Raw genomic sequence first — 72,089 nt, 5'->3', positions numbered from 1 at the left:
ATGAATTTCTATGCTCGCTTTGAGGCAATTAACACTGAAACATGCATGAGAGCATCAGCTGTTCCAGATGACTGTGTGATCACGCTCTCCGCAGTCGATGTGAGTAAGACATTCAAACAGGTCATCATTCACAAGGCCACAGGGCCAGACGGATAACCAGGACGTGTACTCCGAGCATGCGTTGACCAACTGGCAAGTGTCTTCACTGACATTTTAAACCTCTCCCTGTCTGAATCTGTAATACCCACATGTTTCAAGCAGACCACCATAGTCCCTGTGCCCAAGAACACTGAGGTATCCTGCCTAAATGACTACCAACCCGTAGCATTCACGTCTGTAGCCATGACATGCTTGAAAGGCTGGTCATGGCTCACATCAACACCATTATTCCAGAAACCCTAGACCCACTCCTAATTGATTACCACACCAACAGATTCACAGATGATGCAATCTCTATTGCACTGCACAATGACCTTTCACACCTGGACAAAAGGAACACCTATGTGAGAATGCTATTCATTGACTACAGCTCAGCGTTCAACACCATAGTGGCCTCAGAGCTCATCACTAAGCCAAGGACCCTGGGACTATACACCTCCCTCTGCAACTGGATCCTGGTCTTTCTGGCCGGCTGCCCCAAGTTGGTAAGGGTAGGTAACAACATATCCGCCACGCTGATCCTCAACTCGGGGGCCCCTCAGGGGTGTGTGCTCAGTCCCCTCCTGTACTCCCTGTTCACTCATGACTGCACGGTCAGGCATGACTCCAACACCATCATTAAGATTGCTGATGACACAACAGCAACCTTTCAGTTACTGGCCCAATGCTCTAACCACTTTTGCCCCAGAAGTTTGATCATGATGGAAATAAATAGATGAGGTGAAGCAGATTGTATGTCTGACATGTATGTGAATAAGATTATCCTACAACAGTGAACCAATTACAAACAGTTGACCCTTGCAGATACAAAACAGTTGACCCATGTCCTCTCTTTTTTCTTCACACACACGCGCAACGAGCGTGCGCTCTGCTGGCTGACAATGGATGAGGAGAAGGAAGATGATGAAGATGTACCCAGACAGATCGGTATCGTCTGGAAATATGGAAATGGATATGTATTCACAGACATGGATACCAATTCATGCATGTGCATGCACGTATGCAGGCACACACACACACACACACGGAAGTACTCACAGAAGCACACACAAACACTCACACTAACAAGATTAGCATAACCACAATTACTTATGTGGGAGAATCCTAAATCAGCCTTTGATCCCTACCCTGTGTGTTTGTGTGTGTTAGGAGGATCCTGTAGTGCATCCTGGAGTACCACACTGTACCCACTGGGCACGTTGGTTCAACGTAATTTCATTGGAATTACATGGAAACAACGTTGATTCAACAAGGGTGTGCCCAGTGGGTAGTGAGATAAACACATTTATTTGTTTGTCTCTCTCCATGTGCACTAGTGCTCTCTCCAGGCCCCGGCCTGGAGGAGCTGTTTTAATTAGCCCTGAGTTATGGGGCCCTATCAGCAGTGCATGAAGCGGCTATGTTTATTCTACAATTTGTGCTCATAACGATAGCACGGGTCAATAAAGGTTTCATCGCCCCCGTGCCACTGGAGAACAGACTAACAGCGAACACTGTCAAGCGGTCTGTCAAGATAGTGAAGACCAGTGGTGGAGGAGGAGAGGTGAACTGGAGAAGGATGGGCTGGAGGACTGGATGGGTGATAAGACTTCCACTTACCGTAAAGGCCTCTTGCTTCATTCGGTGCCACTCCCCTGTTAGGCAACCAGTGTCATAACCCTTTTCCTGTCTTCAGCACCAAATGTTATGAAAGAAAACAACTAGTTGGGGCTAAACTCACTCTACAGAACAACTCTCATCACAAACGTGTCTCAGAATGTTGGTGGTGTTAAACACAATAACAACACCGTCGCCAAGCCGTACAGAATATACTGTACAGGACAGCCTAGTTTGTTGGAAAAGGGGTTGGGGACAGGTTAGGGACAGACCTATAGGTCTAACATGTTACGATCAGAAGCCAGCAGCTCCCGGAGTCCTGACCCGCTTTCCCGTTCCACTGCCGGCTCCCTCGGCCACTAGGTCCTAACTGGAGCTGAATGCAGGTCGCCTTAATTGAACAAGGAGTCATCTGGAAGAACTTTAAACATTGTTCCAACAATCTGCCAAGATGTCTTTATACTGTCAAGAAAAAAATCAATTGCGTAAGCTGCACTGGATGTAATGGGGCGCAGCAATCAGTGATCAGTACTTTCAGGTGTGTGTGCAGCCGTATTGATCCTTTGCAAACAGGAGCGTCATGCGCCCAGAATTGTAGAGGGGGCACAAAGTATGTGAGGATGTAGTTTGCTTTTTTTGAAACTCCTGAAGCAGCCTTTTCCTGCAATCCAGAGCAATAATCACTATGCCTAATTCTATTTGTCTGCTTGGTTATCTAAGCATAGTTCTTTAGCTGTTCAACTGTCTTTTAATGAGGTTGTCATTCTCAATATACTGCAGTAGCATGCCTAGGATATTACATCCGAATTACAACACAGCACATGGGATCATAACACACATCATTCATACATGCACATATCATGGCTTATATAATTATTGAACAAATATCATGATATTATCATAAGGGGCCAGATTACAGTACTTTTTTCTGCGTATCTAAGTATACCTCTCGAGCCGTCTGTGTCCTCCTGACTGGTGGTAAAACATTTTTGTTAACAGATTTCTCTGCTAAAATCGGGGTTAAAGATTGAAAGGAATGTGAGACTTATTCAGTACTAACTATTTTGTAATTGCTTGCTTTTCTAAATTCTAGAAACCAGCAGACGTGCCAGCTAAAATAGACAATCCACTCCAACTTGATTGACAGCATGAAATGGCTTGGTAGCTAGTTATGAGGTTAGGAGGTTGGGGACCTGTAGCTGGCTAGCTGAAGTCAACTTCATCTAATTGCTACGTGGCTATTATTACAGAGAAACAAAGAAACATTTTCATTTGATTTATTCATCAAGAAGGAATCAATAGGCTACGTAGCTTGATCAGCTTCACCGTCAGCTAAAATCAAATCAAACACTGTGTGTCGCTCTCTCTCTCTCCTCCACTGACGATACTGTCTGCACAGACTAGAGTATCTAGCATCCTGCGTGGCATATCTTTGCTCTGTGGTACACCTTGGAATGAACTAGGGAGAATGGGAGGGGTACTCTTTGCCTGGTCCAGTCAAAAAATACCTCCTCCTCAAAATACCAACAGATACTGACAGATCTTTTTATATTTAATTATGATAAAGTGTTGGCTTAAAAGTATATATATATTTTTTTTACATCTGAACATTTTCAGAACAGGGCAAATCTGAGGGGTCCCTTGCCTTGTGCCACCAATGGGCATGAAGCCTTTGGTTGAGAAACCAAATGAAGGCATGAATATACCTCAAGAGCCTTCAGGTTGAAATAACAACCCGGCAAAGGGAAAAAGAAAAACAAACTCACGAATGTTAAGATTAGGGAATGTTGAAATCAGGGCGTTTGGAAATGACATGACAGAAAAGCAATCGGGGCTGGCACCTGGCCAAAGCTGGCCTTACCATGTTTATTGTTTTATCTCAGTGAACTAATCACATATCTGCTCCACCCACGCAGTCTTTCTCTCTCGCTCGCAGGCCTGGGACGAGCTCTCTTGCATGGACATGCTTCGTGGCTTCGGTCACACACCCCGCTCTAACTGTAAGTGTGTGCATATGTGCGTGTGGGTGTGTGCGTGTCTGTGTATGCGTGTCTGTGTGTGCGCTTCAGTATATTCCCCACCCTCATGGGCCCTCCATAAGGCAACCAATGACCTGTGTCCGGATGTTCACATACCCAGGGAAAAGTGTTTCACCCAATTGAAATGTATACTTTAAAGGGCACGTCGAATCCAAACCAAATAATCCTTCTGGTTTTCATTTCAAACCCGTTCTAGCCTTTAATGGCTAAGTCAACAGGACTTTAAAGCAGCTGTTCTGAATATCAATGCTAAGTCAGGTATCAAAGGGTATGGGGTGATTATTTTTCACAGAGCACCCTTGTGTGTTCTAATACACCAGTAATGTTATGACTCATAAGGCCTACAACCTCTTCAGCAGATACATATGGTACTTGTATCATCATGTCTCAGAGATGCATTGGATGCTACTCCAAGCCTTCAATATAGGATTGGGTCATCTTTTCATACACAGTGTATACATGCATGTATAACTCTTCCCAGTGTATGTTGCCCTGTCATGAGCTTTCCAGCCACCCTGGATTGTAGGTTAAGAGAAACTGTCAGCGTTATACACCAGCCAGACCAGTGTGACGTGCTCTGCACTGAAAATACATTTTTATAGTCAAATCAGCTTTGGATAATGCCAATTCAGAGGGTTTAATAAGTAGTGTTTACGACATGGCTGGGTCCAAACGGCATTCTCTATTGCTCCTAATGACATGTGTTTCTAACAAAGCCTCTCTCTCCAGTGTCAGTGAGAACGTCTGGGTTTCTGACAGCCAATACTCGAAGAACAGAGCACAGTATTATTTCTACCCACTGTAAACTAGGTATTTTACAGGTCTGGAAGTAGAGGCAGGAGGTCTTTCCAGCAGAGCAAATAAATCTCTATCTTTATGGAGAGAGAAAGAATAGTTTTATAATGCTGCCCTGTAAAAGTACACACATGCACACTGTACTGGGTGTGTGCGGTATTGGGGGGCCCACGTGTGCCAAGGCTTAGCTCATATTAGAAGCAGAGGTGTGTGTGTGTGTGGGGGGGGGGGGGGGGGGGGGGGGGTTCAGGCCTATTGCTGGACTATTTTCCTCCCTCAGTGGGCACCAAAGCCTATTTCATTACCAGAGTGTGTGCCTCTCCATCGATCAAAGACCACAGGTCTCCCCTCGCCCCCCATCCTCGACAGTCCCCATGGTGCTGACAGTGACACCCCCCCACCCGCCCTTGCTGCCTGCGGGATGGGGTGGGGCGTGCTCCCTTCTGAGAACTGGCACCTTGTTTGGGGGGGGGGGGGGATGTGGAAAACAGGTTGAGGGTAGTTGGAGAGTTAGGGCCCAGCAGTGCACAGCTGGTTATGTTTAGACTGTGATTCTCTTGTACTGTATATGTGGTATGTACAGCCAGGCAGGCAGGGAGGCAGGCAGGCCCAGCTATAAGGGGAGTAGAAATGTGTAAACCATTTCCTCACGAGCTCCTGCCTGTATGTTACAAAATGTTCTTGGAATCGCGCCAGAGAGAGTGGGAAGAGAAGTGTCCTCTCCTAAACCCCGTTTCTCTCTCTCTCTCTCACTCTCTCATTTTCTACCTCTGTCTCTCGCTCACTTCCTCACTTCCCCTCTTCCTCGCTTCCTCTCTTCCTCTCTCTGTGAGTGGGACTGAGATGAATCGCTGACAGCAGAATGGAGGAAATTCACCCACCTAAGATTCCTCAGCTCGCATGCCACTCACATTGTGGCTCGCTCTACTGCAATTCATTAGTTTGTATGTGATTGTGTGTGTGTGTATGTGTGTGCGTGTGTGTCATTTTGGGTGTGTGCCTGTAAATGTGTGTGTCTGTCAGTGTGAGCACAGTATGAAAACAGTTGTAAAAATCTGAGCATCTGTACTCGATCTCTCAGCCGTTTGACGGCTGTGCGTTTAGCTGTAGGGCACTGGCCCAATGGCGGAACACACACACACCCACACACACCCACACATACAGACAGAGGCACACTCAGACCATGGCTGAGTGCAGAGGAGGGTGTGGACTGTACACACAGTATGAATGGCTTCATCAATCATCAGTAGAGAAACAGAGTCTTAGCATAGCTGGGCAGGCCTAGTTTTCAACCTACCTACCTGCCTGACTGCCTGGGCTTCTTTCCCCTGGGAGGGCCAGCCAAGCCAAGTGTTCCCTGTCTCTAAAAGACTCGACGCACACTTGCACAAACACCACCTTGCCAGCTCTTATATAACTCGCTCTGGGGACAGTCACCAGGGGAACCAGCCCAATCTACTGAGTGGAGTGGTGTGGAGCAGAGCAGAGCAGGGACGAACCACACACAACACATAGGGGCTGTCCGTGTCCGGGCCAGCACGCCGGGGAAGATTTGTAGCTGGGATTTTCCTCATTCATCAGATTCACTGGTCTGTGTGACAGCTAGCTGAAGCGTGGCTGGGCCTTCATAGGGGCCAGAGGGGGCAGGGAGGAAGGGAGTGAGAGAGGAAGGGGGGGGGGGGGGGAGTACAGGAGTCTCTTATGGCACATGAACATGCTGGAGGCCTGGGACCTCTGACATGACCTATGAGAGGGTTGCAGCAGGGTTAAGTGGTACAGGAGAGAGAGATACTCTCTATCCTTCCTCTCTCTGCCTATTTTCTTCTCTCTCTCCAAAGAGAGAAAAATAGGCCCTTTTCTCCTTTTACTTCACCTCATTACTGAGGGGGGGGGAAGCCTAGTGGTTAGAGTGTTGGACTAGGAACCGAAAGGTTGCAAGATCAAATCCCTGAGCTGGCAAGGTAAAAATCTGTTGCTCTGCCCCTGAACAAGGCAGTTAACCCACTGTTCTTAGGATGTCATTGAAAATAAGAATTTGTTCTTAGCTGACTTGCCTAGTTAAATAAAAATACTAAATGAACTAATTGAATCTTTTATTCTTACTCTATTATTTGTTATCTCTCTTCTCTCTGGTCAGACGGTCAGTTTCCATCATGTCCCCCTGCTTGTCAGCGCTGGACTGTTTGGTTAATATGTGTACGTCTTCCGTGTTGCTCCGTAATCAGGCCTGAGTTTTGTCTGCTGATTGCCTTCACGTAATGAGGTCTTCGATGTCACCCTGGGTGATCCTTATCCGTGTGTGTGTGTGTATGTATGTGTTCATGTGCACGTGCACGTGAGTGTTCTACGAGACTCACAGCAGACTCACAGCAGACCTGGGTTTAAATACTATTTGAAATCTTTAAAATGCTTAGAGCAAATACATGAAATGTCAGCTGGGAATTCTTTGCACGTTTGGGATCTTTCTGTTGGTTGCCATGCAACGGGCTTCTCAATCAAGCACAGTATTTGAAATGATTTCAAATAATACTTGAACCCAGGTTGATTGATGACCCAGTCAATACAGCTGTGTGAAATAGAATGAACCCAGTCAGGTCATCTCCTGTTCATCTAACATCCGTCCATTCACAGCCGAAAGACACAGTCCTGTAGGTGAATGTGTATCAGGATGTCCTGTATGTGTGTGACAGTGTGTGTGTGTGTGAGCGAGTTCTTAGTGGTATGTACTGTAACCTGACATGTCTATGTAGAGAGATGCATGAGTTTTGGAAATTAGTCTTGGAAAGATCTGGAAAGTGGTACACAGCCGTGCCCGTGCCTTGTGAGCATACAGATATGTCCTAGGTCACGGGATCTGATCCAGATCCAGTCACTCTCACACGGGCAGGTAATGGGCAACCGATACCTCCACATCAGTGCCAAGGTGTCCCAAATTGCCAAACCGGGAATAGGTCAAAGTTGCCCCTAACCACTGAGATCAGACTTATTTTCATTCCCATTGATCTGGTTGATCTAGATCTAGATATTAGGACCAACGTTTGGGATCTAACCTTGGACCAACTGGCTCCATTTATATCAGTGAGAGAACCATCAGTCTCTCAAGAACCCAACACACATCCTTTGGCTTCCCAGACTCGGTTATTGTTTTGTTTTTTGTTGCTGACCATGCTTTTAGAATCTGGGATAGTCTCTTCAGCCATGGAAAAATGTTCACCTAAACATCTGCTAGAATCACTCAAGGCCAATGGGACTGTCTACTGCCTGTTAGATAAACCCAACGATAGTGGAGACCCTGGTCACGTTACCACAAGGAGGCACTAACACACTGTGGTAGATGGCATAATTCCCTCATTACTTTATTCAGAAGGAAAGGGTTGTAGGCTTCTACATTCACTGGCAATGATCCAGTCAACAGGCAGGTTTCCATTGGCCCAGGTTTATTCGACAAAAGCAATGACGCAAAAAACATTGCGACTTGTTTTATGGAAACGGCAGCTATAGGAGAAACATTTTTATTTGTTCGGCGTGGTGGATTTTTCTTTTGTCAAACTTTATTTATTGGGAAAAAAAATGAAGATGGAAAGTGTATTTTTCAAATAAATGATGATACCAAATAATTTTGAAGGTTTGCAGGGCACGTGATGTCATCACGTAACTGTAGACCTCCACTGCAAATGTTATTCTAAATGGCTGCTTGATAAATCTATATATTATTTTCTTTGCCGAACAAGGATTGATTGCCTTGACTTTCAAGAATGCCAGAATTGCTTTGCCTTGCATTTCTGGTTGGCTGGATGCAAGTTTCATCATCCAATTATTTCAGATCCAGGCTTCAGATCCAGTTTCACCTTGGTACGGACCGTGGCAACACCAGATACCAAAGTTTTTTTTCTGTTTCATATACAATCAATGAATTATGTAGACCAGACCCAGCTGATACAGAATTGGATAGCCACCACATTAAGCAGACAGGAACTGTCATTTCTTCCCCCAATGGTAAGTGGCCTGATTGAACTGACTTCATTTATCCACCATCTTTGGCACATGAGAACTATTAGAATATGGCAAATATTAGTCCATTTTTGCATTCTATCCATGCTGTCTTTAGCGGGCTACCTGAGACATGAAACAGATAGCTGGGAGGGCATGCAGCCTGTTGCCAATTTATTATTGCACAATTTTCCTAAATGGATAATGGAAACACTTGGAATAATGAAAACACTTATTCGACACTAGGTGTTTGATACCATTCCATTTATTCCGTTCCAGTCATGTATCCGCTATCATGATTCCCATCCCGCCCTGGGAGGGTCCCCACCAACCCAGAGGACTGGGTGATCTCAGTCTCCGAGGCCGACGTGAGTAGGGTCTTTAATCAGGTCAACAATCGCAAGGCCGCGGGGCCGGACAGTATCCCAGGGTGCTTTCTCAGAGCAAGCGCAGTACACCTGGGAGGCATATACACAGTCATTTTCAACCTCTCCTTGTCCCAGTCTGTCATCCCCACATCTCTTAAACTGACCACCATCATTTCTGTTCCCAAGAACTCTAAGGCTTCATGCCACAGTGACTACTGCCCTGTAGTAAACTTACTGGTACTAAGTTCTATTTGACATTAATGGAATGGTCTCTTGGTAAAATTCCTTGCACCTCACGGGAACATTCCTATGAAAACATTAGTTAATGACCTAATAAAACTCTTAAGGGAACGTTCTCTAAAGTGTTGGGAACGTTTATAGCTAGCTGGGCAGAGGAGTGTTCTATTTCTCTGTGTTTCTGCTATCTCTGTGTCCCTCACTGTCTCTTTCCTTATGACACTCTCCCTCCCTTTTTTTTGTCGACTGAATATAGCCAAGAGGATAGTTTTAAAGCTGATATTAGCCTGTTTTTGCTTTGGAGTGTAGATAGTGTGTTCTAGGTGTTTTGACCCAGTTAATCAAATGAAATCATTTAGTGAGAGAGTCTGGCTATGATTCATAATTGGGGTTCTTAAAGGGGCTCTTTAGATGAGAATTCAGACCTCCTTGAAGTGGCGAGAGAGGAATGGCATCCAGACCTCAAAATTACCAGGATGTAGCTGGTTTATGTGCTGCAATATGAGTCAGAAAACACTAAGCCCCTCTAACCACACTCACCACACTAAACGAGTGTGTGTATGTGTGTGTGTGTGTGTGTGTGTGTGTGTGTGTGTGTGTGTGTGTGTGTGTGTGTGTGTGTGTGTGTGTGTGCGTGCTTCTGTGTGTGTGTGTGCATGCATACGTGCATGCAGATGCATGCATCGGTATCCATGTCTATGAATGCATATCCATTTCCCTACTTCCAGACGATACTGATCTGTCTAGGTACATTTTCATCATCTTCCTCCTTCATCAGTTGTCAGCCAGCAGAGCATGACAAGGCAGTGTGGCCTGAGTGTGGCCCTAAGTCCCTGGGTCGTGGAAGGAAGGGAACATAACACGTTCCCATGTTACCCTCCCCTCAAATACATAGCATCCCTCAGGTTCCACAATGTTTTGAAATAGAAGCCCCTGTCGACTAAAGGTAATGTTAGCTTTTGAAAGGACCCAAGAACTCTTAATTGGACTATTTGGAAAGGTTGGGTGGGGAATATAGGGAATATGGGGAATGGGGTCAATCAATCAAATGTATTTTATAAAGCCCTTTTACATCAGCAGTTGTCATAAAGTGATTTACTGTACAGCAACCCAAGCCTAGACCACCAACATCAAGCAAAGCTGAAGCGTGGGGTGTGTGGAACATGACTTTAGCCTGAATAGGAATAGCCACATTCAGATGTCAGCAGGGGCTTTTTTAAGCATTGAGTCTTTGTCTGTGAGTCTGTATCTCTACTGTATGATACACAGTAAACTCAAGAGGGAAACTCCCTCACATCCACTGTATTTTTTCCTCTCCCAAACCCCCCACTGGGAAAAATCAACAAGAAGAAATGAATACTCCTGTCTCCCACCATCTCTCTCTCTCTCGTTCTCTCGCCAGCCAGGTGGGATCTGCGGCGGCCAGCGTAAAGGTGTGTGTGTGTGATCAAACACACCTGTGTAAATGTCAGCAGACGAACACCTGCTGACCGGCCCGGTCCCGCTCTGTCAGTGTAACGACGGTAGCTGGCCAAAGCACACACTGACAATGACCCAGCAGCCTGCCATCTGATGCCTGGCCAACTGAAATGACTGAACATGTGTCTCTGTCTTTTGGCAGGAGCTAAGGGGAGAAAAGTACCTGTTGGATGTGTGCGTGGTAGGGGTTATGCCTGTCCATCCACGTCATCGCCGCCCGGGGAACAGTAGGTTAACTGCCTTGCTCAGGGGCAGAACGACAGATTTTTACATTGTCAGAGCCAGCAACCTTTTGGTTACTGGCACAACGCTCCTACCCACCAGGCTACCCTACCTGTGCGTGGTCCCGTGTGGCTCAGTTGGTAGAGCATGGTGTTTGCAACTCCAGGGTTGTGAGTTCGACTCCCACGGGGGACCAGTACGGGGAAAAAAATTATGAAATGTATGCATTCATTACTGTAAGTCGCTGTGGATAAGAGTGTCTGCTAAAATGCAAAAATGTGTAAAAAAATGTAGAGGCCTGTCCGTTTGTCCTGCATTTTATGTATATATTTTGTTATCCATTGATTAGAACCTACACTTGTTTTCTGCCTTTCCCAACTCCCCCAGGTATACACACAAGTGGAGAGGAACAGGGCCAGCCGCATTGCAGCGCCCCTGGATGGAGAGCAATTGCTTGGGGTTAAATGTCTTGCTTAAGGGAACAACGGCAAGAGAGATCTTACATGGGATTAGAGACCAGCAGTTTTCCAGCTGCCAGTTCAGTTCCATTCTTATGTCGTCCAGCCCCGGGGCTTGAACCAGCAACCTTCTGGCTGCTGCCCCAAATGTATTAGACTGTATGTTCATTGCAGCTTTGCACTCTGCCTGCTCTGGCCCCAAGTGCAATATGTCATGGGGGCATCCTCTGCATGGTTTTGTGAGTTTGTGTACATGTGGACATGTGTTTTCATGCATGCAGACATCCTGTCAGCGGTATGCAGACATCCTGTCAGCGGCCACTGTGAAGGAATCTGGATTCAGCAGCGGTGAGCCCCCCCCATTTCCAACCCCTCTTCCTACCCCCCGCCAACCCCCTCCACCATACAGCTCTCACCCTCTGGACAGCAGAGACAGCTGAGGAAGATATTATGGAGCTTGTGTCTGTTGCATCAAACACAGTGGAACAAAACACATAAGCACTTTTCCCCTACAAGCCCCAATTCCCTCCTACAGAGAGGCTTTTGTACAGTTTTCCCTTCTCTTCTCAATGTCTCTCCAGTTGAGCGGCACTCTTTTCATATCACAGAGGATGCATCCCAAATGGCCCCCTATTCCCTTTATGGATGCAGGTAGGGTGTTTGTTACTGTAGTGGCCTATAGAGGGGAGCTTCTCACATGGCAGGTTATCAGGCAAATGTAATCTGAAGTACAATGGGAATGAATGGGAACAAGGGAAAGTTCAACTACTGCAGGATACAGAGGACAATGGAAGCCGCACGCTCCTCCTTTGTATGTCTGTTGAAGTTGTTTGAAGAAGTGGGCAGCATAGAAAGAGTAAGAATGAGATAAAAGGGGCTGCATACAGTGAATATATTGAATGTGCACAGTCGCAATCAACGCCTTGCTAGTTACTAGTAACAATCAGAGGAGATACTGGGAGAGAGACTTTGAAGCTATGAGTTGCAGGAGGTTTGTGCTTGTTGGAAGGATCAATATATTATGGTTCCTATGGATTGAGTTGAATAGAAGAAATTGCATCTAACCACTGATGCAGAGTCAGATACAGTATGTGTCATCCCCTTAATGTTTGCTGTTGGAATAGAGTTAATATGGTCCTAGATCTGTGGTTAAGGCAGTGGCCTAGCATTGTATTGCTAGTCCACATCATCATCCATCATAAAGACATACTTATTAATAGTTCAATCTCGGATTTGGTTTTTGAGCTCAACGTTGGTCTAGGATGGGAGAGTGAATTTCTATGGGTGAATTGCTAAGAGAGTCATTCCAGTCAAGGGCTTAAGCCTAGGGCCAGGCAGCAGTGGAGCAATGACGTTTCCAGGCCATGGTTTGTATAAGGTTAGGTTATTGAAAGGGCATGGCAGCATGACTGTAATCTGTAATGTATTGTGGGAGGACGGCACACAGTCATGTTTGGGTAATCTATTGTAGGCGGCTGGGCTGTGTGTGAGACAGTGGTGTGCGGGTGTGTGTGGATAGTCTATTAAGGCCCTTGCAGAAGGACAAACACGTTTGCTGAGTGTTAATCATTGTGTGAGTCAGCTCATGGTTTATGCCAGCTCCTGGTCTCTCTGGCCATGGCTATCTTCATTAGAGATAACTAGAGCCACAGGACAATGGATTCACTGTTTGTTCACTTATACTGCAGGCCTAGTGAATCAAACTCTCTTCTATGTTGCCCTGTCTCTCTTTTGCACTCTGTTTCTCTTTCTTCCTCTCTATTTTTCTCTCTCTCTCTCTCTCTCTCTCTCCTCTCTCTCTCTCTCTCTCTCTCTCTCTCTCTCTCTCTCTCTCTCTCTCTCTCTCTCTCTCTCTCTCTCTGCCACCATTCTTTGTCTTCTTTCAACTCAACTCGTCTCCCATCAAAACCGCAGGAGCACAAATGCAGACCCTTTGGTTTTCCTTTACCTACTCCCTTTCTCTCTCCTTCTTTGCTTCTCTCCCCCTCTTTTGTTGCAGTACATTTCTTGGTATAGTGGTTACCGTGTCAGAGCTCTTCAGTTTCAACCTGAAAACATTTCAACTCTGTATGAACTGAGTGGTTGCAAATCGAATTATGCCGAGACAGGCTAACATTACTGAATCACCTATACTGTAACCGCGTGTATATTGTGTGTGTGAGTGGTGTGTGTGTGTGTGTGTGTGTGTGTGTGTGTGTGTGTGTATTTGTTAAATCTGATTACGCTGAGACACGCTAACATTACTAAACTACCTCTACTGTAATTGTGTGTATGTGTGTGTGTGTGTGTGTGTGTGTGTATGCGTGCGGTTGGGTGTGTATGTGTGTGTGTGCGTGTGTGCATACATTTATTATGTATTGGTCTGTGTATGTTTCCTCTACACACACACAAGGCATACGTTTTGTGTGACGGCTTTGTTCGACCTCAGCCAGTGCGACCACTGGCGTAATGCAGTTTCTCTGGACCCCAGAAAGGTCGGAGTTCGCCATTTTTAGATTGCTGGCTGGTGGCAGTAATGTAATTACTTTTTCAGTAATTAAAGTTAGAAATTCTAATATTACAGAGTGTAAAATAAATGTTCGATGCAACAGCATACTAATCAGCTACCAATAGATTTTTTTATAATAAACAACTATCCTGTATAGGCCACCTGAACCTGCATGACATGAGCCGTCCTCATGCTCTCCCAGCTTGGATAGAATAGCCTGGTCTCGTAGACTAGAGGTAACATAGTAAAGCTAAATCCGGGGCACTCAAATTAGTATATGTTAAGTTTGGTATGGTTACATAAGAGAGAAGGTTACTTAAGGTTCCTCAATAAGTAGGGTGGGTGGGTGGATGGGTACGCATATAATGCAAAGGTCTAGCAACCCAAAGGTTGTGTGTTCAAATCTCATCAGGGACAACTTTAGTATTTCAGCTACTTAGCAACTTCTTCCTACTTTGCAAACATTTAGTGCCTAACCCCAACCTTAAAGTTATACTTCGGGATCTTGAGGGCTTGTTAACACATGGAGTCAGATGAACTCGTGGATACCATTTGTATGTCTCTGCGTGCAGCTTGAAGGATGTTGCAAACTAGCGCTAGCATGCTAGCAGACACCAATAGACTTCCAGCCATTGCGCTAACGCTAGTTAGCATTGGCTTGCGAAACGACCTCTAACTTCCTTCATACTGGACAAAGAGACAAACAATGGTATCCACAAATTCATCTGACTCTGAGAAAGTAGATAAAAGGGCCTCATTGCAAAAGTCCCAAAGTATCCCTGTAAACCTTTAACCTAGCCCTAACCTTAACCCTAACCTTTAACCCTAACCCCTAGCTAGCCACCTAGCTAACATTAGCATTAACCACCTAGCCACCTAGCTAAGGTCAGCCACAACAAATTGAAATCCATAACATATCACACATTTTGCAATTCGTATCATATCATACGGATTGTAATTCGTTACATACACTATATATGCAAAAGTATGGGGACACCCCTCCAAATTTAGTGGATTCGGCTATTTCAGCCACACCCGTTGCTGACAGGTGTATAAGCACACAGCCATGCAATCTCCATAGAAAAAACATTGACAGTGGAATGGTCTTACTGAAGAGCACAGTGACTTTCAACATGGCACCGTCATAGGATGCCACCTTTCCAACAAGTCAGTTTGTCAAATTTCTGCCCTACTAGAGCTGTTTTTGTGAAGTGCAAACATCTAGGAGCAATAACAGCTCACCGTCGAATTGGTAGGCCACACAAGCTCACAAAATGGCACCGCCAAGTGCTGAAGCACATAGGCATGTAAGAATCGTCTGTCCTCGGTTGCAACACTCACTACCGAGTTCCAAACTGCCTATGGAAGCAACTTCAGCACAAGAACTGTTCATCGGGAGCTTCATGAAATGGGTTTCCATGGCCGAGCTGCCGCACACAAGCCTAAGATCACCATGCGCAATGCCAAGCGTCAGCTGGAGTGGTCTAAAGCTTGTCGCCATTCGACTCTGGAGCAGTGGAAATGTGTTCTCTGGAGTGATGACTCTCGCATCACCATCTGGCAGTCCGACGGACAAATCTGGGTTTGGTGGATACCAGGAGAATGCTACCTGCCCCAATGCATAGTGCCAAATATAAAGTTTGGTGGAGGAGCAATAATGTTCTGGGACTGTTTGTCATGGTTCGGGCTTGGACTCTTAGTTCTAGTTAGGGAAAATCTTGACGGTACAGCATACAATGAGATTGTAGACGGTTCTGTGCTTCTAACTTTGTGGCAACAGTTTAAGGAAGAACTTTTCCTGTTTCAGCAAAAAGTGAGGTCCATACATAAATGGTTTGTCGAGATCGGTGTGGAAGAACTTGACCGGCCTGCACAGAGCCCTGACATCAACCCTGACATCATCTAACACCTTTGGGATACATTGGAACGCCAATTTTTTTATGAGATGTTCGACGAGCAGGTGTCCACATACTTGTGGTCATGTAGTGTATAATGCTAATATAGTTCTCTAATACACTCCCTCACATAATCACCCCGTGTCCAAATACTTTTGGTCATGTGGTGTATCATGAAATGGGTGACGGACATCTACAAATTAATACATACCATACAAAACTTAGGATATTAAATTCCAAATTGTCATTTACTATGTTACGTCTACCCCTGAGTCCAGGTTGGATATAAAATGGTGCGTTTAATACCAAATAATAAAGTAATTCCACCCACAAAACACTAGATTTCTAGGGATTGTTTCATTATTCGGTGTACTATCTATAGCTATATACCATATATAGCTGCTATTTATACACTTTTTAAATAAAAATTACACATCAAACAGCCTAGCAATGCACTATTCAAGGTAAATTAAATTAAAATCAACTTGAGGTACTCCCCTGGTCTCCTGAAACACTCCCTTTTTGTGTGCCAATGTTTTCACCACGGCCTGTAGGTCCAGGTTGTGGGCCCAATTGTTACTGAGTATTGTCAAGCCAGACAGTCTCTCCTGACACATTGTGCATTATATGTCCATTGTGCTGCACACAATTTAAACGTAGTCTTGAATGATGCATGCCAAGACGTACCAGAGATATTGTAACCACACAACTCAAACACTGGTTCACCAGTATGAACGAAATTCGCAATCCGCTTTTTTTGTGCAAGCCCTCAAGAGCTGTTGTCCTCTAAAGATGATCATCTGTTGGCATCTGCCAATTTATTGGCTGTCCAGTATCCAGACGACCTGTCCCCAGATCTTCCTATACAGTATATCTCTTTCCGTAACGTGTTGAGACCGACAATTAAGGAGAATGAGTCGCTGGATTAAAGATGTTGCAGAACTGCTGTATTTGAAGCACCGCTCCCTGCAGTTTCCATCATGTTGCTACGGCAATCAAGCTGTTTTTACCATCCTCTAACTGTCCTTCTGCAGAGAGACCGTTTTCTAAACTGAAACTCATAAAGAACTACCTAAGAAGCATTGGGCTCTTGGTCTGATATGCACTTTTGAACAACTGAGTTAGCTCCACTCATTGCACTAGTGCCGTCGTAGCCTTGACCACGGCATTTGTTCAAGCCCAAATGGACTTGAGGCACCCCCCCTCCCCCATACCGGTGTGTGAGATTCAGCCTCTTCCCAGCTCCAATATCTGGTTCACCTGTCCCTGTGGATCAGAGCTGTAGGTCAGGCCAGGGGCCAGGCAGAACGGTAAAAGGGGGGTGTGGGGGTGCCTCTCCTGGGACCCGCACTCTACATGCAGGGCGAAACGGGGATCAAAGAGCCACTTACACCCCTGGCTCCCAAGGGCCGTGTACCCCTGTACCCCTCCTATCCCTACCTCACCCTCCTCCTACCAGCATCAAAGCAGGAAGACAGGTGGCGATCCAGGGCTGCAGTACGTGGCGATTCACCCGTCTCTCATCGCTGCAGCTAGACCGTTAGCTATAGCTATCTGACTGCCCACAATAAAAATGAAGAGAGACTTCCTCTTTTCCAACCACAGCTTCCCCACTGAAAAGCCCTCCTACATACCGTTTAACCCCCTCATTCATTCATTCAACAGACAAGTCACAAGACTCCCTCCCCCTCTCCCCACACCCACATATCTCCAGCAATAGTAAACAGGTGGGGGTTTGCATGCAATTCTGCTAGCTCCCATATATAAGGAGAGCAGAGGTTGCATTGGCAAGGAAACAATCTGTCACGGTCTCAATAATGTTCATTACTATTCAAAAACATAATTGTGTACGTACACATGTGGATGTGCCGGTTCATCTACCAAAAACATGAAGTTGGCCGGGTGTTAGCAGGAAGTGAGGTCATAGGTGAGGTACCATTTGTTGTGAACCTACTTAAGAAGTGGAATGCTTTGGAGTTGACACCAAGTGCATTGTGTCTTTTGGAGGGCCTTAAAGGAAAAGCCTATCTTAAGTCTGATGAAGGGAGAATAATCACAGAGTTAACGTCCCATAGAAGCAGGGGAAAAGAATATAGAAATGAGATGAAAAGAAATGTATGTTGTACTATCTATCTAGCACTACTGAGTCTATCCCACCCATTCTGCATTGCCATTCCTTACTCCTCTTCCCACATGACTCTGTTACCTTTACTCCCACTGGGAAATTACAGCCTGCAGGCTCACCAATCACGAAGCATGTCTCGCACAAACCTACCAATCACAGGATTACTGGGCTGACGCCGTGCATGGTGGTTGGTTAAAGGTGGTGATGTTCTCCTGCAGCCTGTACTTAGGGCCCTGGGAACAGGTCAGCCATCATGGCACTCAACGTAACCTCTCCGAGCCAGAGAAGCTAGGTTTCAAGATGTACCATATGTATTTCAATTCCACACTCACTCTCTTATACTAACCAGAACCTATTTCCGTAGTAGTAATCTGAAAATGCATACAGCAAACTTATGTTATATACTATACAGGATAAATGAAAAGTTGGTATTTCTAAGGTATAGAATTTATGTAGCATTTGTTCCAGAACTCTATGTGCCAGGTGTCAGATTTTACAGTGAGCGAGTAGGAATCTCAGACTACAGAATATGATGCTGCCACTAACTATGAGTTGACAGAGTAGTTTTTCCAAGCAGTGCTGAGTATGACACGTATCTTTAGGAATGAGAGGCTGCTGGGTGTTAGCAAATTGTACATCTACTTTCATGATCTATACAGTACATTTTCACAGCGTCGTTTAGCATCTGTTGCCTCACAACCAGTCTTTAGGTGATTAGAGAGCCTTTAGAGTGAACTGCTATTATTTGAGAGTAGTCAGTTCCATCAATGGGTGTGTCATAACAGTATCGCTGTGTGTGTGTGTGTGTGTGTGTGTGTGTGTGTGTGTGTGTGTGTGTGTGTGTGTGTGTGTGTGTGTGTGTGTGTGTGGGGCCTGGAGTCACTGTCACAGTTGTCGTAAGAACGGGACCAAGGCGCAGCGTGTGTAGAGTTCCACATCTTTATTCCAAAGTGAAACTTCAAGCAAAAACAAGTAAATCAAATAAACGTGACTGCGTGGTGCACAGGCACAAACACAACACAATATCCCACAAACACAGGTGGGAAAAATAGCTACTTAAATATGATCCCCAATTAGAGACAACGATTACCAGCTGCCTCTATTTGGGAATCATACAAAACACCAACATAGAAAATATAAACTAGAACACAACATAGAAATATTAAACTACACTGCCCCCTAGTCACGCCCTGACCTACTACACCATAGAGAAACAAGGGCTCTCTATGTTCAGGGCGTGACAGTCACTGGACTGGAATCTACCACCTCATGGCGAGGACGTGGTGTCGTGGTGTCTGTCTAATCACTGTGTTTAAGGTTGTGTGATCACAGGCCTGGGCCTCCGAGTCGAGCTGACGGAGACACCTACAGCTGGCGCTAACCTTTACACCTCCCCAACAGACACCTACACACACCTACACAAACACAAACACACACACACGCAGGGCAGCAGACAGGCACAGAGACCAAACAAAAAGACCAGAGAGACATGTATCTTACTCTAGAAAAGTTGCTATTAGCCAAATGTTCAACCTTTCAATTATGATAAATCATTTGTGTTTTTCTCTCTCCTGTTGGTGTTGCTAAAAGTGGTCCATATGTACAGGCAGTGAAAGACTTGGATCCTTTTGTGTGACTCTGAGCGGGCTGGATTATGTTAGAGAAGTGGACCGAGTGTGTGCCGGGTTTACTTTGTTTAAGAGTGGGTCAAAGGGGAGAGTGTTTGTGTATGTGTGAGTTTCTAAGTATGAAAACATAAAAATAGTCAACTATACTGATCAAAGTATGTTGCAGAGAGTCTAATGTGACTGAGGCTTTAGACCGTCAGATATGGAAGCTACCATAAGCAAAGTGTTGTTCCAGGTGAGACAGCAATGGAATATTAGTCTGTGGTGAAGGGAAGTTTGGGGGTCAGAGGTGACGACCTAGAAGCGTTTGTGTAGGGGGAGGGGCTTAGTCAGGTCAAAGGTGAAATCATGGAATAAAGGAGTGCATTCAGAGGGTAGTAGGTATTGTTTGATGTTTACAGATGTGTCTTTGGGCATGCAGTGGAGTGTCTGTGTGTACTGAATGAGAAGCAGGAGACCTGCGATGTGTGCAAGTGTGCTTTTGGTTTGCTGATGCGTGCTGCGTATCCCTGCCTGCATGAGTGTGCGTTTGTGTAAATGCATGCCTGCGCTTGTTTGTGTGTGTCCAGAGGTGCTGTGGTGAAAGTGAGATAACTCTTGCCCTCCCGTCAGAGCTCTGGGGGGCTGACGTGTCACTCCAACTCTGCAGCCCCGCAGCCAGGCTATGAAAGGAGTGTTGAGTGACTGGAGTCTGGAGAATATCACTGGTACACACATACTTGCTTAGCACACGCACAAGTCATGATGAAGGTGGCCATTTTAGTCCCTTCCCACTGGGCACAGACGTCAATTCAACTTCTATTCCACGTTGGTTCAACGTAACTTCATTGAAATGCCGTGGAAACAACGTTGATTGAAACAGTCTGTGCCCAGTTGGTTTTTAGCCTCACGTAAGAGCTTATGCTCCGTGAACCGTACATGATACAGACAACATTTTGGTGTCGTTACACTCCTATCATATGGACTATTTCCAGGTTCTGAAATACACATGTTCACATTATTCAACATCACAAATATGAATATGAATATCTCAAAAATACTCTTTCAGATGATGTTAATTTAAAGACATATTGTTTGGAACAATATACTCGACAAGTACATCACATTTCCAGAGTGGGCTTTCTGCTACTTCTGAAGGTCTGATACATTTTATGAGCACCACCAACACAGTGAATGGTAAATGTATTCAAAAGGAACTCCTTCTGCTGGTGATTTCAGGGGGAGTTGGGATATTGGGATATGCAAAAATCATATTTTTAATTTACATATGCGTAGTGTAAACACTTGTACTTTGTTATGATTGTTATTATTTGCTGAATAAGCAATCCTAAAAGAGGGCTGTGATTTGTTAATGACCTATAATGTCAAATTCTATGTTTAAAATGGGAAATGTCATTAAAATGACCCTATAGCCCACTCTGTTTAAAGAGTATATTGTTCCGAACAATATGTATAATATGTCTATAACTAAGCTAAATCAAAAAGGGTGGTTTTGAGATATTCATATTGATAGTTTTAATGGTTAATTCATTTGTGTGAAAATGTGTATTTCAGAATGCAGACATACTCCTTGAGCGCACACTAAAAGGAGTATAATGACACCAAGATGTCTGTATCATGTACGGGGCCCTAAAATGGCCACTTCCATCATGATTTAAAAATACGTACAGTTGAAGTCGGACGTTTACATACACTTAGGTTGGAGTCATTAAAACTTCAACCACTCCACAAATTTCTTGTTAACAAACTATAGTTCTGGCAAGTCGGTTAGGACATCTACTTAGTGCATGACACAAGTCATTTTTCAACAATTGTTTACAGACAGATTATTTCACTTATAATTAATGGTATCACAATTCCAGTGGGTCAGAAGTTTACATACTCTAAGTTGACTGTGCCTTTAAACAGCTTGGATAATTCCAGAAAATTATGTAATGGCTTTAGAAGCTTCAGATAGGCTAACTGACATCATTTGAGTCAATTGGAGGTGTACCTGTGGATGTATTTCAAGGCCTACCTTCAAAGTCAGTGCCTCTTTGCTTGAGATCATGGGAAAATCTAAAGAAATCAGCCTAGACCTCAGAAAAAAAATTGTAGACCTCCACAAGTCTGGTTCATCCTTAGGAGCAATTTCCAAACGCCTGAAGGTACCACGTTCATCTGTACAAACAATAGTACGCAAGTATGAACACCATGGGACCACGCAGCTGTCATACCACTAAAATAAAGTGGTCATCCTAACTGACCTAAAACAGGGAATTTTTACTAGGATTAAATGTCAAGAATTGTGAAAAACTGAGTTTAAATGTATTTGGCTAAGGTATATGTAAACTTCCGATTTCAACTGTATATACAAATGTAAAAAGCATTTCAAGCATCATTCCTCTCAATTAAATTTCTATATGCGAATTGCCACAATCGGAGATACCTGAGATCGCCAACGGGCACAGAGGCTGAGCTGCTTCCAGACACACTGCTGAGTCTGTGTGTGCACAGAACGTCTTCAGACTCAGAGCACAGACAGCCCCACACAGAGAGGACTGACTGTTACAGAGTTATGGGCTAGTTCAGAACAAGATGCACTGAGAGTACTTTCCTTTGATTTTTGTATTTGGTGTCTTCTGTGGGGCCTTATGAAAATCTCTTACGTCAAGCTGTCTCCCTTTCTCCCTTTGTCTTTCAATCTCTCTTTCTTTCAATCTTTCTCTCTCTCTTTGTCTCTCACTCTCACGCACGCAGACACGCACGCACGCACGCACACACACACACACACACACACACACACACACACACACACACACACACACACACACACACACACACACACACACACACACACACACACACACACACACACACAGTGGGTCCTCCAGTCCAGAGTGATTTCTGGTTCCCAGCTTAGTGAGCAGTATGGCACAGTCCCTTCCCTCCTCCAGTTGTTGTTGTTTTTATGACTCAGTCATATCACCGTCAGTCTCTGTCAGTAGAAACCCAACTGATTTACACACACGCACGCGCACGCACGCACACACACACACACTTGATTTACACACCGCTCGGTGGTGTGTGCTAATAAAGCAGACTGGAACTTGTGGCTGGGATAGAGTCATCACATTCAGCACGTAGGCTTGACCACAAGTGGAACACAGGGGTGGTCTCCTCTGATGTTTGTTGTACCCTCTAAATACAACAAACATCAACGCTGGCTCTCTCCCAGGGACAAAGGGGTAGCTTAACTATAGCGCACTGGAAAATCTGGACACCTTGTCATTGTAGCTGGAGCAACAAAACCATCTTGTCAGTCTGCCGCTATGATAAAGACTGAATGTGACTCAGTGTGTGGTTAATACCCTAGACGGGACTTCCCAAAAGGATACGTTCATCGTTAAAACCTTTGTAGGAGTATGGTTAAATATCCAAGCTGTTTCCCAAAATGCTAGTAATCTAACAGCTAAATGCGTCGTTCGAAAATGTTGACGCCCTCCCGCGTCACCTTATACACAAAAGATCTCCTCTAAACATATGATCGCATAGTTTATCCATCACTCTGTGACCGCTGATAACTTCAGAACAAAGTTGACTACAAATGCAAAGTTGCCAATGTCTTTGCAATTGATACAAACAAGCAATTTATCATGTTATGGCTAGGGGGCAGTATTTTCACAGCCGGATAAAAAACGTACCCGATTTAATCTGATTATTACTCCTGCCCAGAAACTAGAATATGCATATAATTATTAGCTTTGTATAGAAAACACTCCAAAGTTTCTAAAACTGTTTGAATGGTGTCTGTGAGTATAACAGAACTCATTTGGCAGGCCAAAACATGAGAAGATTCCATGCAGGAAGTGGCCTGTCTGACAATTTCTTGCCCTTCTTGATTATCTCTATCCATTACAGAGGATCTCTGCTGTTACGTGACACTTCCTACGGCTCCCATGGGCTCTCAGAAGGCGGCAAAAAGCTGAATCGTGGCTTTGCAGGCTCTGGTTGAAAAAAAGTAGCGCGTTTGGGTAGTGGCTGGTTACAGTACTGTGAGACTCAGACGCGTGCCCGCGTCGACCCCATGCTATGTTTTCTTTCGTCTGTTTACCTAAACGCAGATTCCCGGTCGGAATATTATCGCTTTTTTACGAGAAAAATGGCATAAAAATTGATTTTAAACAGCGGTTGGCATGCTTCGAAGTACGGTAATGGAATATTTAGAAATCTTTTGTCACGAATTGCGCCATGCTCGTGACCCTTATTTACACTTCGGATAGTGTCTTGAACGCACGAACAAAACGCCGCTATTTGGATATAACGATGGATTATTTTGGACCAAACCAACATTTGTTATTGAAGTAGCAGTCCTGGGAGCGCATTCTGACGAAGACAACAAAGGTAATCAAACTTTTGTAATAGTAAATCGGAGTTTGGTCAGGGCTAAACTTGGTCGGTGTCTAAATGGCTAGCCGTGATGGCTGGGCTATCTACTGAGAATATTGCAAAATGTGCTTTCACCGAAAAGCTATTTTAAAATCGGACATATCGAGTGCATAGAGGAGTTCTGTATCTATAATTCTTAAAATAATTGTTATGTTTTTTGTGAACGTTTATTGTGAATAATTTAGTAAATTCACCGGATGTTTGCGGGGGGTATGCTAGTTCAGAACGTCACATGCTAATGTAAAAAGCTGGTTTTTGATATAAATATGAACTTGATTGAACAAAACATGCATGCATTGTATAACATAATGTCCTAGGGTTGTCATCTGATGAAGATCATCAAAGGTTAGTGCTGCATTTAGCTGTGGTTTTGTTTTTTGTGACATTATATGCTAGCTTGAAAAATGGGTGTCTGATTATTTCTGGCTGGGTACTCTGCTGACATAATCTAATGTTTTGCTTTCGCTGTAAAGCCTTTTTGAAATCGGACAGTGTGGTTAGATTAACGAGAGTCTTGTCTTTAAAATGCTGTAAAATAGTCATATGTTTGAAAAATTGAAGTTTTCGGATTTTAGAGGAGTTTGTATTTTGCGCCACGCCCATCATTTGATATTGGAGCAGGTGTTCCGCTAGCGGAACGTCTAGATCTAAGAGGTTAAAACAAATATTCTTCAAATGAAAACTGATATGATGACATTCAAATATAAACAGTAACCTATAGGCCTATTTCAATCGTATTGAAATACATTTCATGTTCAATCAATGAAGTTCTATTTTGCTATTGTAGGCTGTAATTTGTCTTAATATATTGTATTATGTATAGCCTAACATGTACGCAATAATGTGCCAAATCGGTGATTTTGTGCATATTTATTGCATTAGATTACCCCGCCTCAATATTTGCAGCTGTAGGTGGTAATATCTTTTTAGGAGCTGATCTGTCATCAGTATTTTGAAATAATGATAATGTTCAGGAAATATTTAAAGGGAGAAAGCTGATTCCAGAGCAGCACTCCCTTTCTTTCGATCCTATCAGTATCGACACATGCTCCAACGACACACTTAGCGAAAGTTCTTAATGCGTGGTGTTTTGGGAAACGCATGTTACATCTTCAGCCATTGTAGAAAATATACATCGTAAAACAGTCGTAAACTATCTGTTAACCGGCCCTGGTCAATTTCAACTGACCAGATTAAAGGGATACTGCAGGATTTTGGTGATGAGGCCGTTCATCTACTTCCCCAGAGTCAGATTAACTTGTGGATGCAATTTTTATGTCTCTGCACGCAGTTTGAAGGAAGTTGCTAATTAGCACTAGCGTAATTCCTAACTAGGGCCTCATTGCCAAAATCCCGAAGTATCCCTTTAAATGTACTAATGTAATCTGATGTGCTGCGGTGTGTTTGTGTACATGTATCTGTTGCAGTGGTGGTAGTGTGTGTGGGTCAGAGAGTCCAAAGACTATGGCCACTGTGGCCATTTTCCTGTCCGCTTTCAAGGAGAAGACTGAAGATATCCAACCAACCACCTTCAAAAACTCCCCACCACATACAAACCCAATCTCCAAATCCTCCTTCCTCAGAGCTCCATGATAAACCATTTCAGCCAGTCAGCGGGACACAGAGCAGGCCCCCAGCCCAGGTCCCACTCCAGGGTCCTCCCGCTTGCTGAGGACTGAAAGCTAAGAGGGAGGATGGGAGATGAAAGGAGCCACCTGGGCCCAGCTGAAGCCTCCATCCATCACAATCAACGCCAGCAGCGGGCCCAATTAGGCCCCGGAACACTCAGGGCCATGCGTTGATTGTGAACACTGTGAAAACAGAGAGAGGTGGAGTGGCGATGACGGACGGGGGTGGAGGGATGGGGAGGGGAGGAAGGGGGAAGGACAGGCTGCCCCATTTCCTCCCTAATGGGCTCTGGAGAGCAACGTTACCCGTAAAGCAGCTGACCTGGGGCAAAAGGGCGGTCGCACCCTTCCCAAACACACATCATACGCTCTCACATACACACTCACACACACACAAATTCACGAAAGCATGCACACACACACTCATACATACACACACGCACACACATTCACCAATGTTCTGTTCTGTCCCAGAAATCCCACATTTTCTCCTCCCCCTAACCCGCTAATCGTTCACTTGCCTCAGTGCTCTCATTGAAAAGCCATTAAAGTTTGCGGTCCACTTGGCTGCACTAGTCAACACCATCAACTTTCCATCTTCAGTAAAGTTACGCAAAACAACTTCATCACCTGAACACTGTGGTGTACTGTACCAGTAAGAGGTGACTGGCGGATAAACCAACGTTCTCGGTGAAAATTACGTCAAGTTCTGTGTCGTGAAAGACAGCTACGTTCCCAACTGCAGTGCACGATGAATCCTTAACCTCCGCGTCCCCTTTAAGCGAGCTGATTTGTCTAAACACGTTACGTGTGGGGTTGCATGAAGACATGGTGGCGTGTGTTTAATGTAGTTCGTTCTGATCAAGTAAAGTACATCAGTTGTGACATCTCTGCTTAGCTCATTCACTGACTCAAGGTTTCGCTCTTTTTTTCTGTTCTGTATTATTCCTCATGTGTTGCTTTATGTGCCAAAAACCAAGCAAAACCTTCTGTTCCAACCGTTTCTGGTAATATAATCTCACTTCATTTGGTTTAATAAGTGAAACCAACTGGGATCGGGTCTTGACTTTTTGAGGATGTGCGTGTGTGTGTGTGTGTGTGCGCGCGTGTGTGTGTGTGTGTGTGTGTGTGTGTGTGTGTGTGTGTGTGTGTGTGTGTGTGTGTGTGTGTGTGTGTGTGTGTTTGTGTGTGCGCGTTATGTGTCAGTGTGCTTGTTTGTATGCTGTATTTTATGTGTGTACGTGTGTGTGCGTACTCGCATGTTGTTCTGCGTATGTAATTGAGGGAATGAGTGGTGACTACTTGGCCTATTTTTAGCTAACACAGAGCCTGTTGAAGGGTCCCATTCTTTGTGGCCTCTATTTGTCTGCAGGCAGAGCATAGCGGCCGGAACTGGGTTTGGGGGAAATTAAAGCAGAACTCTATGTTTGTCTCTTCCCCTTTCAGACTGTGGGACTTGAAAGGCTGTTTTGGGGAATGGGAGATGGCAGCCGTGGGCCAGCCGTGGTTGTTGAGAGGGGAATGTGACGGTTGAGAAGGCATGTTTGGGAAGTACAGAAAGCGGCCATGGGTGTAGCTCTGTGATCCCTCCATACCCATAACCTCAACACAATACACCCAGGCCATACCGCTGGGCCATGCCCGCATTCAAAGATGGTTGGTCTGTCAAGGCTGACAACAGGACTATAGGTGTTGAATTGCAATTGTGTGTGGGGATTGTGCGTCTGTTTCTGTGTGTGCATGGTGTGTCTGTGACAGGTTTTGGAATGTGTGTGTGTGTGTGTGTGTGTGTGTGTGTGTGTGTGTGTGTGTGTGTGTGTGTGTGTGTGTGTGTGTGTGTGTGTGTGTGTGTGTGTGTGTGTGTGTGTGTGTGTGTGTGTGTGTGTGTCATGTCATGTCATCGAGATTGAACACACCGTGACAGACTCACACAATCAAACCAGATGAACAGTGCCTCCTAACTGAGCTTGTTGGGCCGGCTGCCAAAGATTTATGGGAATCTCCCTGTCCAAAACACACACTCTTTCCGGAAACCCTATGGAGACGGGGATGGAGACAGACATACCATGTCACTGTTTGCATATGAGGTTTTCTTTCAGGGTGCTGGGGGAGGGGAAGGGGGGATACACTGGTGAAAAAAGCACCCACTTGTCATACTTGAGTAAAAGTAAAGATGCGTTAATAGAAAATGACTCAAGTAAAAGTGAAAGTCACCCAGTAATTTATTACTTGAGTAAAGGTTTTCAGGTATTTGGTTTTAAACATACTGAAGTATCAAAAGTAAATGTAATTGCTCAAATACACTTAAGTATAAAAACTTGAAGTGTAAATCATTTCAAAACCCTTATTGTAGGGAAAACAAAGACAGCAACATTTTTTCATTTACAGATAGCCAGGGGCACACTCCAACATACAGACATCATGTTACTAATGAAGAATGTGGGTTTAGTGAGTCCACCAGATCAGAGGCACTCGTGGGGTACCAGTCCAGGAAGGTATTGGAGGGGTACAGCGCGCCCCTCTCCACACATTCCACCGCATTCCAGGGGATGTACCATGTCCTACCAGCTGTGGACTAGACTCAATGTATCTGCCAGCCATGACTGACATATACACACACTCTACACATATGCAGTATACACACAGGCTACATAAGTGTACATGCGATAGATAAAGTCACTATACAGTATGTACCCAGGCTTTACATGTACATATATGATAATAACGCGCAACCAGAATGCTACATGTACACTGCATCGCTTGTACTGTGCTTTTCCCTGCATGTATGCTGTGTACTTACATGGTTTTCTTTCTACCTGATTGATCTCTACTTTATCCTGGCATGCTCTACAGTTACCTGTGTGAGTATGAGGCCATCCGCACCAATAACTATAGCGATAAATTATGCATAACTATAAATATAGGCAAGCATCCACGTCAGCGGACAGTTCATCCTTTATTGTTTTTGCAGTACAGCTGTCAATCAACTCATCGACGCATTCGACAGCACGCTGCAGGCCTGTATGGAGTTTACAGACCATTCAGTTCTTTCAGGGTGTTTTCATTGTCATAGTGACCTAGTGTAGTCCCCATGTAATTAAAAATGATTGAGAAACTCGTCTACAGTCAATCACGGACTACAAAAAGGAAACCAGCCCCGTCGCGGACCCCGATGCTAAAGAACTTTGTTGCTCGCTTTGAGGACAATACAGTGCCACCGACACGGCCCGCTACCAAAACCTGCGGGCTCTCCTTCACCGCAGCCAACGTGAGTAAAACATTTAAACGTGTTAACCCTCGCAAGGCTGCCGGCCCAGACGGCATCCCTAGCCGCGTCCTCAGAGCATGCGTAGACCAGCTGGCTGGTGTGTTTAGGGACATATTCAATCAATCCCTCTCCCAGTCTGCTGTTCCCACATGCTTCAAGATGGCCACATTTGTTCCTGTTCCCAAGAAAGCTAAGGTAACTGAACTAAATGACTATCGCCCCGTAGCACTCACTTCCGTCATCATGAAGTGCTTTGAGAGACTAGTCAAGGATCATATCACTTCCACCCTACCTGATACCCTAGAACCACTCCAATTTGCTTACCGCCCCAATAGGTCCACAGACGACGCAATCGCAATCACACTGCACACTGCCCTAACCCATCTGGACAAGTTGAATACCTACCTAAGAATGCTGTTCATTGACGACAGCTCAGCATTTAACACCATAGTACCCTCCAAGCTCATCATTAAGCTGGTGGCCCTGGGTCTCAACCCCGCCCTGTGCAATTGGGTCTTGGACTTTCTGACGGCCGCCCCCAGGTGGTGAGGGTAGGAAACAACATCTCCACCCCGCTGATCCTCAACACCGGGGCCCCACAAGGGTGCGTTCTCAGCCCCTCCTGTGCTCCCTGTTCACCCATGACTGCATGGCCATGCATGCCTCCAACTCAATCATCAAGTTTGCAGACGACACTACAGTGGTAGGCTTGATTACCAACAACGAAAAGACGGCCTACAGGGAGGAGGTGAGGGCCAGGAAAATAACCTCACACTCAACGTCAACGAAACAAAGGAAATGATCGTGGACTTCAGGAAACAGCAGAGGGAGCACCCCTATCCACATCGACGGGACAGCAGTGGAGAAGGTGTAAAGTTTTAAGTTCCTCGGCGTACACATCACGGACAAACTGAAATGGTCCACCCACACAGACAGTGTGGTGAAGAAGGTGCAACAGCGCCCCTTCAACCTCAGGAGGCTGAAGAAATTTGGCTTGTCACCTAAAACACTCACAAACTTTTACAGATGCACAATTGAGAGCATCCTGTCGGGCTGTATCACCGCCTGGTACGGCAACTGCTCCGCCCACAACCGCAAGCCTGTCTGTTCACCCCGCTATCATCCAGAAGGCAAGGTCAGTACAGGTGCGTCAAAGCTGGGACCGAGAGACTGAAAAACAGCTTCTATCTCAAGGCCATCACTGTTAAACAACCATCACTAACATTGAGTGGCTGCTGCCAACATACTGACTCAAATCTTTATCCACTTTAATAATAAAAAATGTAATGTAATAAATGTATCACTAGTCACTTTAAACAATGTCACTTTATATAATGTTTACATACCCCACATTACTTATCTCATATGTATATACTGTACTCTATACCATCTACTGCATCTTGCCTATGCCATTCGGCCATCGCTCATCCAGATATTTATATGTACATATTCTTATTCATTCCTTTATACTTGTGTGTAAAAGGTAGTTGTGAAATTGTTAGATTACTTGTTAGATATTACTGCACTGTCGGGAACTAGAAGCACAAGCATTTGGCTACACTCGCATTAACATCTGCTAACCATGTGTATGTGACCAATGAAATTTGATTGGATTTGATTTTGGATTTAAATGTACTGTAGCAATTTAAGATCAAACGCCATTTGGCCTGTGCTTCGTTTTGTCAGCATGTCAAAGTTATTCATTGCATGCCGCCTTGCTCAACTGGCTTGCAAGTGATTACCATTTTTCTAATGTAAACTTTTTTGGTCTTACCACTATCAATTTATCATCACCATGTGATCACACCATTGCACTTTCTCTCCTTTCAAACTCCCTGCCAGTTGTTTTCACTGCTGTATTTTACATTCAAGTAAGAGCAAGCTGGAATATCTCCTCAAGTGGGCTGATAGTAAAGAAAATGCTTGAATGAAATTGCTTGAAATGTACTCTATGTCCAACAACCTATTGTAGCCCAGCCTAGTCTTTTCTTGGGACTCTTCAAGAGGAATAGATGAGAGGCCAGCGGAGATGCCAGGTGAGTAATTGTGCAAGAGAACAGTGAAGACAGATAGTGTTGAAGCGTTAATAGATAAGTTAATAGATAAGAAGAGTTGTTGTCAAAGCCGTAACTACATATGAAGACACCGAGGTCCTCACTGTGTTAGTTTTTTCTCATTTGAAAAAATACTATATATATATATATATATATATACATATATATATATAGACAGTTGAAGTCGGAAGTTTACGTACACCTTAGCCAAATACATTTAAAATCAGTTTTTCACAATTCCTGACATTTAATCCAAGTAAAAATGCTCTGTATTAGGTCAGTTAAGATCACCACTTTATTTTAAGAATGTGAAATGTCAGAATAATAGTAGAGAGAATTAATTATTTCAGCTTTTATTTCTTTCATCGCATTCCCAGTGTGTCAGAAGTCTACATACATTCAATTAGTATTTGGTAGCATTGCCTTTAAATTGTTTAACTTGAGTCAAACTTTTCAGGTACCCTTCCACAAGCTTCCCACAATAAGTTGGTGTAACTGAATCAGGTTTGTAGGCCTCCTTGCTCACACACGCTTTTTCAGTTCTGCCCACAAATTTTCTATGGGATTGAGGTCAGGGCTTTGTGATGGCCACTCTAATACCTTGACTTTGTTGTCCCTAAGCCATTTTGCCACAACTTTGGAAGTTTGCTTGGGGTCATTGTCCACTTTGAAGACCCATTTGCGACCAAGCTTTAACTTCTTGACTGATGTCTTGAGATGTTGCTTCAATATATCCACAACATTTTCCTGCCTCATGATGCCATCTATTTTGTGAAGTGCACCAGTCCCTCCTGCAGCAAAGCATCCCCACAACATGATGCTGCCACCCCCGTGCTTCACGGTTGGGATTGTGTTCTTCGACTTGCAAGCCTCCTCCTTTTTCCTCCAAACATAACGATGGTAATTATGACGAAACAGTTCTATTTTTGTTTCATCAGACCAGAGGACATTTCTCCAAGAAGTACGATCTTTGTCCGCATGTGCAGTTGCAAACCGTAGTCTGGCTTTTTTATGCCAGTTTTGGAGCAGTGGCTTTATGGCGGTTTTGGAGCAATAATGTCAAGCAAAGAGGCACTGAGTTTGAAGGTAGGCCTTGAAATACATCCACAGGTACACCTCCAATTGACTCAAATTATGTCTATTAGCCTATCAGTGTCACGCCTGACTAGTTGGTGTTCTAGTTTGTATTTTCTATGTTGGTGTTTTTGTATGGTTCCCCATTAGAGGCAGCTGGTAATCGTTGCCTCTAATTGGGGATCATATTAAGGTAGCCATTTCTCCCGCTTCTGTTTGTGGGATATTGTTTGTTTGTGTATGTGCTTGTGACACTACGACTTCACGTTCTTTGTAAGTTTTGTTGTTTTGTTTCTAGTTTCACTGAAATAAAGATGTGTCAACAGACATCCCCCAAACAAACAAAAACCGACTCTCTGAGAATGAGTGCACTGGTAAATAGTCGCTTAATGATATGTCAGTCAGTCATGTGGCTAGCTGCCTGCAGAGACTTCTATTGCAGTTGAAGGGCTCTGGCTAGTATTACTTAGCCAGTTAGAAGGATGAAGTAAGAAGCTAATGTTAAATGGAGCCTACCTCAGCAGGAGTAAAAAATATACTCTTAAGTTATCATAATAACTTTGCTTTACAGAGATTAGTCTACTAAGACGACAGTGAGGCAGGCAGGAGGAAGCAGAGGAGACAGAAAGAGAGAGAGCATGCAAGAATAGAGAGCGAGAGTTTAGTACAGTGGTTTCCAAACTTGGGGTCAGGGCCACATGTGGGGTCCCCTGAGAAAACCTGTACTAATCTTATCAAACAAGAAGACTTGTTTCAATATGAACCTAGAACACTCCAACAGAACATGTTTTGATTTGTTGACAATGTTTTATCGTTGGGGGACAGGGGAAAAAATGGCTTTGAAAGGGATCCAAATGATAGCTCTCGTTATTGTTCGCCACTGTTTTTGTCATTATCATTGTAATGTGGACCCTGCTGTTCACTTGAACTAGAACAACTTTTGTTGTGTTATAGTTATCGTCCTTGGTGTGGATGGCCTTTTAGTCTGTGAGGGCTGTTGATCTGCTTACGTCTGCCATGGGTGTGTATCACTGTGGTATGTGGAGATGTCAGTTGCTTACCTGTCATTCACGTCGTTATATTTGTATACTCTCCCTCAGGCATTGCTGTTCAGATTTGTTGGCTCCGGAACACACCAAAACCTTCCATGCAAACAGCTAAAGAGCAAATACTCCAACCAAGCAAAAAAAAACTTCACCTGAGGTATTTTTCAAGTGGGTCTATGCACTCGTTCAAGAGTGAAATGAAATTGCAGTGAGTGACAGTTTAATTGCATGGTTCGTTTAGGGATAATTGTTCTTACTGTAATTAGAGTAGCATTAAGACGTTAGTGCCTCCAGCTCTAGAACTGAGTCTCTCTGGGGTGGAAGCCGATCCAAGCTCTCCCGTCTCATCTGAAGAGTCACCTGTATTTGAAATGATGTGAGCATCTAGCAAACGCTTATTCAAAGGAATTTACAATCAAGACATGTAGGCTATTCAGTATGTTGCACATTATTTATTGAACCTTTATTTAACCAGAAAAGACCCGTTACCAGAAAAGACGTTAAGAACCTCTTTCGCTAGGGAAAATCAAACCCAACAACTCAGTCATCAGAAATGGAAAGCACCTCTAGCCTCTGAACCCTTCTATAGTACAGCTCTGTAAACACAGGCTGAGACACACTCACTGGGACATCTCACTCTCCACTGTGGAGGAAGGTAACCTCTGACCTCTGACCCTTGACCCTTGGCGCCAGTGGTCCAGTTTGGGGACATTGTCCCTGCCGGCCTTGCAGGACTGTTTTTGAAATGGAATCGGACCTCTTTAATTCCATCCATCTGGGCCGGTAAAATGCTAACAGGTCTAATGTCGTTAGCTATGCGTCTTTACACATGCACACACATACACACACATACACACACTCCTCTCTATGTGGCTCTCTATAGGCCACTATACACTCCTCCCTCTGTGGCTCTCTATAGGCCACTATAGGGTATCTCGGTAGGCTTGTAACCCCCCAGCTAACAACAAATCTTCCCACAACTTCAGGAAACGTTCCCTTAAGAGTCTCATTAGGTCATTAACTAACATTTCAGAGGAATGGTCCTGTGATGTGCAAGGAATGTTTCCAAGAGACTTATTGTCAAATAGAACTTACCTAGAACGTAGTTACCATGTTATCAGCATTTAAGAGTTTAATATTCTAGACACGTTTCATAATAACGTTGCAAGAACATTCATGCGTCCAGTTTTCTGTTAGGAGAATATTACTTCAACGTCCCACCAATCATATACAGAACATGGTTGCCATGTTCTCAGAACATAAGAAATGAATGTTCTAGACATGTTAAATGAGAACATTGCAAGAACATTTGTGTCCAGTTTTCTGTAGGTTAGGAGAATATTCCAAATAAAAATGAATAACACATCACGTCTTGTTACTGTTGCCGAGCCAATCAAGGCCCTGATTTATGGACCACTAATCCAGTCATATGTCTTTGTCTGTTGGCAAGGTTCGGGAATACTCCCACACAGGTCTTTTACAGTGTTTTTCAACTTACATATTTGACATGCATGGTTACATTGTGCATGTTCGTTTGTGCAGTAATTATCATTCAGCGTGTTCTCACCTGGGATTTGAACTCTCTTGGTTCACAGTATTGGGATCTTCCTGCCACCTCTCACCATGTCCGTGTCAGTTATCAGTTCATCTGACTATTCTAATCATTGATGTATAGTTGTCTAATGTTGGTGGGGCATGTTAACCTGTTTTATTGATACTCCTGATCAAATAAATATTTTTCTTGAATGCACTTTTATAAAGGGCTGAGATGTACTTCAAAGTGCGTTCACCTTATTGCTTACCCCTATCGAGTTGTTTCAGATCTAGTGAGGAGGGTTTATGGTTACTTCTGGGCAGGGCCTAACAAAGTAAGTCCTGCAGGCTCTAGTTTTATCTTATCTTGATTATTGCCCAGTCATATGGTCAGGTGCTGCAAAGAAGGACCTAGAAAAACTGCAGCTGGATCAGAGCAGAGTGGCACATTTTACTCTTCACTGTAATCAGAGGGCTAATATCAATACTATGCATGCCAGTCTTTTTTGGCTAAAAGTAGAGGAGAGACAGACTGCATCACTTCTTCTTTTTATGAGACACAATGTGTTGAAAATTCTAACTTACAAACACCTCTGACACACACACTTACCCCACCAGGGGTCTTTTCACAGTCCCCAAGAAAACAGTATTATGTAGAGCCAATGATTACATGGAAATCCCTTCCATCTCAGATTGCTCAAGTGAACAACAAATCTGTTTTGAAACAACAGATGAAGCAACACCTCATGGCACAACGCCTCAACCCTGTTTGACCTAGATATTTTGTGTGTATGTACTTATATGTAGGCTATGTGTGACATTTTCAATTAACGTAGTTTAGTCCGTGTGCTGTTCTGTATCATGTAATGTATTATTATGTATTAATATTTGAAGACAGTAACTCGTTATATTACTTTGTTACTCATAAAAGTAATGTACGGTAATATATTAGTATACTGTATGTAATTAATCCCCCAAACACTTGTCCTAAGTGATTCTGTTGCAATTTGTCTATTTCTCCACATTAAAACTTGGAGATGGAACTCTGTGTTCTCTTTGAGATGCTCAGCTATCTAGAAATTTACCGACTCCCATCTTTAAATGAGAAACAAATGTTTTATTAGATCAAATAGGTGTGTTGTAACTGTTGCCAAATAATGACATCAGCATATATTACTAATGTGAGAGAAGGTGACTCCCTAGCAAGTATTGAACAAACAATCATTACAAACACCCTAACAACCATTACAAACACCCTAACAACCATTACAAACACCCTAACAGCCATTACAAACACCCTAACAACCATTACAAACACCCTAACAACCATTACAAACACCCTAACCATTGTCCCAATAAGGGATATCTCTAGGGCAGGTGCTTATTGGGCCAGTATAGTTAGGCCTTGTCCAGAAGAAACCCTAACCCCTCCTCCCTAGGCACTTGTGTAGATATGAAACAAATTGATAGGTGTAAGCAATAGGGTGAGTGCACTTTGAAGTAAATCTCAGCCCTCACTCAAGAAAAACTTTTTTTGATCATAGTGATTCAGGAGTATCATTAAAACAGGTTAATATGCCCCACCAACATCAGACAAAAGTAAATCAAATCAATGATGACAGAATAAGCAAGTGAACTGTTAATTGACGCAGACACGGTGGTGTAGAAGGATGTAAATGCTGTGAACCAAAAGGCTGTGAGTTCAAATCCCCGGTAAGGAGTTGAATAATAAATGCGCATGTACAATGTAATCAAATATGCAAAGTACAAGCACTGTATATGTGAGTATCCTTTGCTAACAGACACATACATCTGTAAATGAATCAGTGCTTCATCAATCAGTGCTTAGCAACACCAACAAGGTGTGTTGTGTAATGAAACATGGACCATGATATTCTGCTTTTATTGGAACTCAAAAAGCCTCATTCAAACACACACTGTGTTCTCCTTCCTCTGTTTCATTTTTTGATTGGCCAGTGAAAAGAGAGGAGGGTACCCGCACCAGAGAGCAGCAAGCGCCAAAGACATTATTAATGCATGATCCGCATTCTCCTGTTGAACTTAAGGATAATTACATAATTAAATAGGAAGTCATGCTTTAGTGGAAAATTGCATTTGGATCAATGGAAAGGATTGATGTCATTGGCTAATGGCTGGTGCGGTGCGTTGTGTAACCTAGTTTCAGAGATAGAGAGTGGAGTTGAGAGAGGAGTCACCCAGTGTGCAGGCTCTTTGTCCGAGCCTGGCCTGCAGTGATGCGCTCCCTGATCTGTGGCTGGAGCCCAGCCAGTCCTTGATGGGGAGCCAAGTGTGCTGAAGTGGTAGCGCTGTCCCTTCCCACCACACAAAGAGGGCTTTCTCTACAATAGGCTGGGGTGGCCAGGGCTCACAGAGAGAGGGGGGATGGACACAAAGAAAGAATCTCAATTGGATTTCCTAAATTCCTTACGTCCTCTCCTCCGTCCTCTCCTTGCCTCCTTTTTCAAAAAGGTAATTGAGGAGAGAAGGCGAGGAATGGAAACGTGGAAACAAATGCACTTGCATGAAATGAGACTTTGTTTACAGTGGTGGAATTCCAAAATACATATGGCGAGTTAAAAAGAAATGTAGCTAGTTGTGCTAAAAATTTTATAGATAGAAATGTTCTAGACACGTTCTATCGTAAATTCTGAGAACATGGCACCCATGTTCTGTGTATGTTTGGTGTGACGTTGATGGAATGTTCTCCAAACCCTTCAGAAAAAATGGCCTTCAGATTGGAGTACAGGTATTCTGCCTGCCTCCGTTGGATATCAAGTGGTTTAGGAATGAGAGAAAAAAAACGCACACACACAAGCATGTAAGCAAGCATGCACACACAACAACACACACACACACACTGCCCTGCTTTACTGGTCTGAAGAATATCACCTACTCCTCTGTGACTGTGTAAGCTCGTAAAGGCAGTGTGTGTGTGTGTGGTGTGTGTGTGTGTGTGTGTGTGTGTGTGTGTGTGTGTGTGTGTGTGTGTGTGTGTGTGTGTGTGTGTGTGTGTGTGTGTGTGTGTGTGTGTGTGTGTGTGTGTGGCTCTCATTCCTCCAGGCAGAATACCTGTGCTCCAATTGAATCTTCATCCTCTATCTGCCTCATCTGATCGAGGTCTTAACAGGGTAGAAGACACCTCAGCCACATCGGAGCAGTCTCCGTACTGCAAATAATGCCCATTGTGTCGTATCAAAGAGCTGCCCCCCATCTCTCTTTCTCTGTCTCTCTCTCTTTCTTTCTCCCTCTCTCTTCTTCTCCGTGTCTCTCTTTCTCTCTTTCTTTCTCTCTCCTAACAAAGTGGTCTTCGTTAGTCACATTGTGCAGTATGTGTTATTGTGGCCAAGCCCTCCACCCTCCATCCTGCAACAAAAAGAGCATCTGGGAGTCATTCTGATCAGGCATTCACAGCGCCACCTCTGGGAGGACCCCTCTGCTGCCCTTCAGGTTTAGAAGGGTAAGGAATGGGGGCGATTAAGCGGCCAAGGTCCACTGTGAAACACTTAATTAGCTTAATTAGCTTGATTAAAGTCCAATTAGTAGAGATTGTCGAGGAGAGAGAACACCCTGGAAAGATGACCTTTGTCCTTTGCTCTCCTCCTGGTCCCCTCAGATCAGTGAAATTGTGTGGTGTGGGGGGTGTTCTCTCTCTCTGTGTGTGTGTGTGTGTGTGTGTGTGTGTGTGTGTGTGTGTGTGTGTGTGTGTGTGTGTGTGTGTGTGTGTGTGTGTGTGTGGTGTGTGTGTGTGTGTACCCCTTGTTATTGTAAAGCGATGGGCAGTAATAAGGGTGGGAGGAAGTGCCCTGTTGACATAGTCCAGGTTAACCTCCCTACTGTTTTACCACTTCAACTGTGGGCCGGTGTGTGGCTGACAAATACACACACGCACACACGCACATGCACCAGTGGAGGCTGGTGGGAGTAGCTATAGGAAGATGGGCTCATTGTAATGTAATTGTATCAAGCATATCAAACATGTGGAAACCACAGGTTTGACTCCATTTATTCTATTCCAGTCGTTGCAATGAGCCGGTCCTCCTATAACTTCTCCAACCAGCCTCCTCTGACACCCGCAAGAGATTGTGAGTTCAAATCTCAGGTGAGAACATTTTAAATAATAATTACTGTGTAATTGAACATGAACAATGTAATCACGTACACTGAGTATTCAGAACATTAAGAACACCTGCTCTTTCCATGACATAGAGTTACCAGGTAAATCCAGGTGAATCCAGGTGAATCCAGGTGAAAGCTATGATCCATTATTGATGTCACTTGTTAAATCCACTTCAATCAGTTTAGATGAAGGGTAGGAGACAGGTTAAACAAGGATTTTTAAGCCTTGAGACAACTGAGTCATGGATTGTGTATGTGTGTCATCCAGAGGGTAAATGGGCTGGACAAAAGGTTTAAGTGCCTTTGAACGGGGTATGGTAGTAGGTGCCAGGCGCACCGGTAATTGTGTCAAGAACTGCAACGCTGCTGGGTCTTTCACGCTCAACATTTCCCTGCGGCGCATCAAGAATGGTCCACCACCCAAACGGCATCCAGCCAACTTGACACGGGGGTTAAGTTAAAAGCAGTGTGTGTCCCCTAACCTTGACAACAGTCAAAGAGCTGTGAGTGGATCAGTGGTTCACCTGAGTGGATCAGTGGTTCACCTGAGTGGATCAGTGGTTCACCTGAGTGGATCAGTGGTTCACCGATCAGGGCCTTGATGGGCTCGGCAACAGTAACAAGGGATGTAATGAACCCCTTTTTTTTTTGGAGAACGTTTCTTTGGGACCGTCAGGTGATGTCCAATGGAACGTGTCTACAACATTAATATCTTATATTCTGAGAACATTGACACCGTGTTTTGTGTGATGTCGATGGCACAGGAGGTTGGTGGCACCTTAATTGGGGAGGACGGGCTCATAGTAATGGCTGTAATGGTATTAATGGAATGGTATCGAACTCATCAAAGACATGGTTTCCATGTGTTTGATACCATTCCATTTACTCCGTTCCAGCCATTATTATGCGCCGTCCTCCCCTCACCAACCTCCTGTGGTTGATGAAATATTCTCCTAACCATCAGAAAACTGGACGCAGGACTGTTCTTGCAATGTTCCAATGAAACGTAGCTGGAACATTAATATTGGCCACTCTGAGAACATGGTAACCACGTTCAGTGTAAGTTCTGTTTGACATTAAGGGAAGGTTCTCCTAACTTTAACACCCAAACATGCTAAATAGGTTCTTAGGAGGTTTTTTGATAACATACATAGAATGTTCCCCTAACTAACGGAAAACCGGACGCTCAAACATCAGGGGAACATTATGGGTTACATTACAAAGACGTTCTCTCTCCCTAGAATTGTTAGATGGGAATAACCCACAACTAAGCCGCTAAGAGCAACACAACCCCAAAACGAACCCAAAACAGACATATTACGGTAAGTTATAGCAACTCCTCTGACTCAGAATAAGCACCACATGTTATGTGTCATGGTAAATTCCTGTAAATTTGTTTTTTTACAGAAAACACATTCACTCTGTCTCACTCTTTTTCTAACACACACACACACACACACACACACACACACACACACACACACACACACACACACACACACACTGCCTTTACGAGCTTACACAGTCACAGAGGAGTAGGTGATATTCTTCAGAGGGAGATGAGAGGAGATGAGTAACGGGCATGGAGATATCTGTGAAATCCCTGTAGGGTCAGCCCCTAACTCAGAGGTGATCTGTGAAGTGTCAGAGTAGATGGAGGGGTGTTGTGTGTCTTTTACTGCCTGTGAAATGAAGATGGGGGGACGGGGGGAGGAAGGGGTTGATGTGGGGAGGGAGAGTGGGGTCGTGAGATACTGATCTCCCCTCCCTCCCATCAACACGACCATCCATCCAGATACACATACACACACGCACACACACTACCCCCGCTCACCACCCCCCACATACCCACCCCTCAAGAGCTGGTCTCAGCCCTGTTCCCCCATGTCTCTGGGGCCTGAGATAAACGGGTCAAGGGCCCAGGGGTGAGGGGTCAGGGCCTGTGCTCATGGGGAACACATGGAAGGGATAAAGAGGGTCTGGCTTCTATAAAGTGTGAGCAGGGATGGCCTTATTTATGATTCCACCCACCAGTCCCACTCCCCTTAACCCCCAGTGAGAGAAAGAGACAGAGAGAGAGAGACGGAGAGAGAGAGAGGAGGGTTGGAGAAAGATATATCTACTGTCAAAGATGCCAGATAAAATCATCAGCGCTTGGGACCTCTTCCCACACTTCATATTGAAGCCATATCACAACACTTGTTTGACTTGGAGAGATAAAACAAATGGTCTGATGTCCACTAACTGTGACTGATGCCACATGCCCTTCGATACACATACAGTACAGCATGTACTAGAACACATATACACATATATCCACACAAAACAGAGACAGAAACAACATGTGTTGCTAATAGATATTTAAGAGATGAAATAGAGGATACGAGTGTGACAAAAATGTATAAAGTAAGCTGATTTCTCTCCACTTATCATGGAGAGCATTCAGCAGAGCAAAGTAGAGTGAAAGGAGAGAGAGAGAGAGAGAGAGAGAGAGAGGGGACATAATGTGCTCGGGCCTCTCATGTCTTCATTATGCCCTCATCTGGGAGAGGTGGAGAAACTGAGGTACACAGCCCTCTCCCCTTGGTCAGTGCTGACCAGTATCCTGTCCATTCTCTGTATGTTTGTCCCTTTGTGTCTGGCCTGGGCTGGGTGGTGACAGTTGGGGGATAGAGGTGGGGTGTAGGGGGGGTACACCGGGGGGGGCTACAGAAGGGTCGTTGAGCTCATCACCTAAAGAGACAGAGACAATAGACCCCAGAGATAATAAAGACAGGCCCAGTTAAGGAGGGCGGCAGTAGACAATACAGTCGTATTGGGCCTTTCCAGAGACTCAGCTATGGACTTACCACCTCTCCACTTCCTTCCTGTCCTCTTTTATCAACACACAGGAAAGGAAACAACACCTCCACCCTCCTTCCCCATCCCTTCTCTCCTTTCTCTCTTCTTCTTCTCCTCCACCTCCTTGCTCATCCCATCCCTCGCCTCACAGCTGCAGTCAGGAAGGAGGTAGGGGCTGCCCCCCCCCCCCCCCCTTATCTTTGTGTTTTCATACGCGGAGGGGAAGTGGGATCTCCTCAATATGGGAGCATGCTGTTTCTGCCCCTCTGCCTTCATCTCTGTTTATCTCCACGTTTGACTCCTTCTCTCATTTCAAAGCACTGGGGAACTTTGCTTGAGAGAGGGGGCGAGGGAAAAGGAGGGGGGGGGGGGGGGGTCACTGGGTTACCATAACAACTTGCCTCCCCTCCTCTCTTTTTCTTTTGCTGCCTGTTCCTCAGTCAGTCAGTGTGTGTGTACACAGGGTGTGTGTTTGTGTGTGTGGGCGCAATGTTGATCATGCTCATTCCTGGAGGACAAGTGAGACCAACACTTCAAAGGAGATGTGCGTGTTGTCCTGACCCCCTCTGAAGAATAGGGAGTAGAGGCAGCAGGAAGATGTTATGTTTGGAGCAACCAGAGGGAGAGGAAGGATGCGTTTGTCTGGACAGCTGTTTTATTTGTTCAGTAACTGTCATACCTCACTATCAGAGAATGATAGACAGAAAGAGAGAGAGGAGATAGATAGTGCTGAACCAACATTTCTTTTTTATTTAACAACTAATTGTCGGTTCAATTACTTGAATTCCATTTAGTTTGATTTTTGTGAGCTCAACGAGCCGTTTCTCTAGAGGGAAATCATATACAGTGCATTCGGAAAGTATAGATTTTTTTCCACATTTTCTTACGTTACAGCCTTATTCTGAAATTGATTAAAACATGTTTTTTCCCTCATCAAACTACACACAATACCTCATAATGGCAAGTTTAAAAACATTTGAGGAACATTTTTCACAATTAAGACAAGCACACAATCTTCAGAGTGTAGTTTATTTAATTAAAATCAACCAAACAAAACTAGCTAAGGTGCATTCGGAAAGTATTCAGACCCCTTCCCTCTTTCCACACTTTGTTATAAAAAAACAGAAATACCATATCTACATAAGTATTCAGACCCTTTGCTATGAGACTCGAAATTGAGCTCAGGTCCTGTTTCCATTGATCATCCTTGAGATGTTTCTACAACTTGATTGGAATCCACCTGTGGTAAATTCAATTGATTGGACATTATTTGGAAAGGCAAACACCTGTCTATATAAGGTTCCCCAGTTGACAGTGCATGTCAGAGCAAAAACCAAGCCATGAGGTGGAAGGAATTGTCCGTAGAGCTCCGAGACAGGATTGTGTTGAGGCACATATCTGGGGAGGGGTACCAAAACATTTCTGCAGCATTGATGGTCCCCAAGAACACAATGGTCTCCATAATTCTTAAATGGAAGAAGTTTGGAACCACCAAGACTCTTCCTAGAGCTGGACGCCCAGCCAAACGGAGCAATCAGGGGAGAAGGACCTTGGACAGGGAGGGGACCAAGAACCCGATGGTCACTCTGACAGAGCTCTAGAGTTTCTCTGTGGAGATGGGAGAACCTTCCAGAAGGACAACCATCTCTGCAGCACTCCACCAATCAGGTCTTTGTGGTAGAGTGGCCAGACGGAAGCCACTCCTCAGTAAAAGGCACATGACAGCCTGCTTGGAGTTTGCCAAAAGGCACCTAAAGACTCTCAGACCATGATGAAACCAAGATTGAACTCTTTGGCCTGAATGCCAAGCGTCACGTCTGTAGGAAACCTGGCACCACCATTTTTCAGCAGCAGGGGCTGGGAGACTAGTAAGGATCGAAGGAAAGATGAACGGAGCGAAGTACAGAGAGATCCTTGATGAAAACCAAACCTGCTCCAGAGCGCTCAGGACCTCAGACTGGGGCGAAGGTTCACCTTCGAACAGGACAACAACCCTAAGCACACAACCAAGACAACGCTGGAGTGGCTTCGGGACAAGTCTCAATGTCCTTGAGTGGTCCAGCTAGTGCTGTGTTTTTGCTTTGTCATTATGGGGCATTGTGTTTAGATTGATGAGGGAAACAAATGCTTTAATCAATTTTAGAATAAGGCTGTAACAACAAAATTTGCAAAAAGTCAAGGGGTCTGAATACTTTCCGAATGCACTGTATATCAAGCACGAGAGACATCAAATCAAGAAAGAACTGTGGGATGCTGTAGGGAGTTGTAGTTTTCAAAAGGCAAATATTCAAACTAGTTCAGTTCAGACTTAGTAGTTAACTACAATGACCAGAATCCATTGGACCTATTCTTCCTGGCCTTGTTCGTGAGGTAGCTCTACCCGATTGATTGTTTTAGCAGTCTTGAAAGTATGCCTTATCTACTTTGAACAACTACTAAAATAGTGACTTTGTAAGACAGGCCTGCAGCATGGGCAGCTGTGGCAACCCAATGAACATGGTCTACCCTTTACACTAGCCAAGGGATACTTGGCTCACTGGGGAGCACAGAGATAATGGTAGATGGTCTGGCTGGCTGCCTGGCTGCTACAGCCTGAGCAGAGATGAGATGATGACTTTAAGAAATGAAATAATAAAATCATCAAATAATAAAAGTAATATACACAACTTGAATATGTTATTTAAGTAAAGTAATGTGAATGAATTATGGTTAGTAAGTGATAAGCAGTAATGGGCCGTCACTACCATCATGGGTCTCTTATTCATTGCTTTGTTCTGTGTTGCTAGAGACAATCCAATGTTTTCAATGTTTTGACAATTGAATGTTCTCAATATTTGGCTTTGGAATTTAAATAAAAAAACAATATTTCATAATGCATTTAGTGTCCAAAAAATGAATCATCGGAACCGAAATCGAAAACTGTTTTTATTTTTTTAATTTGAATTAGCCGAAACTGAACCGACCTCAAAAAGCACTAATCGCTCAGCACTAAATATAGATAATCCCTGAGCATGTACTTAATAAGACTATATAAAAAAGTGTTCCAGCACTAATGAAAGTTTGAGCTAACTCATTGTGGACTTGTCCAGCCTCTTGCCTTCAATGCCACGCACATGCACTCGCACGCACACGCACGCACACACACACACACACACAATGCCCTGCTTTACTGGTCTACTGCCCAGCTTCCCAATTGATGCCAGCCTCAGTGATTTGAGGACAGGGGCTTTGAGACCCCACAGGACCCTCAGACAGTCTCCATGGCAATGGTGAGCAGATTAGCACACATCAACACTGTGTTTGTGTGCGAGTGCATGTGCGTGTGTGTGTGTGTGTGTGTGTGTGTGTGTGTGTGTGTGTGTGTGTGTTGGGAGACTCCCTACTGCATTTTTATTAGATTCATCCCGATCAGCCCAGCCAAGCTTGTCCCAGCATAAAAATTCACTTTAGGAAAAGTTCAGACAGCATTAGTATGCATGGGCTTCCATCTCCCAGAGAAACCAAAGTCCTCTGCCTTAGAGCTATCCGTTCTCCCCACATTTCTAAACAAAGTGCAGACCCTGTTTTAAGTGCGTTGATAACGGGCAAGGGGTTTCAACTGCAAGAGTGGAGGAGAGGGCGAAAGAGGGCTAAGACAACAGAAATAAAAGGGATAGAGGACAGAGGAGAGAGGAGAGAGGAGGACAAAAAGAAAAATACGGTAGAAGGAGAAAAATAGGGATTTAGATCTACAAGCAGGATCTTTACCACGGCCCGCAGGTTTAGTTCTGAGATGTCCCTCGCTCCAATGATCTGAGCTTGGCCTCCTATTGGTGCCTATGAGGCCTCTTGTGGGTCAAATCAGCTCCGCTCTCCACAGCTCACGAGGGCCTATAGGGAACACCTGGCCCTCGTGTGGGGCAGCTACGACCCAAAAAGGCAGAAGAGTAACAAGCAAAGGCCACACAAAGCTCCAATCACATTCCACTCCCAAAGACTGAACCTAACCACAGTCCTACTCAGGGAGAACCAAACTGTTTCCCATGGTTTGTGTGTAGGGTCTTAAGGCTTAGCCACCTGTTAGAGTGCTCTAGTATTCTGAACTGTGTCAACAGGTTTCAGGGTTGTCGTACTGTTCAGGCTTCATCATACGCCGTGTAAAAGTCAGGAAATGGAAGTTAGAAGACTTCTCTGACTTATTTATGTGTGGTGCTGCAGGTTGTTGTCCAATATTCCTACAGTATGCCAAGCCTAGAGAGAGAGAGAGAGAAGTGGACGAAAGAATAAAGAAAGGAAAGAGGAAAGGGTAGGGGCTGATACGGAGCGACGGTGAAGGATGGAAAGAGAGGGAGAGACAGAGCAGAGGCAGGGAGAGGAAGGAGTTGGGGAACATGTGCTGCTGTCAGTCTGATTTTTAATCCCCTGCATGTTTTTTCTGCCTCCCTTTCCCACGTTCTGAGTGTTGATTGATAAAAACAGGGAGGGAAGAAAAAAAACCTGTGACTAATCACCATGGCTCGGCTGCTGTGTGTGTGCGTGTACTTGTGTGTGTGTGTGTGTGTGTGTGTGTGTGTGTGTGTGTGGCTGGACAGAGGGGTCCTAGGGGAGCTGAGCGGGTCTCTGTTTTCCTGTTAGTAGTAAAGTCAGCCCTCAGGGTCTTGGTTCTGTGGAGAGCCCCATGGACTGTGTGACTGGCACTACTATCAGACAGTCTGCTGCTGGTCAATGCCAACATACTGTCTATTGTCTCTGTCCTGCTCCAACACACATTACAACAACAACAACCAAAACAGCAACCACAACCACAATAGGAACACAACGTTTTGCTAATAAAGATTTAACCAATTTAATATTTTAGTTCAATGTTCTATACGGCTATGCAATTTCTCTGAAGTAGTTTCTTAGTTTTTTTTTTTTTTTGTGGGCGGCAGCCAGATCGTTCCTTTCCCTCTGGCGTTACTGGTCTATCACATCCACATTTCCTCATCAGCCAATCATGTAGCCTCTCATGGACACACCCCGCAGCCCCCCTCACTCCCACACACTCTTAACCTCCTGCCACCCACACACCCCTCACTCCCACGTATGGCACAATAGCACCCTCACTCCCCCAACACTTCCTTCCTCACCCACCTTCCTTCCTCACCCACCTAACTCCCCCAACACTTCCTTCCTAACCCCTCAGTTACAGTGTCCCCTTCGCCCACCTCACTCCCACACACCTCTCCACTGCCACACACACCACCCCCCCCCCCCCCCCCCAAGAATACCTCTCATCTCTTCTGACTCACCAAGAGTCGACGGGAACCAGACCTGTGTCAGTCTACCTTCACATGCCCAGGTCGGACAGACGGACAGACGAACAGACAGACAGACACCCTGGTCAAAGGCTGTCTGTTTTACTGCTAATTGGAGCAATCATAATGGAGGAGCAGTAAATCCGAGTCATTAGTCATTTTCCTTCCTAGGACAGGAAACACGGGCTAGTTTTTAATGCTGGATCTCTGCATACCTGTGGCTACGGGCCTCTTGCTCTCACACACGCGCAAGCACGTACACATGAACACAAGCACACACACAGAGAAACACACACACACAGGCACACATGCACACAGGCACACATGGACGCACACACACCACACACACAGAGACACACAAATAAACCGCTTTCCTTTCCTGGCTGTTTGCTCTGGAGAAAGCCTCGCTCTCTATTTATTGGCTCTGTGTGCTTTTTTAATTTCCACATAGTTAACAGTAGGTCGCTCCTAACGAGAGGAAATAAATGCCAATTCCTGGACAGGATGGAGAGCTACAGAGCTGACCCAGAAATGGGACTCCGTGTTGGACTTGCAGCTCTTGGCAGACTGGTCCCTGACTGGCCCCTGCATTCCATCACATACCCAGGAGAGCACAGGTCTTCTGCCCGATGGAGGGTTTACGCTGTCTGTCGTCTCTTTCTTTCCTACTTTCCCTCTCTATTTCCCTCCCTCCTTCTCTCCCTCCTTCCCCCTTTCCATGTCCATGGGAGACTCTAATTTGGCCTTCTCCTCGACTCCGTCCAATTTCCTCCGTGACCCGGAAACCGATAAGTGGTCGAGGAGTGTCAATTAGTTAGTAGGCGAACGGAGGAGTGTCCTAGCCTCTTCGATAGCTTCCACCCGCCAAGGAAGCACATAGTAGCCAACCGGAGTTCTTTGCGGAAGAGTTTTGAGATCCTCCACACCCCCTTTAAATCGTCTGTTATTTACTCAGAGGAGAAAAACATGGTGATACGCTACTTATCCACGTCTATAAATTCTCTAGCTCAATGTATTTTTACTACTTCACACATTTAATATGGGATTTCGTCACTTGCATGATGAAGCATTTGCATCATACAAGCACATTTCCTCTCCTCCCCTACTCGCCTCGGTTACCTATGACCTATTTGAAAAGGAGGCGAGGAGAGGACGGAGGAATGGAGGAGTTGAGCAAACCAATTGAGAATGTCCCCATGTCATTCCTCTACTGCTGAGGAGAGGAATTCCCCTTCTCCCCAGCCGTGTTATGCCTGAATGGGGCCAGGGAGGGATAGTAAAGGGAAGGGTGGAGTAGTGGTGGAGGAGGGGACGGGGTGTAGAGGGGTAGTGAATGGGTCCTTTGTGGAGCCCCCGCTGGCTGACAGTGGGGCGATCCTCTCGGGGCTCATCTTCACCCCACCACGCCCTCTATGTCTTGGCTTTAGCACTCACACCCTGCCTACAGCGCTACCCACGGCAACCACCACTGCCCCCGGCAACCCAGTGCTGCTGCCTTAGCAACTGCTTCTGCCCCACTGAACCTGCCCCGGCAACTGCTTTTTACTCGCAATCAGTTCAGGTTCAATTCTGGCCATGCTGGGACTCAAGAGGTGGGAACAGGGAGGAGAAAATAGAAGTGGGTAGAGTTGTACTTGTGCATGCACACCCACACACACCCAGAACCACACACACAGACAGACACAAACAAACACAATGTGTACAATACAAAAACGTACTAAAGTCCATCTCAACCCACACACTTCTAGTGGGAATCAACACAACTGGAAATCAAACACTTCAATATTAACTTACATTTTACACTCATACACACATACACACACGTAAACACACATATACACACACACACACACACACACACACACACACACACACACACACACACACACACACACACACACACACACACACACACACACACACACACACACACACACACACACACACACACACACTTCTCCACACACTGATTCAGGGTCGGCTAAATTAAGATTGTCCTTTCTACTCGCCGGTTTGGGATTTGCATTTGAATTCATTCGTGGGGGCTTAGATTTATGCCTGTGTGAGTGGTGCCCAGCAGTGCTTCTCTTTCTGGGCAGGCAGGAGACAGGCCTAACTAACTCTCTGACTGACTGATGGATGGGGGGCTCTCTCCCACACATAAATATGCATGACCACAGAGCCGCTCAGAGCAGATTTCTCACAGTCGGAGAAAGTAAACAGTGGAGAGAGAAGGAGGAGAAACCGTTCCTGGCCACTCACTTCATGTGGAAATTTGAATTCTTTTCAGGACCTCAGCTCAGCAGCCTCAGAGAAAGGGAGGGGGGGTTGCCTTCAGCAAAATTTGACAAGATTTAAGGATTAGCCCAACTCAAGATATTGTCTCGGTGCGCATTTAGAAGTGAATATACATGATTATACATCTCTAACGCACGTGAATGGTCATTTGCAACAGCAAGAAAAGAAAGCCGTTGAGAGCGTTAGAGAAAGGGAATGCGTGTGGCTTTTCTCACAGCTCACAGCTCCGCACTCCCCTATAGCACAACTCATACAATGACTCACCAGAAAGAAAATGGTCGGTCCGAAAGAACAAAAAAAATGCTTTATTGACATAAATTTGGTCAGGCGACGGACGACAGTTGGAGGCCTGGGAAAGCAGGTCTGACGAGGAGTTGACAGAAGCCTCTTAGTAAAGAACACAAAGTGTAATCTGGGTAATTGGAATGTACGCAGGACAGGCTCATTCAGGGGATAAAATGAGGCTAAGCTCAGTTAATTATATGGGATAATGTTCCACTGTGCTCAGGTTGAAATAACGTTGAGGAGACCTGTCACTGGAGGAGAGAGCGACCCAAATGAAGGCTCGGTGTATCGGCCTGAGGAGAGGGATGGAGTGACATGGAGGAAAGGTTTAAGGGAGAGAGTGAGAGAGGGATGCTTGAGAAGTACAGCATTAAGTCAGGAACACTGATATTTAATGTGGAGTTGATGACATGAACTGCAGACACATTTTTACTTTACCACTTTGTGTGTGTGTGTGTGTGTGTGTGTGTGTGTGTGTGTGTGTGTGTGTGTGAAGCAACACTTGTAATGTTTTCCCCTCGCACTCAAACACACAAACACTCAAACACAAGCACTCTGTCGGGCGGACACGCGTGTTGTTTTCGAACACATGAACTAACTCTCTCACTCGAACACAGGCACACACTCATATGCACTCTCTCACACACACACGCACATACAGTATACGCACGCACACAGCGGGAAGCTGTCAGTAGCCCTTTACACCCCAGGAGGCTGGTGGCACCTTAATTGGGGAGGACAGGCTCGTGGTAATAGCTTGAGCGGAATAAGTGGAATGGTAGCAAATACATCAATCTCGTGTGTTTGATGCCATTCCGTTTGCTCTGTTCCACCCGTTATTATGAGCCGTCCTCCCCTCAGCAGCTTCCACTGCTTTACACGTCTACATTGGAACGTAGTGACTGTACAGTAACGTGCTATGCATTATGTCAGCGCTTTTGGCTCTGTGCTTCACAGCGCTGTATGAGTTTTGACTGACAGCCGTTCTGAACTTGAGCACCGCACGCAACAACAAGTTTTCCCAATCACTCCCTCGGAGCGAAATGCAGTAAATTAAGAGGACTCAACGTATTTTGAAAGATGAGACATTGAGGATTATAATAAATACCGCTTTGATGTCATACAAGCGAGCCAAACACCAAATGTTTCCAAATGAGCACTTCACATTTGTCAAATACAGTGTATTCGGAAAGTATTCAGATCCCTTCCCTTTTTCCCCGTTTTGTTTACGTTACAGCTTTATTATAAAATTATTATATATACAATTTATTATAACATTTTAAATAAATTCTGAATAAATTCGAAGTATGCTTCCTCCAGCTCCTCAACGGCACAGCTAGGAAAGCTAGACTTCTTTGAGTCATAAAAGTGCACTGAAATAGTTTAGGAACTGTGTACACTTTGGAGAGGTGCTTGGACACTTGGAGACTCCAGTTAGTCCTCTCACTCAAACCCTTGTCCATTTTTTGTCTTATGTTGCACCTACCCCACATTTTCTATGAATAGTCTTATCATTGAATGTATCCAGAGTATTTTCAGATATCGTTAAGTACTTTAAATGTATAACGCACATACAATGAACAGTGTAATGTTTGGATTTAGTCTTGTGTCAGGCGAACACCTTTGGTCTGATACTTGTACCATTATCTCAAAACTGGTCCCTTTCAATTCCTACAATGGTTATGCATAGGATTTTCTTATTTCTTCTGTAAGAAACATTTCAATTTAGCCCTATCCATATAGGCCAATTCCCACGAGTGTAAAGGGTTAATGGGCCTGTCGGTAATATGCTGACTGCTTGGTTGAATCAGAGGAACGTAGTGAAATAGGAGATCACCTCTGTGGAGAGTCAGTCTCCTCCCTCTCTCTTTCCCGCCCTCTCTCCTGGGACCCTGTGGCTCTGTTGCAGTCTACAGTTTGACCTATCTCCCCATCTCCCATTCCATTGTACTCTCTGGACTCTGGATGAGTAGTGGTATGGCCTGTGGTACTGTGGTACGAACCCGTCTCCTCCCTCATCTCCCCCACCCCGTTGTCATGGCGCTGTGGTTTCAGTGTTGTCTGGATGCTATGTCAACATGGAAACGGGCCTCTCTCTCTCCATGGCATGGTGGTGTTTGGAGCACCAGTGAAATGGTGAAGTGGTTTCTGGGGGTTTGGCTCCCCCCCTTGTCTCGCCCATCCCTCCCCCTTCTCCCCCTGACCCATAATGAGCATCTATGGCATTGTGACCCGGTTCTGGCTCCCGGAGCCAAAGGCCCACCGCGTGGCCAATGCTACGCCGCAGTGAGACACTGCAACCACTTTCCCATGGCACAGCGCTCTCCCAGCCCCGTCATTACACTTTAATATCTTATAATACACTCCCTACCTCCCCCAGCCCCTGTCTCCGCTCGAAACCGGCTGAACCAGGGGGATTCTACCCATGAGTACACACACACACACACACACACACACACACACACACACACACACACACACACACACACACACACACACACACACACACACACACACACACACACACACACACACACACACACACACACACACACAAATGAACACACACTCCGCAAAGAACCCAGGATACCCAATATCTTTTTATGTAACAAACCAGCATTTAGCTGCACATAGATGCTCACGTTGATGGCTGTCAGACCGCTAAATAGGAGCTACTGTGAACTTGATAAACATAAGCATCACTGTTGGGTTAGGCTCAGCAGTAGAAGAACAAAATGAAAATACAGCTCTGATTTATCTGCTATTAGCAAATAAAGTTGTTTTTGTGTTTGATAAGTCAGCGTATGTCATGTGCCATTAGTTAGTTACAGTGATTGCCAGGCCTGGTGATGCTTACTACACTCTTTAAAAAAAAGGTATGTCCCCATAGGCAAACCCTTTGAAGAACCCTTTTTGGTTCCAGGTAGAACCCTTTTGTTTTCTATGTAAAACCCTTTCCACAGAGGGTTCTACATGGAACCAAAAACGGTTCTCCTATGGGGACAGATGAATAGCCCTTTTGGAACCCTTTTTTCCAATTTTCTCATGGAAAGAGGAGATGAGTTGAGTTAGATTTAGTGTCTGCTGGAAATAAACCGCACAGATTATTAGTAGGCTACAGTATCACTGAGCCTTTGGTCAATATAAAGGGGAGTAGGCAGGGAGAAGTGGCTGTGTGGAGGAATTTTGTGTGTGAGAGAGAACTTATAAGTGGGTGCACATGTGTTTGTGTGCGTGTGTGTGTGTGCGTGTGTGTGTGTGCGTGTGCGTGTGCGTGTGCGTGTGTGTGTGTGTGTGTGCGCATGCGTGTTTATGTGTCTGGATGACTTACAGTATGTGAACCCTGTGTAAATGCCTCCAGCCAAGTATGTGTATGTGTGTGTGTGCTTCTCTCTGTGGCTGTGGGAGAATGCATGGTGGGAGACAGAGAGGGAAAGATAGCATGTGTATCAGGTATCAGGGAGTTACAGGAGGCCCAGTGAAGAGCTCCATTCACAGGCCCAGGAGCTGATAAGAGCCAGGTCGTGAATCCAGCCTCTGTTCCCCCCGCTCTGCTACCCGGTCCTGCCCTGTCTAACCCACTGTCCCTCTGTTCTGTTCAGGCCCTCCTGTGTGCTCCTTTCAACTCTGCTCTCCCCCCGACTCTCCACCGCTCCCTCCCTTTATATGCTCTGTGAGAAAGTGGTGGGCGAAGGATCTGGGGGAGGGGAGAGAAGAGAGGGAGGAGGAGGGGGTATAACCCTGAAGGCTCACCAACTTTAATTAGCTGGATTAGAACAGAGATACCGATAGAGTGGAAAGGATACAGGAGGGAGGGAGAGAGAGAGAGAGAGAGAGAGAGAGAGAGAGAGAGAGAGAGAGAGAGAGAGAGAGAGAGAGAGAGAGAGAGAGAGAGAGAGAGAGAGAGAGAGAGAGAGAGTGGGACGTACAGGCAGGGGGATAGAGAGAGCAGCAGGATGATGGCATGTTTTTGGAGCTCCGGCTGAGACTATTGGTTTGTGCGTATGACAGAGACCATTGGGGTAGATGGACATATTCAGGGTGTAGCAGAATTTTATGCAGAGATTATTAGTCAGGCATGTATTAGTCACAGCGTGACCTGTACTGATCAACTCTGACCCCACACACTGGGCTCACGGGAGATGGATAGACTCTCCGGCCGGCCGGTCATATGGGTGTGTGTTTGCTTGTGTGTGGTTGCGTGCGTGCGTGCATGTGTACAAGCATGTATGTATGTGTGTGTGTGTGTGTGTGTGTGTGTGTGTGTGCTGTGTACACTACCAGTCAAAAGTTTGGACACACCTACTCATTCAAGGGTTTTTCTTTATTTTGACTATTTTCTACATTGTAGAATAAGACATCAAAACTATAAAATAACACATATGGAATCATGTAGTAACCGAAGAAGTGTTAAACAAATCAAAATGTATTTCATATTTTAGATTCTTCAAAGTTTCATTTTTTTTTCATTTAACCTTATTAAAGTAGCGAACGTTTGCCTTGATGGCAGCTTTGCACACTCTTGGCATTCTCTCAACCAGCTTCATGAGGTAGTAGCCTGGAATGAATTTCAAATAACAGGTGTGCCTTGTTAAAAGTTCATTTGTGGAATTAGTTTCCTTCTTAATCAGTTGTGTTGTGACAAGGTATGGGTGATATATAGAAGATAGCCATATTTGGTAAAAGACCAAGTCCATATTATGGCAAGAACAGCTCAAATAAGCAAAGTGAAACGACAGTCCAAGGTCAGTCAATGCGGTACATTTTTACTTTGAAAGTTTCTTCAAGTGCGGTCGCAAAAACCATCAAGCGCTACGATGAAACTGGCTCTCATGAGGACCCACACAGGAAAGGAAGACCCAGAGTGACCTCTGCTGCAGAGGATAAGTTCATTAGAATTACCAGCCTCAGATATTGCAGCCCAAATAAATCCTTCACAGAGTTCAAGTAACAGACACATGTCAACATCAACTGTTCAGACGAGACTGCGTGAATCAGACCTTCATGGTCGAATTGCTACAAAGAAACCACTACTAAAGAACACCAATAAGAAAAAGAGTCTTGCTTGGGCCAAGAAACATGAGCAATGGACATTAGACTGGTGGAAATCTGTCCTTTGGTCTGATGAGTCTGATGAGATTTTTGGTTTCAACCGCCGTGTCTTTGTGAGATGAAGAGTAGGTGAACGGATTATCTCCGCATGTGTGGTTCCCACTGTGAAGCATGGAGGAGGGGGTGTGATGATGTGGGGGTGCTTTGCTGGAGACACTGTAAGTGATTTATATAAAATTCAAGGCACACTTAACCAGCATGGCCACCACAGCATTCTGCAGCGATACGACATCCTATCTGGTTAGCACTTATTGAGACTATCATTTGTTTTTCAACAGGACAATGACCCAACACACATCCAGGCTGTGTAAAGGCTATTTGACCAAGAAGGAGAGTGATGGAGTGCTGCATCAGATGACCTGGCCTCCACAATCACCTGACTTCAACCCAATTGAGATGGTTTGGGATGAGTTGGACCGCAGAGTGAAGAACAGACAACAAGTGCTCAGCATATGTGGGAACTCCTTCAAAACTGTTGGAAAAGCATTCCAGGTGAAGCTGGTTGAGAGAATGCCAAGAGTGTGCAAAGCTGTCATCAAAGCAAAAGGTGGCTACTTTGAAGAATATAAAATCTAAAATATATTTTGATTTGTTTAAAACCTGTTGGGGCAAGGGGGCAGTATTTGCACGGCCGGATAAAAAACGTACCCGATTTAAACTGGTTACTACTCTTGCCCAGAAACGCATATAATTAGTCGATTTGTATAGAAAACACTCTAGAGTTTCTAAAACTGTTTGAATGGTGTCTGTGAGTATAACAGAACTCATATGGCAGGCCAAAACCTGAGAAGATTACATACAGGAAGTGCCCTGTCTGACAATTTGTTGTCCTTCTGTTGCATCTCTATCAAAAATACAGCATCTGTGCTGTAACGTGACACTTTCTAAGGCTCCCATTGGCACTCTAAAGCGAAGAACAGCAGGAGAGTTTGTGAGTGGTCAGCCTGGGGACAGTGAGACTGAGATGCGCATTCACGAGAATTCTCAATTTTTTCTTTCATCCTTTGAATGAATACAACGTTGCCCGTTTGGAATATTATCGCTATTTATGAGAAAAATCGCATAAAAATTGATTTTAAACAGCGTTTGACATGCTTCTAAGTACGGTAATGGAATATTTAGAATTTTTTTTACATGAAATGCGCTCGCGCGTCACCCTTCGGATAGTGACCTGAACGCACGAACAAAACGGAGCTATTTGAATATAAATATGGATTATTTGGAACCAAAACAACATTTGTTGTTGAAGTAGAAGTCCTGGGAGTGCATTCTGACGAAGAACAGCAAAGGTAATCCAATTTTTCTAATCGTAATTCTGAGTTTAGTGAGTCCCAAACTTGGTGGGTGTCAAAATAGCTAGCCGTGATGGCTGAGCTATGTACTCTGAATATTGCAAAATGTGCTTTCACCGAAAAGCTATTTTAAAATCTGACACCGCGATTGCATAAAGGAGTTCTGTATCTATAATTCTTAAAATAATTGTTATGTATTTTGTGAATGTTTATCATGAGTAATTTAGTAAATTCACCGGAAGTTTTCGGTGGGTATGCTAGTTCTGAACATCACATGCTAATGTAAAAAGCAGTTTTTTGATATAAATATGAACTTGATTGAACAAAACATGCATGTATTGTATAACATAATGTCCTAGGAGTGTCATCTGATGAAGATCATCAAAGGTTAGTGCTGCATTTAACTGTGGTTTTGGTTTTTGTGACATATATGCTTGCTTTGAAAATGGCTGTGTGATTATTTTTGGCAGGGTACTCTCCTGACATAATCTAATGTTTTGCTTTCGCTGTAAAGCCTTTTTGAAATCGGACAATGTGGTTAGATTAACGAGAGTCTTTTCTTTAAAATGGTGTAAAATAGTCATATGTTTGAGAAATTGAAGTTATAGCATTTTTTACGTATTTGTATTTCGCACCACGCGATTCCACTGGCTGTCGACTAGGGTGGGACGCAAGCGTCCCACCTAGCCCAGGGAAGTTAACACTTTTTCGGTTACTACCTGATTCCGTATATGTTATTTCATAGTTTTGATGTCTTCAGTATTATTCTACAATGTAGAAAATAGTACAAATAAAGAAAAACCCTTGAATGAGTAGGTGTGTCCAAACTTTTGACTGGTAGTGTATATCAGATCTGGGCTGTGTGGAGAGCCATTGTCCCCCTTATCCCTCCATCCTGCAGGTACACTAATGACCCTGCACACCCTGGGAAGGAGAGTTGGAATCACCAAGCGAACACACAGACACACACACACACACACACACACACACACACACACACACACACACACACACACACACACACACACACACACACACCACACACACACACACACACGATCTTAGACTGGAATTGGATGCCTGGAATTCACTTACTCAACACACACAGCAAAGCTATGGAGTGTGTGTATATGTTGTGGGTTTTGAGGGGATCAGAGAGTAGTTGCCATAGGGAATGTGTCCTCCCTGGACTGTGTGTATCAGGTCACAGCTGCTAAAACAGGCTGCAAACAGAATTTGCCTGTTTGTTTATGAGAGGTCTAAAGGACCTCAAGTCAAATAAACCTCTGCTAACTCCAACCTCCTAGCATCTCAATGACCTATAGCTTTGGTCAGCATATTCTATCCCCAGTTAGTCCACTATAAGTCTGGCCAGTGTGTGTCATTTCTGCCAGGCCTCTCATGTGTTGCACAAGCCTTCTGTTCTCCCCATGGCCCTCTTCGGCCTTCCTCGGCCCTCCTTTGCCCAATCTGGACAACTTCGTTCCTGCCTGTTGTCTGACCCCCTGTTCAGAGAGAGGCTCCAGTCTCATTACACTCATTAGTGTTGTGTGTCTGGCTCCTAGACTACAGGTCCCCTGGGGAGGAAGGGGTTGGAGTGTGTGTGTGTGTGTGTGTGTGTGTGTGTGTGTGTGTGTGTGTGTGTGTGTGTGTTTGTGTGTGTGTGTGTGTGTGTGTGTGTGTGTGTGTGTGTGTGTGTGTGCGCATGTGTGTGTGTGTGTGTGCGCGTGTGTGTGTGTGTGTGTGCGTGTGTGTGTGTGCGCATGTGTTTGTGTGTGTGTGCGCATGCGTGTGTGTGCGCATGCGTGTGTGTGTGCACGCGTGCGCATGCTTGTTTGTGTGTGCGTGCATGTATACGTGTGTGTGAACCTCTGGAGCCGGAACACAGCCTGTTTGTCTGTCATCGCTGCGCAGATGTCCGGTGGATTACATCACATTAACCGCACCCTGCTCGCCACTACTCCCTTGCTTCCTCGCCTCGGACCCCCTACATGGCCCCCTCTGGAAGCCCCGAAAGTCCTGTTCTGTCCTGGACAATGAGCCTGGATTTATTACTCACACTGCACTGCTGTCTCTCCCTAACACACACACACACACACACACACACACACACACACACACACACACACACACACACACACACACACACACACACACACACACACACACACACACACACACACACACACACACACACACACCCACCCACACACAGTGCTCTCACACTGACCCTGTTCCTCATGACTTCATCTGCCTTTGACTCATCTCTATTTGGATTTGGGTCAGGGTCCATGAGACTACGCAGTGCATGATGCATTGGAATGTGTGCTGGTGCTGATTGGTGTGGGCCAGAGGAGACACTGCAGAACCCGGAGGTCCCCAGAAAGCTCAGAGGAGGCCTAGCGCTGCTTCACTGAGAGAGAGTGCACCACAAAGGTCAGCTTGTTCTGTGGTTTGTTTTGTTGCTTTGTAGTGAGGTGATGTCATCAGCCAAATCAGCAAGATGTTCTTACATTCATACGGAAGAAGGATATCTAAGGTATAATAATGATTAGGCTGTTTATTTGGCTAGATCTTTAGCTTCCGATCAGTTTTTAGTTTCATTTCCTGCACTATCCCTCAGTGTTTCCCATAACGCTGATCCCAGTGCAGCTCTGTGTCTCAGGTCACAGTAGGCTGAGCGAATGGAACATATACTGACACACATGGTAAGAGTAGATGAAAGATCTATGGGGCTGATGGTCTAGTAGTGTTCTGGAATCTATTGTTAGAATGTTCTAGAACAGAGAGAGAGCCAATGGTGACCCTGTACCCCGATTCTCTCCCTGACCCTGAGAAACAACTCGCCTTTGACCTCTCATAATGATGGGGTTACATACTCCCCTTCCTTTCTCTTTCGCCTCTCTCTCTTTCCTTCTCTCTGCCCTTCTTTTTCTCTCTTCTCCCATCCCCCATCTGCATTCTAACAGAATGCTGTCATCTCTGTTGGATGAATCGCTGGCACTGTTCAGAGCATGAATGCAAAACTGAGGAAATGATAGTGAAACTCCACAGAAAGAGGATAAAAGTGGGGTTTATGTTCATCCGCACAGAGAACGAAGAAGGGATGAAATGGACTGGCTACCGATGCGAGACAGAGAGGGTCAGTTAGAAAGAGGGAGAAAAAGTGAGAGAGGGGGACAATAACACAGCATCCCCTGAGGCTTTTGGGATGAGGTCAGGGGTCGTTGCGGTTGAGAAAAATTCATATCCAAGCCCTGTTGAAGGGTTGAAGAACCCTGCGGCTGTTATGTCCCTTACTGCTCCCCATCCATCCCTCTCTCTGTGCGACTGCTCTATTATGTCTCCCCCAGCTGCAGACCCCCAGGTTTATAGCACTGGAAGTGTAGTGCCACGATGCGGGGACCATGTCTACCCAATGCCAGTAAGGTAGAACAGGGAATCAGGGGCAGGCAGGGAGTTGCTATCCTTCCACATTTTCACAGACCGCCCCTCATCTGATTACCAAAGATACACTCCTCCAAACTATTCCAATCTGGACTCAGGGGTAGACGTAACAATTTGTACAACATGCTATGAATTTCCTATATGTATGATATGTTACGAAATCCAATTTGTTGTGACTAACGTTAGCTGGGTGGCTAGGTAGCTAACACTAACGTTAGCAAGGTGTCTACATTAGCTAAGCTAACAGTTAGGGTTAGGGGTTAAGGTTAGGGTTAAGGTTAATGTTAGGGTTAGGAAGTAAGTTAAAGGGTTAAAGTTAGGGTTAGGGGAAAGGTTAGCAAGCATGCTAAGTAGTTGCAAAGTAGCTAAAAAGTAGTAAGTAGTTGAAAAGTGACTAATTAGCTCAAATTGTCCATGATGTCATTCGAACATGCAACCTGTGGGTTGCTAAACGTTTGCGTTATAGGCCTACCCATCCACCCCAACCAACCTACCACCCACCCTCCTACCCTCTGTTTTTTTCCTTAAGTAACCTTCTGTCTTATGTAACCAATCAAATGTATTTATAAAGCCCTTTTTACATAACCAATCCAGACGTAACATGTCATACTAATTTGAGTGTCCCGGATTTTCCTTTACAATGTTACGTCTAGTCTATGAGACCAGCTTAAGTATTCCTCTGGATCAGAAGGTTGTGTGTTCGATTTTTATTTGGGGTTTTAACCCTATCCCAAACCTTAACCCTTACCTTAACCTTTCAGAATGAGCGCCTAAACTTAACCCTTAACTTCTAAATTTGACATTTGGAAAAATGGAACGATACAGAGCAACAGGAGCAACAAAAACAAATTTAAATTTGACGTTTGGAGAACGTGGATGAACGTCTAATTCTGCAGTGAGACTGTGAGAGCTTGTTGGACTATTCGGTCCTCCAACAATGCCATATCAACAGCAGATTTTTTTGAGAATCTGCCTCACACATAGGCAACGAGACAATTGACAGGAGCCTAGGATTTTGTATAGACATGCAGATGGTATGCTTAAAGACATGTAGACCTACATGTGCACGCAGTGGCATGGAACGAGAGAGGCGGTTTATGATATCATGCTTCCTACCTGATCCTATTTAGAAATATTGTTGTTGGTTTAAAAAAAGAACAGATTGATTGTTTTTCATCAAATTTCATTAAAAACCAAAATGCGTAGAATGATTTACCATCCACAGGTTTATGGTGAGAACGTACATGGCTCGAATGCAATGCAATGAAAATACCTGTAAGATGGCTTCATGATGCTTATAAAGCATTACATTTGCGAACAGCATAACGGCGAGTGGACATTCCCCCTTTCTCTTGATGTTGGATCTTTATCCAGCTCCTGTAAAAAGTTGAGATGTGCCTAAAACCCTCCATCGTTGCCTTGTCTGTATTATACGCCCACGGGGAGCAATTATGGTGCCTGTAACTGTATTTAGACATAGCCTATTTAAAACAAGTTGTTGTTTCGTTTTTGTTAGAATTTCATTTCGTGCCTTATCAATAGCCTAGTGATTTGAACCTTGCTTATTGACTACATTTGGCATGTCCATGTCCAGACTGCAATTTAGAGTAGGCCTAGCCGCTATGTCAGTGTGAATGCTGTAACCTATGTTTAACAATGTATTCATATTGAAGCAATGCAACTAGAACAATGTGGACTGCAAACATGTTCACCGTATTGAGCAAATATGGGGCAGGCTATTTAACCAACTAGGCTATAAGAGACTAACATTGGAATTGGAGTTGATGAAAACACAATACATAAAAGACCCTAAATACACAACTTGAAGCAACCACATATTTAGCCATGGAGCACGTTCTGATTGGCCAGTGAGGAGCCAAGCCTCGACAAACCCAGAACTTGTTTATTCATCAAAGCAACCTTTCTCACCACCACCAGCTACTGTGCCCATAATTCAGGTTGTGAAAATAGCAAAAATATTTCAGACACTCCCCAGAAAGTAAAGCGCTACCGCCAGCAGTGAGATTTACCATTGTGTTAGGTTTGCTAAACTAGAGCCCTAAGTCTGATTTAGTTCAGTTGGGGTTAGCTGATTGTTAGGGATTCAGTGTAGTTTCTGTAAATGTCTCATAGGTTAGTCCTTAAAACTCATTTTTCAACCACTCCACAAATTTCTTGTTAACAAACTATAGTTTTGGCAAGTCGGTTAGGACATCCACTTTGTGCATGACACAAGTCATTTTTTTCCAACAATTGTTTATGGACAGATTATTTCACTTATAATTCACTGTATCACAATTCAAGTGGGTCAGAAGTTTACATACACTACGTTGACTGTGCCTTTAAACACCTTGGAAAATTCCAGAAAATGGTGTCAAGGCTTTATAATTTAGTTCAGTTGGGGTTAGCTGATTGTTAGGGATTCAGTGTAGTTTCTGTAAATGTCTCATAGGTTAGTCCTTAAAACTCCTTTTTCAACCACTCCACAAATTTCTTGTTAACAAACTATAGTTTTGGCAAGTCGGTTAGGACATCCACTTTGTGCATGACACAAGTCATTTTTTTCCAACAATTGTTTATGGACAGATTATTTCACTTATAATTCACTGTATCACAATTCAAGTGGGTCAGAAGTTTACATACACTACGTTGACTGTGCCTTTAAACACCTTGGAAAATTCCAGAAAATGGTGTCAAGGCTTTATAAGCTTCTGATAGGCTAATTGACATCATTTGAGTCAATTGGAGGTGTGCCTGTGGATGTATTTCAAGGCCTACCTTCAAACTCAGTGCCTCTTTGCTTGACATCATGGGAAAATCAAAAGCAATCAGCCAAGACTTCAGAAAAATAATTGTAGACCTCCACAAGTCTGGTTCATCCTCGGGAGCAATTTCCAAATGCCTGAAGGTACCACGTTCATCTGTACAAACAATGGTACACAAGTATAAACACTATGGGACCACGCAGCTGTCATACCACTCAGGAAGGAAATGCGTTCTGTCTCCTAGAGATGAATGTACATTGGTGCGAAAAGTGCAAATCAATCCCAGAACAACAGCAAAGGACCTCGTGAAGATGCTGGAGGAAACAGGTACAAAAGTAACTATATCCACAGTAAAACGAGTCCTATATCGACATAACCTGAAAGGCCACTCAGCAAGGAAGAAGCCACTAAAGGGGGAGGCTTGCAAGCTGAAGAACACCATCCCAACCATGAAGCACAGGGGTGGCAGCATCATGTTGTGGGGGTGCTTTGCTGCAGGTGGGAATGGTGCACTTCACAAAATAGATGGCATTATGAGGCAGGAAAATTATGTGGATATGTTGAAGCAACATCTCAAGACATCAGTCAGGAAGTTAAAGCTTGGTCGCAAGTGAGTCTTCCAAATCGACAATGACTCCAAGCATACTTCCAAAGTTGTGGCAAAATGGCTTAAGGACAACAAAGTCAAGGTATTGGAGTGGCCATCACAAAGCCCTGACCTCAATCCTGTAGAAAATTTGTGGGCAGAACTGAAAAGTGTGTGTGAGCAAGGAGGCCTAAAAACCTGACTCAGTTACACCAGCTCTGTCAGGAGGAATGGGCCAAAATTCACCCAACTTATTGTGGGAAGCTTGTGGAAGGCTACCCGAAACATTTGACCCAAGTTAAACAATTTAAAGGCAATGCTACCAAATACTAATTGAGTGTATGTAAACTTCTGACCCACTGGGAATGTGATGAACGAAATGAAAGCTGAAATACAGTGAGGGAAAAAAGTATGTGATCCCCTGCTGATTTTGTACGTTTGACACTGACAAAGAAATGATCAGTCTATAATTTTAATGGTTGGTTTATTTGAACAGTGAGAGACAGAATAACAAAGAAAAAAATCCAGAAAAACGCATGTCAAAAATGTTTTGCATTTTAATGAGGGAAATAAGTATACAAATACATTTTTCCCTCACTGTCAATCATTCTCTCTACTATCATTCTGACATTTCACATTCTTAAAACTAAGTGGTGACCCTAACTGACCTAAGACAGGGAATTTTTATTTGGATTAAATGTCAGGAATTGTTAAAAACTGAGTTTAAATGTATTTGGCTAAGGAGTATGTAAACTTCCAACTGTATTCACTCCCCTGAGTCAATCCTTTGGATACTTTGTAGTAGCGCCTTTGGCAGCGATTGCAGCTGAGTCTCACTGGGTAAGTCTGTAAGAGCTTTCCACACCTGGATTGTGCAACATATACCCATTATTCTTTTCAAAATTATTCAACCTCTGTCAAATTGGTTGTTGATCATTGCTAGACAAGAATTTGCAGGCCTTAAAAATTGATTTTCAAGTAGATTTAAGTCAAAACTGTAACTCTGCCACCCTGGAACATTCACAGTTTTCTTGGTAAGCAACTGCAGTGTAGATATGGCCTTGTGTTTTAGGTTATTGTCCTGCTGAAAGGGGAATTAATCTTCCAGTGTCTGTTGGAAAGCATACGCAACCAAGTTTCCTCTAGGATCTTGCCTGTACGTAGCTCCATTCCATTCCCATTTCCATTTTTTTTATCCTGAAAAACTCCCCAGTCCTTGATGATTACAAGCATACCCATAACATGATGCAGACACCACTATGCTTGAAAATATAGAGCGTCATACTCAGTAATGTGTTGTATTGAATTTGCCACAAATATAACACTTTGGACAAAAAGTGAATTGCTTTGCCACATTTTTGCAGTATTACTTTAGTGACATGTTGCCAACAGGACGAGAGTTTTTAAATATTTTATTCGGTGCAGGATTCCTTCTTTTCACTCTGCCAGTTAGGTTAGCATTGTGGAGTAACTACAATGTTGCTGATACATCCATTACAGCCATTAAACTATGTAACTGTTTTAAAGTAACCCTTGGCTTCTTGGTGAAATCCCTGAGCGGTTTCCTTCCTCTCCGGCAACTGAGTTAATAAGGACGCCTGTATCTTTGTAGTGACTGGGTGTATTAAGACATCATCCAAAGTTAAAATAATAACTTCACCATGTTCACCATGTCCCTGGTCTTGTGGTTGAATCTGTGTTTGAAATCCATTGCTCGGAGGGACCTTACAGATAATTGTATGTGTGGGGTACAGAGATGAGCGTTTATTATTTGTCTCTGAAATGAAACCATCAAGTGGTAGATTTCAAACAAATACATGTCTGTCATTGAACAACCCAATTGTCACGGATGTCGTATGGATTTGATCAAAACGCAGACCAAAACGTAGCCCAACAAACCCCGAAACACTCTAAATAAACCCCCCCCCTGCCACGTCCTGACCAAACTACAATAACAAATAACCCCTTTACTGGTCAGGACGTGACAGTACCCCCCCCCCCCCCCCCAAAGGTGCAGACCCCGGATGCACCTAAAACAATAAAACAAAACCTAATCCAAAAACCCCCCAAAAATAAACAAAAATAAATCCCCAACTAAAGGGAGGGAAAGGAGCGTGGCTACCGTCACCGACGGCTCCCGTGCTACACCCCCCCCCCCTCCCTAATCCTCCAACAAGGCCCCGGCCTTAGTCCCCAACCTAACCTGTCCTCCCCCGCTGAAGACTCAGGGCTAAGGCGCGTCGCTGGAGACCTTGGGCCGAGGTGCGTCGCTGAAGACCTCGGACCGAAGCGCATCGCTGAAGACCTCATGCCGAGGCGCGTCGCTGGACACCTCGGGCCGAGGCGTGTCGCTGGACACCTCGGGCCAATGAGCGTCTCTGGAGACTCAGGGCCGATGAGCGTCTCTGGAGACTCAGGGCAGATGAGCGTCTCTGGAGGCTCAGGGCTGATGAGCGTCTCTGTAGGCTCAGGGCTGAGGAGCGTCTCTGTAGGCTCAGGGCTGATGAGCGTCTCTGCAGGCTCAAGGCTGACGGGCGTCACTGCAGGCTCAGGGCTGAGGAGCGTCTCTGTAGGCTCAGGGCTGATGAGCGTCTCTGCAGGCTCAGGGCTGATGAGCGTCTCTGCAGGCTCAGGGCTGATGGGCGTCTCTGCAGGCTCAGGGCTGATGGGCGTCTCTGCAGGCTCAGGGCTGGAGGGCGTCTCTGCAGGCTCAGGGCTGGAGGGTGTCTCTGCAGGCTCTGGCTGCGCCGGTTCCGGACTGTAGGGCGACTCTGGCTGTGCCGGTTATGGACTGTAGGCCGTCTCTCTCGGTTCCGGACTGTAGGCCGTCTCTCTCGGTTCCGGACTGCGGGCTGTCTCTCTCGGTTCCGGACTGCGGGCCGTCTCTCTCGGTTCCGGACTGCGGGCCGTCTCTCTCGGTTCCGGACTGCGGGCCGTCTCTCTCTGTTCCGGACTGCGGGCCGTCTCTCTCGGTTCCGGACTGCGGGCCGTCTCTCTCTGTTCCGGACTGCGGGCCGTCTCTCTCGGTTCCGGACTGCGGGCCGTCTCTCTCGGTTTCGGACTGTAGGCCGTCTCTCTCGGTTCCGGACTGTAACCTATGGCCGGACACTCTGGATGGGGCACTGTTGCCGGAACACTCTAGACGGGGCACTGTTGCCGGACACTCTAGACGGGGCACTGTTGCCGGACACTCTGGACTGGGCACTGTTGCCGGACACTCTGGACGGGGCACTGTCGTCGGAAGCTCTGGACAGGGACTGCGCACTGAAGGCCTGATGCGTGGGGCTGGCTTTGGAGGTGCCAGACTAGTAGCACGCACCAGAGGGCTTGGGCCAGGAGCAGGAACAGGACGAACTGGACTGGGCTGATGCACTGGAGATTTGGTGCGTGGGGCTGGTACTGGAGGTACCAGACTGGAGACACGCACCCCAGGGCTAGTGCGAGGAGCAGGAACAGGACGTACTGGACTGGGCTGACGCACTGGAGACCTGCTGCGTGGGGCTGGTACCGGAGGTACCACACTACCAACACGGACCACAGGGCTAGTGCGAGGGGCATGAACAGGACGTACTGGACTGGGCTGACGCACTGGAGGACTGCTGCGTGGGGCTGATACTGGAGGTACCACACAAGCAACACGCACCACAGGGCTAGTGCGAGGGGTAGGAACAGGACATACTGGACTGGGCTGATGCACTGGAGGCCTGCTGCGTGGTGCTGGTACCGTCTTCACCAGACGGCTAGCACGCACCTCAGGACAAGTATGGAGAGCTAACTCAGGTGACAACAATTCGAGGACACGCTCCGTAGGGCGAATGTCATGCCTCATGCACCAACACAGCAGCTCTCTCATAGCTCTCTTCTCCAATTTCCCCATTAATTCCTTCACTGTCTCTGCTTCGCTCCCTTCGCTCACCTCCAACTTCACTCCGACTGGCTCTGGTTCCACCCTCGTCTCCGCCGACCTTCCCGTGAGCTCCTTCTCAAAATGTTCTTGAGGCTGCCTCCTGGTCTCCTCTAGTTTCCTTCGTTTGTCCTCCCATGTCCATCCTTCACCCCGGTGCTCCAATCCCTGTGTTCCTGTATAGCGTTCCCGGACCTCTCCAGTCTTCCTCCATGGTCCTTCTCCCACTAATATTTGCTCCCAAGTCCAAAACTCCTTGTAGTCTACCTGCTGCTCCTTCCTCTGCTGCTTGGTCCGTTGGTGGTGGGTAGTTCTGTCACGGATGTCGTAGGGAGTTGACCAAAATGCAGCGGGAACGTGTATACTCATCTTCTTTATTATAAAAGAAGGAAAAACAAACAAATCACGTATACAAAAACAAAGAACGACACTAACAGTCCTGTCAGGTGCACAGACACTAAACACGGAAGCAACTACCAACAAACCCCCATTACAAAACACCCCTATACATAGGACCTTCAATCAGAGGCAACAAGGAACAGCTGCCTCCAATTGAAGGCCAATCAACAACCCTAAACATAGAAATAGAACGACTAGACTAGACCATAGAAATATACTAACATAGAACATAAACCAAAAACCCCGGAACACTCTAAACAAACACCCCTCTACATAAACACATAGCCAAACAAACCACGAAACACTCTAAACAAACACCACCCTGCCACGTTCTGACCAAACTACAATAACAAATAACCCCTTTACTGGTCAGGACGTGACACCAATGCCATGATTAGGTGGTGAAAAAACACACTAATCTCTTTCATGAGTTCTTTAAACAATTAAAGCTACTTTACCAACATTTCTGAAAATGTCTTTATAGAGTTTTGGAATTAAACTGAAATGCATTTACCAGTCTGCTTGGTTAGCTAGCTAGCTGCTTGGCTCAACACAGAACGTCAGCACACTGTTCTGTGATTGGCAAAAACTGATCCGTCTCGTTGCAAGTCTTTAGCTAAGATTTGACATGTTGAATACTGGAAACTCCAGCAGCCGATATATTCTTTCAGTTTAATAAAACGTTGTTCTAAAACTGCATAAAACCATCTTGTTTCACTACTACAGTGTAGTGCTCTTACTGGTAGGTGACCCAGCCTTCGCAGCTGCTGCCTGCCCTATGTCTTGTCATTGACTTTGGAAGTAGTGGGTTGGGCGTGTGTTCTAGCAGCCACCTGGCTACGTAAATAAATCTAGCCTTTATTACGGTAATGGGAGGCAAGCCAGGGCATGGAGGGTTAGGCTGAGGCATGGAGAGGGCAGGGGGGCAGGCTATGGCATAGAGGGCCAGGCTGAGGAATGGGGACACTGCTGCAGGGTTGTATGCCTGGTATTAACATGAGTCTAATCACTCCACTGATGTGCAGCACTTCCTGCTATATATACACATGCCCGGGTATTTTGGGAGAAGTAGGGGGGGGTCACAAATCCCATTGAAGTTATGGGACCGATAATAGCATTTTCCATGCATCATTTTGAAATCATCTCGAAGTGACTTTGTTGAGCTTCACAATCAATTTTAGATACTTTCGAATGGTTTGGACATAATGTGCGAAAAATGTTAATATCAGTCTGATGACTTGAGTGGAATTTGTGCCACAAATGCTACAAGTTTTGAATTTGGAAACAGTGCCAGGGAAACTAAACCAAAGCATGGATTGCTATCATACTTTTTCCATAGACTGTTTACAGGGTAAGGAAACCAATATGTAATTTAGTAATTTAGGGAGAACTGTCCATTTAATGTTAAGAATATCTATAGCTTTTTCCAGTCACCAGTAATACCTGTCCTGCTGACTACGCCAATAATATTCATCCACCCCAGTCAACTGTTTTCACATAGACCTACACAGAGCAAGGTTATTGGGACAGGACCACTGGGTTATATGAGTCCAAGAATTGACCAGATAGAGCCCTCCAACATGCAGGAGGAATGCTCGCCAACACAAATAGAACAGGGCAGTTGGCAAAGCACATCCCTCTGCCCCCCTGTTACACAAAGAGAAAAGAAGATGAAGGGAATGACAAAGAAAGTGAGAGAGAGAAATAGAGGTTGGAAAGAGACAGAGAGAGTATTGTTTACTTCCTTGCTCCCTTTATTATTAGCTCTGTTTATTATGGTTCAGGGTAACTTTGGATATATAATTCAACATGACCACAAGGAGGGTAACAGAGATGCAAAGGGAGGTCAGGAAAGGGGTGTGGGGGAGGTATCTGTTTCTACACACAAACACACCTGTGTCCAGACTAATCCCCATGTCGCCTCTCTCCTTCCAACACCAACTCTGACCCTCTCTCTTATTAGGACGCAGGGAAGCCCAGGGGTCAGGGGTTAGAGGTAAGGGCAGCTCCACAGACTGGATAATGGGCGTACCGCCACCTGGAGAAAATCGGGGTCTCTTTCTGGAAGATTGGCCGTGACAGTCGCAATTACAGGGACAAAATAAACAGCCCTCGGAGAACAGCAAGGGCTTGTGGGTAACTCGGGGGACACACGACCCCTTCAGTGTCCGAGGGAAGGCCCACAAGTCACTCTGCCACCGCTGCGTCGTACACCACGTGTGCGTGATTAACGGTGGATGCTGGGACAGGGTAGAGCGAGGAGATGGGGGATACAGGGGTAAAGGGTGGGTAGGGGTGAAAGAACCGCTTTGTTTTTGTACTCTCATTTTTGGGTTAGACTTCTTGTTTGTTAGTTCAGAGCCTGTGGATGTGGATGTGTTTATGTGCGAGGGGAGCCTGAGGGGGAAAATGTGGATTCATAATTTTTCTCAAATGATGGAGCGGTCGAAGTGTGGAACCATGCTGTGGATAATACAACAGAGAGGTTACCACAGAGACCATCCGCTCAGCTGCCTCCAATGGAACCTCAGTGTTATCGTTTAGGACTGACCACTGTGTGTGTGTGTAGCTGAGGCGTTCTTTGGAGGGTCCATATGAGTGTGTGTGTGTGTGTGTGTGTGTGTGTGTTTTTTTTTTTAATTTAGGGGAGGCGAGGGGCTAGGTGGGGAGCGACTCAGTCAAGTGGTCAGGAAATAAGACCATCCACATCCCAGTAAGGGGTTTGATGGTTGGTTATTGGTCATTCTTCCACATGCCAGTCTCCCCCTGCCTCAGCCATGCACCCTGTCATTACAGTGACAGTCAAGTCCTGTTTAACCCCAATCACCCGTGGTAATAACCGTTTAAACAACCCACACCGCCTGTAATATTTCACTGCTGTTTTGATGATTATGTCACTCCACTTTTCAACCACGGAAAAAAAGACTCACAGCCCACATGCTGAAATCACTATGTGAACTTTGTTAGGAGACGATTGGTATTTATATTGACCACAGTGGTGAAAAAAAGTGTTTGAGACATATTGGGGTGAGTATTTTCCTTGTGTGCTATATTATTAAAGTTTTGCTGCAGTGATAAAGAGACAGGGTCTGTTAAAGTGAGTTGCATAGATACAAACGGTTGTCAAGTGTCAATGTGCAGCGGGTAGGACGGAGTCAGGCGCAGGACACAGAACTGAGTAAAAAAACGTACTTTACTCGAATAAACCACAAAAATAATTCCACGCAGGGAAAATACTCCAGCTCATAGAAATAGCGAACACTTAACAACGAACAAACCCGCACAAAACCATGTGGGAACCAGAGGGTTAAATAGGGAATAAATAATAATGTAATGGAAACCAGGTGTGTACAATAAAGACAAAACAAATGGACAATGAAACGTAGATCGGTGGTGGCTAGAAAACCGGTGACGTCGACCACCGAACGCCGCCTGAACAAGGGGAGGCACTAACTTCGACGGAAGTCGTGACAACAGTACATTAAATGCATCAACAAATGGACCAGTGAATGCTCATATATACACTGACTATACCAAACATTAATCAAATAAAATAAAATAAAATTGTATTTGTCACATGCGCTGAATACAACAGGTGTAGACCTTACAGTGAAATGCTTACTTACAAGCCCTTAACCAACAATGCAGTTTTAAGAAAATACCTAAAAAAGTAAGAGATAAAAGTAACAAATAATTAAAGAGCAGCAGTAAAATAACAATAGCGAGGCTATATACTGTACAGGGAGTACCTGTACAGAGTCAATGTGCGAGGGCACCAGTGTCGAGGTAATAGAGGTAATATGTACATGTAGGTAGAGTTATTAAAGTGAATATGCACAGATAATAACAGAGAGTAGCAGCAGCGTAGAAGGAGGGGGGGCAATGCAAATAGTCTGGGTAGCTATTTGATTAGATGTTCAGGAGCCTTATGGCTTGGGGGTAGAAGCTGTTTAGAAGTCTCTTCGACCTAGACTTGGCGCTCCAGTACCGCTTGCCGTGAAGTAGCAGAGAGAACAGTCGATGACCACTGTTGCGCCTTCTTCACCACATCATCTGTGTGAGTGGACCATTTCAGTTTGTCTGTGATGTGGACGCCGAGGAACTTAAAACGTTCCACCTTCTCCACTGCTGTCCCGTCGATGTTAATGGGGGGTGCTCCCTCTGTTGTTTCCTGAAGTCCACGATCATCTCCTTTGTTTTGTTGATGTTGAGTGAGAGGTTGTTTTCCTGACACCACACTCCGAGTGCCCTCAAATCCTCGATGTGGGCTGTCTCGTCGTTGTTGGTAATCGTGCCCACTACTATTGTGTCGTCTGCAAACTTGATGATTGAGTTGGAGGCGTGCATGGCCAAGCAGTCGTGGTTGAACAGGGAGTACAGGAGAGGGCTGAGCACACACCCTTGTGGGGCCCCAGTGCTGAGGGTCAGTAAAGTGGAAATGCTGTTTCCTACCTTCACCACCTGGGGGCGGTCCGTCAGAAAGTCCAGGACCCAATTGCACAGGGCAAGGTTGAGACCCAGGGCCTCCAGCTTGATGATGAGCTTGGAGGGTACTATAGTGTTGAATGCTGAGCTGCAGTCAATGAACATCATTCTTACATAGGTATTCCTTTTGTCCAGATTGGATAGGGCAGTGTGCAGTGTGATGGCGATTGTGTCGTCTGTGGACCTGTTGGACCTGGGGGTATGCAAACTGAAGTGGGTCTAGGGTGGCAGGTAAGGTGGAGGTGATATGATCCTTGACTAGTCTTTCGAAGCACTTCATGACGACAGAAGTGAGTGCTACGGTGTGGTAGTCATTTAGTTCAGTTATCTTTTACTTCTTGGGTACAGGAACAATAGTAGTCATCTTGAAGCATGTGGGGACAACAGACTGGGATAGGGAGCGATTGAATATGTCTGTAAACACACCAGCCAGCTGGTCTGCTCATGCTTTGAGGATGCAGTCCTTGTTAGCGGGCCACGATGGTGGCACTGTAATATCCTCAAAGCTGGCGAAGAAGGTGTTTAGTTTGTCTGGAAGCATGACGTCGGTGTCCGTGACGGGGCTGGATTTATTTTTGTAGTCCGTGATTGCCTGTAGACCCTGCCACATACGTCTCGTGTCTGAGCCATTGAATTGCGACTCCACCTTGTCCCTGTACTGGCATTTCGCTTGTTTGATTGCCTTGCGGAGGGAATAGCTACGCTGTTTATATTCAGACATATTCCCAGACCTCTTTCCATGGTAAAATGCG

This window comes from Salmo salar, chromosome 01 (assembly GCF_965601325.2).
Source record: "Salmo salar chromosome 01, fSalSal1, whole genome shotgun sequence".
Taxonomy (NCBI): Eukaryota; Metazoa; Chordata; class Actinopteri; order Salmoniformes; family Salmonidae; genus Salmo; species Salmo salar.
This window is presented reverse-complemented; position numbering follows the sequence as displayed.